The 62,762-nt window shown below is 40.3% G+C and overlaps 3 protein-coding genes and 2 long non-coding RNA genes across 6 annotated transcripts; 3 read left to right on the forward strand and 2 right to left on the reverse strand.

Moving 5' to 3' along the window:
* Window positions 1-2,678: 2,678 nt before the first annotated feature.
* Window positions 2,679-9,007, reverse strand: LOC112562386. The gene is made up of 3 exons (XR_003098855.1): window positions 8,030-9,007; window positions 7,205-7,250; window positions 2,679-3,306 (listed from the first exon to the last, which is right to left on the reverse strand). It is a non-coding gene; the product is annotated as an uncharacterized LOC112562386 (long non-coding RNA).
* Window positions 9,008-10,726: 1,719 nt separating this feature from the next.
* Window positions 10,727-21,038, forward strand: LOC112561535 (probable serine carboxypeptidase CPVL). Its single transcript, XM_025234094.1, has 13 exons — window positions 10,727-10,857; window positions 12,092-12,325; window positions 12,631-12,752; window positions 13,130-13,250; window positions 14,143-14,201; window positions 14,835-14,908; window positions 15,365-15,431; window positions 16,541-16,666; window positions 17,466-17,606; window positions 17,738-17,815; window positions 18,953-19,129; window positions 19,761-19,934; window positions 20,413-21,038. Exons 2-13 carry the CDS (start codon window positions 12,115-12,117, stop codon window positions 20,506-20,508), a joined length of 1,446 nt encoding a protein of 481 aa, XP_025089879.1. The 5' UTR covers window positions 10,727-10,857; window positions 12,092-12,114; the 3' UTR covers window positions 20,509-21,038.
* A 68-nt stretch (window positions 21,039-21,106) lies between these two features.
* LOC112561534 (probable serine carboxypeptidase CPVL) lies at window positions 21,107-34,871 on the forward strand. Its single transcript, XM_025234093.1, has 13 exons — window positions 21,107-23,254; window positions 25,136-25,366; window positions 25,921-26,042; window positions 26,475-26,595; window positions 26,734-26,792; window positions 28,136-28,209; window positions 28,547-28,613; window positions 29,616-29,741; window positions 31,028-31,168; window positions 31,324-31,404; window positions 31,919-32,095; window positions 32,388-32,561; window positions 33,073-34,871. Exons 2-13 carry the CDS (start codon window positions 25,147-25,149, stop codon window positions 33,196-33,198), a joined length of 1,488 nt encoding a protein of 495 aa, XP_025089878.1. The 5' UTR covers window positions 21,107-23,254; window positions 25,136-25,146; the 3' UTR covers window positions 33,199-34,871.
* LOC112561538 lies at window positions 34,020-37,999 on the reverse strand. Its single transcript, XR_003098686.1, has 2 exons — window positions 37,888-37,999; window positions 34,020-35,124 (listed from the first exon to the last, which is right to left on the reverse strand). It is a non-coding gene; the product is annotated as an uncharacterized LOC112561538 (long non-coding RNA).
* LOC112561533 (probable serine carboxypeptidase CPVL) lies at window positions 35,934-51,964 on the forward strand. 2 transcript variants are annotated; one of them, XM_025234092.1, is made up of 13 exons: window positions 35,934-36,060; window positions 37,896-38,126; window positions 39,863-39,984; window positions 40,419-40,539; window positions 40,659-40,717; window positions 44,133-44,209; window positions 44,547-44,613; window positions 46,002-46,127; window positions 46,362-46,502; window positions 46,705-46,785; window positions 47,260-47,436; window positions 47,627-47,800; window positions 51,347-51,964. In XM_025234092.1, the coding sequence occupies exons 2-13, from the start codon at window positions 37,907-37,909 to the stop codon at window positions 51,470-51,472; spliced, it is 1,491 nt and encodes a 496-aa protein (XP_025089877.1). In that variant the 5' UTR covers window positions 35,934-36,060; window positions 37,896-37,906; the 3' UTR covers window positions 51,473-51,964. The 2 variants fall into 2 exon arrangements, with proteins under 2 accessions (XP_025089877.1, XP_025089876.1); XM_025234091.1 differs by lacking the exon at window positions 51,347-51,964 and adding an exon at window positions 48,739-49,140.
* Window positions 51,965-62,762: the final 10,798 nt, after the last annotated feature.

Genomic DNA, 62,762 nt, shown 5'->3' on the forward strand with positions numbered 1-62,762 from the left:
ACATTTCAATGTAATTTTCGGTGCACGTGTCTATGCTATCTTTATCTCACTTCAATCAACTTCACACGTCAGTGCGTCTGCGTGGAGAAGTGGAGATTTTCTGACTTGCCTGGAAATGTTTCTCTTTCATACCTTTATTGAGGAGCTGCAACGAAACTGAAAGCTTCCAGACGGTTGATAGCCGTGAGACATTATCCCAACTGTACGTGAGATGTTTGCAGCATTTGTTTTGCACTATCATCGTCGCTTATTATAATATTTGTCGGACGCTGCTTGATGCTAGGTGGCAATGCTGTTGACTGATCCCTCGTTATGGACGATTTCGGGAAATGATGCATGCATGGGACCTTCCCCCAATTTGCGATGTAGACCTCTTCCACTTCTGATGCGGGTTGTACGTGTGCAGTGTGTGAAGATCTGTACTTACTATCAAATAAATTGTTGTAGAAACATTGGTACCAAACTATATTCAGCCTCAGTTGAAAAAGCTTTTCTCGCGAATTTTCTAACTACAGAAAATAAAATGTTGTGAATAATGTGAAAGTGAAAATTCCCAACGGACGACGGAGCGCCTCTAGTGTCAGTGAAGCGGGATGCTTCGTTGGCATGAGCGATGTTTTTTCCCGAGAGGGATTGTATTGTATTATATTGTATCGAGAGATTGTATTGTATTGTATTGTATTGTATTGTATTGTATTGTATTGTATTGTATTGTACTGTATTGTATTGTATTGTATTGTATTGTATTGTATCACGCCAGACGATGCAGACTAATCCCTGTTTCTTTAACGCCTGTCGTTATTGCTTGATATTTAAGTATTGTTGTTTATTTTATTGCTCTTTTGGGATCTGTTTAATGCTCTTGATTTTTATGTTATCTTTTTCTTTAATTTGACAGCCTCTATTGAAATTTTACGATGGGGTCACTGTCGTGAATTTTGATGCCGCCCAGCAAATAATTTCTTATTGAATACGTGTATAAAACCTAACGTTCACTCTTGCCTCATTTTAGGAATATATTAGAAATGAAAAGCTCCTCTCTGAACGAATTGTTCGGCACAGACTGTAAACTGGATAAATCTTCAGTGGAGGTATACACTGTTTATGCCTCAGCCATGTTAGCAGTGTCTAAACCGGAAGTACCAAATTTCACACACCTAATTAGTAATTACAAAGGGCGGATAGTCCTTATGAGTCTACATAGTATTACAATCTCTGCGCATTCTCCATGTAGTCTGTTTAGCCTGTATACACTCTCTGTTAGTCAATATTGTATATAAGTGTCTCCATTAGTTCCTGTTAAACATCCTTTATTACTCCATGTAGTCTCTATGATCTACACAAGTATAGTATAAATTAATCTGTATATTTTCTGTATAGTTTCTTCATTAGTCTGTCAGATCTTGTAACTGTTAGTTTACAGTCTGTACAAACATTTCATTTGTAGTTTGTCTATGTTCTCTATAGTTACTGTATATTCTTGTCATCCCTTCATGATATCTGTCTTTTTGGTTGTTGTCTGTTCCCCTCTTTCTGCCCAGGTGTTGCACCGTTTTTGTTCTCTCGATCATTAATCACAAATTCACACGACTGGCTGTTTGACTGGATATTCATATTTCCAATCAATTATTGATAGCTATCAAATTCTATTTACCCGGTGTTTGTACATTAAACAGTTAACGACACACCCCGACACAAAAGAAACACGATTTTCATTCTGCTTTATTTTAAATTTCCTGAATGACACAGTGTGATTGACATGTCACTGGCATAGGGAACATCGCTTTCATTAGTTAACGGAACAGTTACCGCTACGACTGGACAAGGGCATTGGAAGGGAGATAACTGCACGGCTGTCGTTCATAAACTATGTTGTACTTGTGAGTAGTTCCCCCTGGCAGAGGAATTTCCCGCATACGAGTATTTCTACCGTTCATGTCTGTGGAGCTGTCGTCTCTATTTTTACGCGCATTTCACATTAAGCCGCGCTTTAGAGTCGTCTTGAAAAACCTTTTACTCCTACCTCAAAGCTTGTTATCGTATTTATCGTGTTAATATTGTTCTGTGAATATACTATAATGTCATACTGGTTGTAAGCTTTTTTTACCAGTCTGCTTTATCTGCTGATAGATTCAACTCTCAACACAAGTTCTTTTGCCTGATTCATGATAATGATTACTATTATTATTGATGGTGTTAGTATTATTGAACTATTGTAAACTATATAGTTTATTAGCGGTATCAATATATTTTAATCTTAATTTTTTTATTTTTACGCATTCCATTTAAATAGATTTATTATTAGCCTTCGAGACCTAACTAAAAGAGTTTGAGAGCCCGCCCGCACGCACGCACGCACACAAAGCACTGAGAGCATTTCAGAATCCAAAAATCCAAGGAAAACTAAATATGCAATCAGATAAAAACAATCTGCATAAAGCTATGTCAAAAAAAATCGACCTAATCCGTCCCCACCCCTGTAAGCTATATAAAAAATCACACTGAACTGATCGACTGATACTACGGATAAGATCATTGCCCAAGAACAGCTGAATTTCCACCCAAGAATAATAACATAGCGGTGCATTCTACACCAACAAGAATCTTCATAGCTTCATAGTCTTCGAGAAGAGTGTGTCTCAAAGCACTGTGAGCACCAACAAAGAAGAATACGACCATCCCTAACCTCGTTGATGACGATGATGATGAGGAGAAGGAGGAGGAGGGGGAGGAGGAGGAAAAAGAAGAGCAGAAACAGGAGCAGGATTGAAAGGGGCATAGAAAGAAATGGAAGGTCGGTGCTCGGCTACTGGGTTCACATTAAGGCCTCACGAATGTTGCTGCCAAAATACTTCAGGCAGTTGACGTCGAGGTGTGAGCGCAGCGCCATCTATCAATCACGTGTGATGTGCACCACTGCCTGCCCAACGTGCAACAACAACAACAATGAAAAACCAGTGCAAGTTTCAATATTTGGTTCACAAGTTGTGCACCACAAAAATATGCAATCTTAGATTGTACATCACTCTTAAGATACATTACACTTCCACACATGCATCCTACTGAAAATTCATTTAAGGTTGGACAGGACTGCTGAGATTACAAACTATTAACAGTACTTGTCATTTCTGCAAACAGCCTTAGGTATAGCATAAAGCTGACCTGAACTTAAATTCTGCTTGACACTTATTTTCTCAGAATATATATTGAGAGTACATCTTAAACTATTTGTATCATAGACATCTACACTAGAGAACACTTCCTTTGTTAGGCCACCATCAGGAACAGGTGCATATGAAGGCAAATCTGTAACAAACATCCAAATTGTTTCATGTATAGTAATGGCAAAGTGTGCAAAACAGATATACAGGGAACATGCCATGGGTAATGTGATGCATAGTACATAACACTATGACGGATCTCCTGAGCAGGCCCGGTTCTACCTATTAGGCGAACTAGGCAGTCGCCTAGGGCGCAGCGACCGAGGGGGGCGGAAAAAATGGCCTGCTTTTTTTTTTTTTTGTTTGTTTAATGAATAATTTTAAGGAAAAATGTCATTTTCACAAAATGATATTAGCAGGACACTTTTTCTCTGCTCGTAGACTGACCACCACGCTAGTTTCTCAGTACATGTATGACAGGAAAACCCCATTATCGCATTATCCCAGGGCGCACTTGCAGTGACCACAGCTAACCGGCAGGCAAGTAGAGGGCGGGAGAGGGGCGGGGAAGGGCGGCGTTGGTGAAAGGCACCTTTTCCTCTGCTTGTAGGTTGACTTCACCACCGAGTTTCTCAGTTCATGTAGTGATGTAGTACAGGAAAACCCATTATTACAGGGCGCACTTGAAGTGACCAGCTAACCAGCGGGGAAGAAGAGGGCGGAGAATAGACAGCGGAGGGGCGGGTTGGTGGATGGGGCCTGGTACCATGGAGTGGACCGCATTCCACTAATACCAAGCTCACCTTTCTTTCCTCTATCTTACTATTGAAGAGGTTCCACACTTATGCATTGAAAACACTGCAGCTGATATCAGGGACAACAACACTGACTTGAGTTTGCTACGCGAGTTTCTCTGTGGTTATGACAACAGTTTTATGCTCAATATTGTTTACACTTACGAACTTTCAACCCGAAGGAACTTAGCTAATGTCACCAACGCGTTCTTAGTTAATAAGAGTATTAAAGTCTTTCGCAGACAAACATCAAGGTAGAGCCATTTGAAGTTTATAGCATATCTACTTACTGACACTGATGGCCTATAGTCTTGTACTTACTGTTGTGACTCATGGTCGTGAATATTTAACTTTCTTATTAATTATTAAATTTTTGTTCGATTGGTGTATTACGCTTAATTTAGTTGTCAACTTGTAATGTTTATTTTTATTATCTAAGAGTGCATCTGTTTGTCTACAGTTTGAACGGATAGCTTGTTGTTATGCTCCATTGACAGAATATTTGAAATTGGTTATTAAGAGATAATGCCTACTAAGACCTACAGTCTATATACTTCTCTTGTTTTCAACAAACCCTATGCTGGACACCACGCAGTGTTGATCACTGGACTGTGTGGGGAGCTGCCCTGACACCATGATTTACAACTTTGCATTGTTAGCGTCCAGAAGACTCTCTCTTGACAGACTCTCTCATTGCCCGCCCACCTGTGAGGTGTGACTGAGGTGTGACTTTGGATGGGAACAAAGTAGCTGCTATCAGGGTGGTCTAGAGGCTGGAAGCTGTGATAGCTTGAGTTTTAGACCACACAGCAAAATAAGACCAAAGCAAGGTGCTACACATTTCTTGTCTCCATCAGTGTGCACTCCATAAAACCTTTTACACGAGTGTTTGAAATCCCCTACTCATAAGTGTAGGTCTGATTTGGGAGGCATGCAATATCCATGTGTGTTTGATGCACGCCTGCAATTGAAAAACAGACCTACTTTTTCTTGACAAAAAGTAGTTCTTACTTATGTTATTAATCAAATCTGACAGCAAATTCTCGAAAAAGATTTAATTTTAGTAAGACATTCTTTGACACTTCTGGGTTCTAATGCCTCTGGTCGTAATGAGTTCTTGCAGAAAACCACTTTTCTACTATTTTTAAGCAGCAAACATGTAGACAGTTCGGTTTTACTTGTTAGTTCGTCTGTAAGGTGAGAAAGAAGAGAACCATTGAAAGCACTTGTCGATGGATGTGCTATAGGTGGACAGGCCCACAGGTAGCGATAAATCTGTCACAGTTAATGACCAGTCGGATCAGACTAGCAGACTGGACAAAGAAGGTGGTGGGATGTTACTTGATAGTTGTCTGTGAGATGAGAAAGAGAGAAGAGAGAAAGATTGAAAGGACCTAAGTGGGGTGGTGGAGAAGGGTAGAGATAAATCTCTACCACTTTAAAGAAAGTCAGATCACATTACCAGGGCTGAACAGCCAGAGTGGGGAAGAGGTAGTTTGAACTTTTAACTTAAAAACCACAGGACGATGTCAAAACCTCACTTGTCTGAGCGGCTGCAGACATCTCGTGCTGCTGTTTGAACTGACTTTGTAATCGTCTGTTTGGGTGCTTGGAGCTATCATCCTTCCACAGCTGAGTCAGTAAAGGTTGTGAACTGCATTTAGCCGTGCCAGACTGAACAGAGCTACTGTCCTACAGCCACTTCATGGGAGTTTGTACAGATAAGTTCGCATGAATTTTATACACTGTGACATAGCTGTATATATTTTATTAACACGATTTATGTCTTTCTTTACATTAATTTCATTTCCTTATTTCTTATAGTGCTTATTTTGATTGTGTGGATGCAACGGGTTGCGATAGAGGTGGTGTAACTTTTTGCAAAACTTTTCATTGATCAAACGGGTCCGTGACAGTCTGGTGGTCTTTAGCACATCACAATCGTGTTGAGTTCTGAGACAGACCGCAGCAATCATTACTGGTGATATTTCAGCCTAGCTTTCTTGTTTGAACTGCGTCCATTGAAGACAGATTTAAACAGATTCAGGAGCACAGTGCATTATTTGGATTTCTTTATGATATCCAAAGCATTTCTGAAAAACCAAGGAAGGACATTCTACTATCTTGCGAGGTCTTGGAAAAGGCACTAATGCACAGAGACAGCAAAGACACTGACGCGGAGGAACTCTGTTCTGAATTACAGGTTGTGGATAGAAGACTTCCCAAGCCTAACATGAACCCCAAAGAAGTCTTAATATTCATAATCCAACATAAGCTATTTGATACATTTTATTGACCCTTCCAATTTCTGTTGCCAGTGCAGAACGGAGTTTCTCAAAATTAAAATTAATTAAAAACTATATGAGATCAACAATGTTGCAAGAGAGACTGACTGGGCTGGCCACCATATCTATTGAGCATGACTTGGCAAATGCACTCAACCTGAAGGAACTGATAACTCGTTTTGCACAGCAAAAAGCAAGGAAAGTGAGGTTTTAAGCATCAATTTCATGACCAGGACTAAATAAATTGCAAAAATAAATGATATAACATGGTTCACTTTTTGTGAGGTGTGTGTGTGTGTGGGGGGGGGGGGGGCGCAGAATTTTTCTTTCGCCTAGGGCGCAACACAGCCTAGCGCCGGCCCTGCTCCTGAGGACAACATTATTTTTTTTCAATGTGTCATCAAACCACAAGCATAAATATTTAATGTAGTAAAAGCATAGCAATATTCTTTTATGACAGTCATGCACAATAGTGATGAAGAAGTGATGAAGATTTTTGCAAAGCAAAATATTCATGATTGTCTATGTACCTTTGCTTTTCAATTTAATTTATGGCTTTATGACCACAAGTACATTTTATTTGTGTGCAAAACATAAATATTGTTCTTATGATAAATTCACTGAATCAACTTATGTGATATAGCCATGCACTGTAAACTGTCTATCATTCAACCAGCTGTATGAGTCAACTGTATGTTATTAACACTTGCATTAGATTTACTGACATTTAGACATGAAATTCACTTTCAGATCATGCCAGTGATTTTTTTTTTTTTGGGTGGTAGAATGATGTATTTTCATATAGTACTACCCCTAGTCATCTTCCCCTCTTTCCTAAAGAAAAGACAAAAACTACACCATGAACCTTTTAATTCAAAGAGACCTGTGGGGTGGAGGTATATTAAGGTGAAAAAAATCATTTGGTATCAAACTGAATTCATTGTTAATTCTTAATAAACCATACCTGGGCAGCTGCTGACTAGAGTTATCTCAAAAACCTCTCTCTTAAACTGAAAAAAAGTTCAATGTCTATGCAGTATTGTTTTAAAACAAAATGTAACCGAAAAGAGCTAAAAAGAATTAAAGAAATGTTTATTTTGCCTCATCGACCCACCCACTCTCACCCCAACACACAGAGCAGCAAAGACTGTGACACTACCACTTCATAATTAATGGTGAAATCGAAGCTTTAAAATATCAATATTGTTATCTATGGCATAGAAAAAAGAGAAAATAATAGATACAAATAATAGTTAAATATAAGTACTTAACTATTATTTGTATCTATTATTTTCTCTCTGCAGCAGCACCCACGTTTCAACCGAAACGACCCATACTACCTGCTTACAAGAGCTGAGCAGGTCATTATTTTCAGGCTGAGGACAGGCCACAACCGTCTCAATTACCACCTTTACACCAAGCTCCGAATCGGCCAGACAGACAAGTGCCCGTGCCAGACAGGCAGTCAGACAACAGCACATCTACTGCAAGAATGTCCTATGCACGAAGAACTCAGGCACCGCATTTGGACTGATGAGACGCCAGTATTGAGGAAGTTACACGGCAGCCTGGAGGACCTGCGGCGCACAGCATCATTCGTGCAGGAGGCAGGCGTGTCCATTTGAGTGATCGACGAAGAAGAAGAAGAAGAAATATAAGTACTGTAATGAAATTAAGTTTATACCAAATATTTTAAAATAAAATCAGTAAAAAGTAGTTTTTACATCACTGAATCACAATTACCGAAGTTCAAAAACTGATATTGAATAATAATAATAATAGAACAAACCTCTAATAATGCCCGTACTTCCCTGCTGGACCAGTTTGCTCCTCGCTGGCGTTTGGAAGACGTCGGCTCCATTATTACAAAAAAAGTAGGCTGACAAAGTTTGTTCCGCGAAAAGAGCATATCCACAGAGTTGTACAGTAAATCTGTGAGCACGTCTGTTTGTTTTTCCCGGAAGACATATTAACGTCTTCTGGACATGCGCACAAGTAGGGAATCCCCCGGAACAAAGAATGTAGGTCGCAGTTCTAAATTTGCATCGCCAGTTAGCTATTGTCGGGTAAAGTCGGAAACACGAAATGCGCGGGACGCGCTGGCCTTACCAGCGAGTAGCTAATAGGGGCTGCGGGTTTTATTCGGAGGTAAGTTAAGCGCTGAACATGAAATCCACCCCAGGCTGCTACATTGTACAGCGAGTGCATTCAGAGTTATCTTCTGAAGTGCATCGAAGGTAATGGATTGACTCGACACCCAACCTCCCACCCCTCCTAATATTTGAACCGACATGTTCAGACGGCACTCACCACAGCCTGCAGTTCACTAGGCAATGCACTGCTGGACTGAACACAGCCCGGCCATTCATTAGCGCGCGCGCGTGTGCGTGTGTGTGTTTTAAACTTCTTGAATAAAAGTATCTTTGACGCTGCGCGCGAGTGGGTGTCACTCCTCGAGGAAACAACAAACACACAGCAACTGGGAAGCTGAGTTCACGTGCTGTGTGCCAAGATAAGGCCGAGCTGGAACAAACTACCTGAAAAGTTTTGTTTATCAACAGCAAAGCCTGGTGGGGCTAATCTGTTTGGAAAAGTCTGTAAGAGCGCAACACATCTTGTGGAATCAGTGGTGGGAGCCAAGCATGAGACATCACCCCGCGTATCATGAACTTACTCCTGTGCTCGCAGTACCTCCCTACATCATACACAGCCACGGGGCACACAAACCCTAGATGGTACGAATGGCCAGGGATACAACTGATTACCATACTGTACCGACTGTACGGACCGTAAAACTGAAAGTAGAAAGGAGCATTCAGATGTCAGGCTTTGTTTAACCTCTGTGCACGATGATATTTGCATATCCTGTAGGGCGGGCAGTCAGTCACTCATCGGGGAAAAACTGATCTTGTACTGGTCTGAACCCGAAGATTTGAACACAAGTTTTCACCTCTGTAGACCTCTAAGGACAAGGTGTTGAAAAAATGTACTGTAGTAGACAATAGCTGCTGAAGGCACGAACTTTTAAGGTAAACAACTTTGAAGAGGAAGGACAGGTCGTGGCTGACTTCTATTGAGGCTGTTTATGTCAAGAGATAGGTTCAGCAGGTGTGGCGGCTTTACATGGTTATATTTAATCCACAGTGTAATTACACATAGTGACGAGCTAGAGATGGTCTGTGACAGACCAGCTTAGGGTGCACGTAACCTGTAGACTGCAAACAGAGTTTGCATATCTACATATATACATATTCCCATTTGATGATGAGTTGAGAGAGCCACAAGACTGAACGAACTTCAAACCGGAATAAATATTTTTCAATAATTGAAACTTAGAAGCCTCGGAAACAAATACCATAGAGTTGATTATAGACAAACACTAGTTGTATAACCTGCATATAGATATACTGTCTGTAGGTAGAAGATAAGAAAAACTGCATAAAAATTTCACTGCTGTCCAAGCTATCAAACATAACTGATTTGTGGAAACGAATCGCAAAAAAAAAAAAAAAAACACACACACACACATATATATATATATGCACACAAGTATATATATATATTTTGCAAATTGCAAGAAAGCATTTATAAAACATGATTGTTTAATGAAAACAATTTTAGAAATCTTTTTCCCATGTCCGATGTGATTCTTAGTTTCTCAGTCATGTAGGTGTAATAATACAGGACGCAGTAATATACTTACTGTAATACGCAAAAAAACTGAACTTGTCCGAAACTGTTAGTCGAAACAAAATTAAGTAGTAGAAAATGGTCGTGATGTTATAACAAGGAAAAATAATCAAATCTAACACAGCCTGTATAGTACAGAACCTTTCAAGCAAACCTGTTTTGACTAGGTCCGACCCATAGAAACCTGTAACTGCTGTGGTTGAATGGAGAGCTAATCGTCATGTTGGGACACGAAACCTACCAGTTATCAAACTTTGTTTCTGAATCCGTTTAATAAACATACTTTTCTTTTCTCGGAAGGAAGTGGGAGATAGATAATGTGGAGAGACAACAGAAATACGGTGAACTCTGGAGGTTGTCGGATCACTCAGCATGACATGGCTGAAGACCTTCACAATGCTCCACGTGGACAATCCAGTCTGATGAGCTCTCCTCTTTGTTTTTCATATCTTTGTAAGAAACAGTCGCAATGATTACACAAATTGTGCACATTATAATTTATTACATTGAGACTTATCGAGTAATTCGCAATAATCTGTTGCTGAACTTGGAGAAAATAAGGCATGCTGCAAATGTGCTTTGCTTTTAGCTTGAATGCCATTGTCTTCTTCCTAAAACATTTACAGGTTGGAGTTGGCTATTTAATATCAAAATATGTTTGCCTCGTAGAGGCAGATGGCGTATACGTAATCAGATGTACAGTCTGTTGCACCACTGTCTTCCAATAAGGTATAAATGACAGAAGAACTTTTTGTTGATATATTTACTACCATTACTGCTTTTCTTTCACACACAGATCATTACTCTCACGGACACGATCTCTGATTGGTCAACAGATATTACTTAAGAGCTTAGCATGCCCGGGTGGCTGTCTGAGGAAAGCTCTCCAGCCTGCAGACGGCCAAGTGTTATTCTTCACACATTTACGTGAGCAGCTTTTATCTTTCACTTCTTTTCCTGTTTTTAAACTGTCTCGCCTGCTTCGTATGCTATCAACACCATTCTGCAGCTCTCCTGCTGCTCGTTATTTCTATGGGAAAAACCCAGTAACATACTTTATTTAGACAAGACCACAGAGTTAAAGTCATGAAGGTGTGTACACACTTATTTACTTCTTTGCCTGGACACAGAGCAAAAACAACCTGTTTGGTGAATGAACCTTTGAAAAAAAAAACAGAAAAAACAACGAAATACCAAAGTCAGTGATCAGTAAGCAGAAAGTGAGAAAATCATGATTTGTAAGGGGAGAGAGGAGAGAGGGATGAAAAAAATTGAGAAACGACTGCAAAGTACAGGTGGGCCTGCAGCACTTCGCACTTTCTATCCGTGCCAAAACTAGGTCGGTGGTTAAAATAGAATTCCGCTGAGCACTAGCATTCGCTTTCCTCTCTGGTTCAAACAAAAGATAATATTTCTTTGCAGCCACATGTGCAGAAGTCAGTTCTGTATGGTCTGGGACTAGATGTCCGATCCTCACACAAACATACACATCCGAGCCGCACGCATATCTACAAACTGAGGGAGAGAAAGGAATGTACACATTCTAGTATTGTTACCAGTTCTATCATCATGTCTTTTGCTGGGGCTGTTCGCGTTTATACCTGAGATAAATACCTCTGGGGCTTTCTTCGTTTTTATTATTTTCTTTGTATCCTTTCTACTCGAAGAAAACAATCACTGTTAGCAAATGTTCTTGGCAGACGACATGAAACCTGAAAGTAATAATAAGTATTACTAGCTCACATTCACCTCAGTGTTGAGTCTGTCAGAAGCTACAGCTTACAGTACAAGAGTTTCGGCTCTCTTTGATGTCTGAACATTATTCTAAATAGACACAAAGGTGGTATACAAACCGCAGATGCACCCTTTGACAGTGCTTCATCATGCAAGTACAGAGAAAGACGATAACATATTCACATCATATACACGCGCATAGAAATTCGTGCATGCACTTATAGACACACACATATTAATATATATGCATTCATATAAATATGTGTTTATTGTTGTGGACCATAGATGGCTTAAGTTTATCTTCTTATGAATGCATTTCTTAGAAAACCATAAAAGTCTCCCAATCCGACTATAAACTAAGTATAAGACACTGAGAGTCAGTTGGTTCTCGTTAACTTTGACAACATCTTATTTTATTTTTTTCTAGAAGCAAAAGCAACCCTGCGGGTTATGGCAACCACTGGAGTTGCGGTCAGCCGCACAGTTTCACGCCTGGAGGTTGGCCTGACCCTGCTGCCCCCTGTCCTGTGGGTCAGCCTCAGTCTGCTGCTGCTGCTGCTGCCTTCTGGAAGCTTCGAGCTGCCTGGAGATGCTGCGTGTCCTCTTGCAGGCGACAGTCTCATGTTGTCACCGCTCATCGCTGCGGGACAGATACACTTAGGTTTGAAATTAATTTTAAGCTTCATTTTTAAACATGTTGCTGTAACTTTTCAATTTTCTGAGGAATTTGTACGGAAGTAATATAATATTTTTACAGGTTCCTAATTACAAAGAGGCGAAAATAGCTTCTAGGAAAATTTGTGTCGATTAATGAGTGTTCAAATTTTTGAGAGGAGAAAAAAGAAAATCTCCCAACCCTCGATTTTTTGTTGAAAATGTTGTCTCCGTAAATAAGTCGCAGGGAAATAATAAATAAATGGCAGAGATGAACCAATAAACTTCAAAATGAAGCAAATCATTTTTCAGCTCAGGAGAAAAGTCGAGTGAGATGTCTGCCCGGGGCTGACCTAGAGAGCTACTCAGGCTTCATTAGTGTGGACAAACCCGAATGTGGCAGCAATCTTTTCTTCTGGTTCTTTCCTGCTCAGGTAACATTTAACTATTTAATCATTTTCTTCTTCCTTCTTCTTCTTTCTCTTCTTCTTCTTCCTTTCTTTCTTTTTTCTTCCTTCCTTCTTCTTTCTTCTTGTTCTTCATCATTGCTGTTTTTCGTGCTAATTAATCATAGACTATATATGCTTAAAGACACACATGCGCTGGTATGTGTGTTTGAGCATTTGACAGAGCAGCGAATGCCCATGTCTTTATTTTCTTGAACTTGTTGAACATATTATTCTATTACCATGAAGACCAAACAAGGAGAATATGTAGCACAAAAAGCGTTGGAGATTCTTAAAGACAGAACAACAGTAAAACAAAATTACAACGGTGTGTGTAACTTTGAATGCGAATGTACTTTGACTAGGAACGACCTAAAGACGCCCCCTTGGTGCTGTGGCTGAATGGAGGGCCAGGTCGCTCCTCCATGTACGGCGCCATGTTTGAACACGGACCTTACCAGTTGACTAACCCCGTGTCAGATTCTGGTAAGTTATATTATTTTTGTTTATTCTTCCTCTTTCTCTCTTTCTCATTCTCTCTCTCTCTCTCTCTCTCTCTCTCTCTCTCTCTCTCTCTCTCTCACACACACACATTTGCTTTAAAGAACGGTAAGGGTAAATTTGCTAAGCCAGATGAGCTAACAGGCGAGTTTTCCAAGAAATTATTAACCTTAGTTGTACCATTCCTTACAACTTTTCCCATTTTCACAAGTTAATACATGCCATTGCCCGATTTCTATGAAAAATTAGTCAATTTCTTCTGAACAAGTTTATCTATAAACTGTTGATAACTGCGTAGAATTTCACTGCTACATATCTGTACCGAGATTTATATGTATACTATTGATACAAGACTAACAAAAATACAATAGAAATCTGTGAATAAACAGTAAGAAAGATTTTGAAGGATTAAAAAAAAAACCCACGATAATTCAGATTAGAATGTAGGAAGGAATGTTTAAAAGAATATATGGTATAGTTGAAGTAGGAGCAGGAGACATGGCGTGAACCATTCCTGAGACAAGTCCAGACATCGACTTCATCTAACCCACAGTTGATGGTGAGTTGGGTTCAGTGTGGGTAGCACACTCCAGTGAGGGTAGCACAAACCCGGCGTTCCGTAACAGACGCAGTTCAAACAGCTCGCCAAAGCAGTTACAGAGGACCTCGTGAAAGCCATCTTCTCCCTTACACCGGTTTGAAGGAGCCATTGAGACATAATGGAAACTTGATCCCGAAAAAGAGGCCAGAAAGACTGAGTGTGTCCAGACTGTCATTTGTGTGTTCTTGTGTCAAATTAAAATGGATCCAACCAAAATTAAAATCTTTGTAAATCATTGTTGTACACAAGACAGTTACAGTTCTGCTCTACTTTCAGTGGTGAGACGGAACGTGACGTGGGTGAAGTCCTTCTCTATGCTCTATGTGGACAACCCGGTAAGTGAAGCTTCCTTCCTTGTTCTCTGTCTCCTATACAGTCAGTATTCTGTGTTCTCTGTCTCCTATACATCCAGTATTCTGTCTCCTATACAGCCAGTATACTGTGGAGACCACCAGCTTGTTTACTCACCTCTGATTGTCTCGTTCAGTTCTCTGATTACAAACACAGGGGACTCCGTGAAATTATTTAATGTCAGTTAACAACACTTCTGCCATATTCGTGTAAAAAGTAAGAAAACAATAACGATAGTACTACAAAAACATTGGATATTAAACATTAAAAAGCGCTTACCATGACTGCTGTATAAATTGTACAAATGACAAAGAATTTTTACTGCAAACATTTCAATGATCAACTTTTCTGCACATGTGCTAACAATAAATATGTATTAACATGTGTAAAAGATGAACGAAGTGCCGACGTTGATGTTGATGTTGCCATGAGAACGGATAACTAATATAAAACAAACCACCATCCCTAGTACTGTGCCATGAATTTTGCTTGTGTATAAACATTTATTTCTAGAAGAAACAGAACTCTAAGGACATGGATAACATCTGTGGTTCTTGATTAAATACAATAATAAGATACACCGACAACTTCAACATACTAGATTTTGACTTCTGCAGGTTGGTGCGGGGTTCAGTCACACCAACTCCTGCTACTCACGAACACTAAATGAATCCACGGCCAGTCTCTACAGGTAACACAACGGATTTCCTGTTCTTGTTTGCAAGGTCTGCAAAGAAATGTGGCTTTCGGTCTGTATTTCATCCCAAATGTCTATGGAATTTTTTTCCAGCACAAAACCAAATATGCTGGTAAAGTTTCATTAACTAAGACTAGATAAGGTTCAGTCTTAGTTCAAGTCTCGCACGTTAAAGATTAATCTAGAAAGAACAGCTAAGTGACATATCAAGGAGAGAACAGTCACAGAGTGTAAATGCATTAACCAGAAATCCAGCCTACACACAAAGAATTATTGTTATCTGAAATAGTAAATTGCAAAGTATACGAAGAAAGTAGCAGTTAACCGAAGTAACATTTAGAGAGGTGAGAAGATTAAGAACAAAGAGTAAAGTTAACTGAAATATTGGAAGCTTAACGGTAAGGCTGCTGACACAAGATGTTTACTTCCCTTATACGATTTTTTTTTCAGTTTTCTTCAGCAGTTCATGCTCCTCTTTCCTCAGTATTCGAAGAACGATTTCTACATCGGCGGACAGGTAGGACAGATAAATTTGGAGCTCAATAAAGAGAATGTGCAACTACTTGTAACCTTATTAAACGACTTGTTGTCAGGTGAGGTCAGGTAGACATTGCAGTTCACTGACCCTCGTTAAAACTTGATCGAGCAGAATGCAAGTGTTTGACAATACTTCGCTTCAAACGCGATTTGTTGAAGGTAGCAAATCTACTAGTAATTGTTTAGAAAATAATTTCTCACAAATGTTAAGATGAAGCAGTGAGAATGATTTTTTTCTTCCTTTACCTAAAAAGTAAAAGTTGAGATGTAAATGTAAGAAGGCTCCCCTGAACAAATCGAAGCAGCGAGAAACTAAATCTTTCGGTTGATAAAGACATGGATGGGAGATGGAGGTAAAGAGCTAAACTGTAAGATAAAGAATAAAACCCCCCAGAACTGTATTCCATGAATAGAAAACAGAACGAACCAAATGATGCTAAGACAAAAGGATATTTGTTTAGGGGTGAAAGGAATAGGAGAGAGGAGTAAGAGACAAAAGGGCTGTACATATCTATTAATACTGAATACATATCTACTAGTACTGAATACATATCTACTAGTACTGAATACATATCTATTAGTACTGAATACATTTCTATTAATACTGAATACATATCTATTAGTACTGAATACATATCTATTAATACTGAATACATATCTACTAGTACTGAATACATCTCTACTAGTACTGAATACATTTCTATTAATACTGAATACATATCTATTAGTACTGAATACATATCTACTAGTACTGAATACATATCTACTAGTACTGAATACATATCTATTAGAACTGAATACATTTCTATTAATACTGAATACATATCTATTAGTACTGAATACATATCTATTAGTACTGAATACATATCTATTAATACTGAATACATATCTATTAGTACTGAATACATATCTATTAGTACTGAATACATATCTATTAGTACTGAATACATATCTATTAATACTGAATACATATCTACTAGTACTGAATACATATCTATTAGTACTGAATACATATCTATTGGTACTGAATACATATCTACTAGTACTGAATACGAATGCAGGTAGTTTTAATGCAGTGAACATTGTCAGTCATACGCAGGCAAGTACGTGCCTGCCCTGGGTTACTACATACACCACCAGATGGACAGCAACGACAAGCCGCGCATGCGCCTGAAGGGAATTTTTGTCGGATCCGGATATTGCGATCCAGAAAAGGTTAGTCTTATCAATGGAAATTTTGTAACCAAGAGATGACAGAATAGGTTGTGAGACTTTCGATGAAGGACTGATGGAACTGAGTGAGGATGACAGAACTGACGGAGAAAGATCTGAGTTTCCGTAGGAGGTACAGACGTTGTTTGCTCCAACTTCTAGTACAGTAATATACAGTGAAAAAATAGCGAAGATAAAATATTGATGAGTTTATACGATGTCGACTAGGTCAAAAGTATGTACAAAGGACAAATATTGCTTGTGACTGTAATAGAGAAGGTCTATCACTCTTGTTTGTCACATGTGCACAACTTCTCATCATCATTCAACAAGGGATAACCACCATCTTCACAAAGTGAACCTTTTTATTTTTAAATAATCATATTATTATCATAGTAGCAGAAGTAGTTGCTACACTCTGTTTCAGGATTTCCTTTCGTCGACTCACAATGACTTACATTATAGTTTAGACTGGCATTCGCTTACTTTTCTCTCAATTTCATTAAATCGTTTCTTCAAACAGTCATTCCTGGTCTGAAGTTATCAAATACCTCATATATATATAGAATTAGTTTTAAAGAATATTTTTGGCTTAATTGTTAATTGCCTGAAGGACCGCCAGTGAGCCGTGATTCATTAGCTCATGAAATACTGGACCCAATTGTTTTTGCCAACAATACTAAAAGACGAAATAAATAAAAAGAGGACAATTTTGTACAGTATATCTGTACTACTGAATTGAAGTTTCATGTAAAAGGTAGCATGCCACATGTTGTTTACACAAAAATATTGTCTTTTCAAGATGTTGACACAGTTGCCAGAAACATTATACACCATCGGCGTCTACACCGACTTTGATCGCCGCCGGCACATACAACGTGTCATGGATGGCTGGAGCAGTCCCGACCACAACCCGTACCACTCCACAGATTCTCCATTTTCTGTAAGTACGTAGGTACTTATATTTTGACCACTCTCTGATACAGTTAGCATTATCATGTGGTGCATTTGTACACAGGTAAGTAGGTATCGTCAGGTGAAGTCTTGTAAGCCTTTCTTATGATGTCTTTGCAGACACTGCTTGAGTACTACCTCTCCATGGATCATACCTTCAAAGCGTTTTCTTACTACGACCAACGCCTTGACTCTTCAGTAAGTTTACATCCAACAGAAACTTGCCTCTTCAAACCTTCCGTAGTGCTTATGGCATGACACAGGTGTTTCCGTTCTGACCACCTGTACTCAGTCGTCTTGATCAATCGTTACTCAGACACACTTCACTTGTTGTCTTTTAATAATTAGTTGTTACTAGGTCAACAGAATATTAATGAAAGTTACTGCTGAGCTTCATTTGAGTTATGTATTTATCTGTCAACAAAGTTCTGGTGTAATTATTGGATTGTTGATCGTGGTATTTAACGTTCATCTGCCTCCATACTTTTCTATTGTTGTATACCTCACACATACCTCGCTACAGCATTTGAGCCAAATATCTCGCACGAGAATCTCGTGCCCGAGCCATCAGGTGACCGCATGCACCATGTTGTCTAATGGCAGTAACTCCGACAAAATCAAAAGTCCAACCAGAAATTCCTGCGACTGTAGCAAAGATGATCATTGTAATGTTATTAAAACAGCAACAGAAAACTTCAGGGGTCAGCACAGCAAACTTTTCAGTAATTTTTAAAACAAGAACAACAAAACAACAAAAAAGGACTTCGGAAAGAATTGACACTGGTCTGTGGGATCCGCATGGAAGCGTTTCGCTTCACTTTGTTGGTTAAAACTTTCTGTGGAAATGTTAATCCTGATATCTCTCTCCATCATCATGGGTTTATCTCCCTTGGCGTAATAATTAAAACAGGTACAGCATATTGGTTATGAGGCGGTTAATCTTTTTCGTAAACAAATAAACGTTGAGATTTGTAAAACAGAGTCTCAGAGTAATTTGAAAAATATACTATTTTGTGTATTTCTGAAGATTTTATGTCGAGCAGAAACGGAAGTCATTTTGATGTCTGTTTATATTTGTCCTGTTGACTGACCCTATCAAAACGAGACTAAAATTTATAATATATTTCTATGCTTAAAGATTTCAGTCTTCATAGGTGCGAACGCCTTTTTATTTGTATCATGTGATCTAATGCCAAGAGAGGTAGTAAGAATGTTTATAGTTTAGATATACGTTAAAAATTTACATAAATGCATAACTATACATATGTAATGTGGAATCTTATCTGACTGATACTCTACCTGTCTGACCGGTGCCTTACCTATGTGTTTGACCAGCAAGAAGTGTCAAGGGATCCCGCGCTCAAAGCCTTTCTGAACAAAGCGTCCGTCAAGAATGCTCTTCACGCAGGTGGCAACGTCTTCATTTTTGAACCGCCATTCAATCACTACGCTACGCTTGAAGCCATCCAGGGTGTCAGGAGCGAGATGGCCTTCCTAATGGACCACTACAAGGTCAGTGCCAGTACCCGGCGGGTGCAAGCTGCATCGAGACACACTTGATCACAAACAATGCCAAACTTCTTGTTCACATAAACGTATATTCTAGAGAGTGCGAACAATGGTGGGTCCAACATGTAAACACACATATTATTGGTGATAACATAAACGCAGGCTGTAAAGTGTTCTTCAGTTCCTCTGTACTATTCCTTTAGATACACTGTCTCGTCAATGGCTCTTCACTTCAAATAACATCCACAAAATTCAATGAATTCCTTATAAATCAGTTAAGCTCACTGTATCGGCAATGGCTCTTCACTTCAAATAACACAATTTCTTCAACTTACAATCAAACGTCCAATTTCACGTCCTCTCGCCCTTTGCTATCTCCCCCAATCTCTCCTCGCTAGCTGCTCTCCCCTCTCCCGTCACACCTTTTCTTTCTTTTTATTTTATTTCCAACATCATAGAGACACGTATTCCGGAAACTTTCGTCATTCACGTGCATCATTGTCAATGTCTTACTGACTTACCTACAAGTTCTATATTACAAAAACAGTCTAAGATTCTTCGTTACTGTGAACTGCCCTAGGCTTCTGTGAGATGTTAACTGTCTATGGTTGTAATTACACCGCCATTGTCTAAGGTTCTACACTACACGGGCAATATGGACATCATTATCAACGTCAGAATGACGGAAGCTTTTCTGATGGCCACACCGTGGTCAGGTCAGGCCGACTACAACAACAGTCAGCGATACCCTTGGGGGTACAACGGACGGCTGGCTGGCTTCTACACCCAAGTCCGCAATTTTACTCGTGTAAGGCGGCCTTCTGAGAGACAACTGCTCTTCTGACTGTGTCTAGCTCTGTCGCTATATTTACACCTGTTAATTCCAACATCTATATGTCTACCTACCAACCTATATATTTACCTATTTTTCTGACGATATTTGTCTCGTTAACTATTTCTTCTAAAACTAAAATTTTAAGGTATAAAATCTAATAAATACCTTAAATGGCCTTATAAAGTTATATTGTTAAATAGGCATTAAAAGAATACGAAATAGAAGATTATAGCATGTATTCCTTGGATATAAAATTGAGGTACGTCGTTTTCAAAAGAATGAAGGCTAAAGAAATGTAGAGTTTGTTAGCGATGTTTAACGTGAGGCAAATGTGAAGTAATTTCGGTGGGTGAGTAGAGGCTCACTGACTCACCGACGCACGTGAGAGCTAATTTCGCCTCTTCCTGATGCTGTAGACATCGGGGTAACATGCCAGACGACTATTTTGCAGGTAATCATCAGGAATGCAGGTCACGATGCCCCAGCTGACCAGCCAGAGTGGACTCTAGACATGATGCAACGGTTCATCGACGACAAGCCCTTCTGACCTCTCGTCAACCTGTGCTTTCTGACGGTTGGAGTCGCGGAGCCTCGTCACGAGCTGTTATCACGACCACAACCCTGTTGATCTTTGCTTTCAGTTTTAAAACTTACAGCAGTGCTGTCAAGATACGTTAAAACATTAATAAATCTTATATCTAGCCTGTGACAATAGCGCCACAGTTTATTTACTCTTGAATACAATGCATTATTATTATGTTGGGATAATCTAACTATACTGGAGTATGCAAGTTCAATTGTTGAAATTGAGTAGAAAGTTGCTTTTGTGTTTTAGTACAATGTAATCAAATTTATTACTGACACCTAGAAAACCTATGTAACACTGCGTAGTTTATATTGGGATGTGGACAGGATAATGTTGTGAATGTTTAGTAAATATTTTAAACTTGCTGGCTTTGAGCATCATTTGTTCTATATATTGTAACAATCTATCGCATGCAATCTATCACCATGTGTAGCTCATATCCAAGAATACAAAGTAGAAAACCACCGTACAAATGGTTTGAAAATTTTTTTTTTATAAAATAAATCATACACTGTATGTATACTCCTCAGTCATTTCTTGTGTGTTATGAATGAAACGGTTGTCAATCCGTCGTCTGCTTGCGAGACGAGACAGGGACAAGTTACAGAGCATATACGTGTATTTAGTCGCACAGAAAAACGTATAATTTTTTAGCACATAGTTCCTTACACTCAGGACTCACGCGATCCATGAACAGACGTTAAAGACGAGAGTTATCCCGCCTGGAGACGGCGGCGTGCTGCCAGACAACCCCCACACTCGGCTCTCTGACACTTTAACTGTCTTTTTGCTATTACTTTCTCTTCTGCTTTCAATCTGACCTGTTTCTTGCTGCTTGTTAGCTAAAGGAGGAACTGCTTTTACGATAGTAAAGTTTAGAAAGATTCCAGACAAGTAGAGACATTCCACACTTCCTTCTGCTTTCAAACAATCCTGCCTGTTTCACATGCTATCAATACAATTGGAGAGTTCTCATACAGTTTCTAGAACATCTTAATCTGACAGATATTGTCGAAAGTCGGATCTAGCGGTTTTCATATACATGACTGTCGTGTAAGCACAATTGTCATGCTAACATTTCGTACAAACACTTTGTAAACGTTCTTACCTGTCAGACGAAGAGCGGATTTTATGAAAGGAAAGTTTAGAGATTCCAGACTTGTAGAGAAACTCCACTTAGACCTGCACAATACTCTTTTCTCCAAGAGAGACAGAACACATGCAATTTTAACAGTAATTGCGGTAGATAAAGGGATGTGGATTTAATGATTTTTTTGTGATTGCGACGAAACTTTTGAGAATGTCCATGGAGCAACTTTCTCAACCTCTTCAGTTCTGAGTGAAGTAAGCCCTCCCTCTCTTGAGTTCTTAGTACAGCAAGCATTCTACTTTCACTCTTAATTTTTACACAAATGTGTACATAAACTGGAGAAAACAAAAACCGGTAGGGAAATACCATGGAAGACATTGCCAAAATGCGAAATCTGGACCAAGCACTGCATATATAAATTTAAAAAAAAATTTATAATCACAAAGAAGAATTTAACCGAGAAGCGCAAACGTCCCGCGGAAATCTTCAAACTGACTTTAATGTTTCACTGAAAGGTGTTAAAGACTGCGGCATTGGGTACAAGGTTTGGATCCCGTCTCACACGTGCGCGCAAGCAAACATGACCATGAGTTCTCTGGTTTGTATGTACTCACGTGAAGAAAGCGCTCACTGTGTAAAGCTCCTGGTGCACAGAGTTCAAGCTGCCATTATGATGGATCTTTATGCAATACTTGGCTCACAACCAACACACTCAGCCTTACAACGCGTTTAACTGTTTCTGGTTCTTTTGGTTTAACAGCATTTTTATAACCTGATTACCAAGAAATGCCATTAAACAGACACCCAGGGCTGGTTTCCTGTCCACATACGTGCATGGTGAGTGAAAAAGTACAACTTTTGTTGAGTACTTCTGTTTACAACGGAGCCTAGAGCAACTAAACTAAACAACATACGGTCGCATTCCACACACCAATATACTTATTTATTACACCCTGTCCTCGATCCTATAAAAAAATATCCACCCCCATTAAGCCACCCCACACACACACCAGAAGTAAATATGTGAACTATTTCAAATATCGTCAAATCTCTGTTTGTTGTCTCACCTTTAATTTGTCTAGAAACGCAAAACATGACTGCTGTCACCTTGCAAGGTGGAGGTGTGGTCACCTACCCAGTTTCCCGCCTAAAGGCTGGCCTGACCCTTGTGTCCCCTGTTCTGTGGGTCAGTATCAGTCTGCTGCTGCTGCTGCCTGGTGGAAGCTGTGATGCTGGAAACAAAACATCTGTTTGGCTGGACAATAACTAAATATCCTGTGGCCATTTGTTGTTGTTTTGGTGACAGGAAGAGTAAGGAGACGATCATCGGACGAGGAGCGGAGTTGTCAGGCTGGGATGTAAGGGAAGAACAGAGAAATAACCAGGGCAGGTGCCAGCAAAGAAATTAAAACACAGCCCGGACAGTTTGCAGGAAAAGCGTATAATTCTTTAACACTTAGTTTATTACATCCAGCACAAAAAAAGAATAAATAAACAAACGATAAAGGCTGTGATTCAAGGAGCTAGCGTCTGGCTGACGAGAGTTATCCCGCCTGGAGACCGCCGCGTGTTGCCAGACAACCTCCACACTCGCCGCTTGGCCCTCTAACACTTCACGTAAGTGTAATTTTGCTATGGCTTCCTCTTTTACTTTCGAACAATCTTGCTTGTCTCTTGCTGCTTGTTGGCTATAGGAGAAACTGCTTTTACGAAAGTAAAGTTTGGACCGATTCCAGACAAGTAGATACATTCCATACCTGTAGAAATCTCAGACTTGTATAGACAATGCAGACTTGTAGAGAAATCTCAGATTTGTATAGACAATGTAGAGACATTGCAGACATTCACACGGACCTGCACACACTTCTGTCCAATCTGTTAGACCATACCACAAGCAGTCTTTAAAAGGATGGTAAAGGCAAAATAAAGCTACTGAGAATCGTGTAAAGAGTAGGATCCACGAATCATGAATCTCGTCTGTTTTCGAGTCTGTTCATATGGAACAAGTTGAAGGTTTTGTAGCATGTTGTGGTTAAGAAGAGAAATTACATAGGACTCTTTCGTTTACTTAGACGAAGTCTCGTTCTCCGTCACGTGACCTTATGACATATGACCAAAACTGCTTACCAAGTGAGACAGACAGTTTTTTATACTTTTTAAAACTGTGCTTCGAAAAGCTCACTTTAAAACATGAATGAACTCACGAGACACCACTGATCACGAGTTTAAATCCTAGCAATGACCACAGACACTTCCTGTACGTCTCTGACTGACGTCACAATGACCACAGACAGTTCCTGTATGTCTCTGACTGACGTCACACCCAGACTCCTCTGCTTTACCATCTCGGGAAGCTATCGCGGTTACTCGGCGGAGGGACACAAGGGTCGATTTCACTGGATTTTTTTCGATTTGTATAAACATCGGCAACCAAAATAGTGCTAATAAGGGGTAATTAAGTAAGAAATGAATCATTTATTTCTCCTGTATTGCTCTCGTGCTCTGTAATTGTAACTAAATATATTTTTTTTGAAACGTTTCACCGTCGCCACAGCCTTATCAAAAGCCTTGAGTATCTCTTTAAGGTATTTACGATAGTGATATGGATTTTGTGATTATCAGGATTGTGACAAAACTAACGAGGTTGTCCTCGAAGTAGCTTTATCAGCATCTTCATAGTGAAGGAAACCTTCTTCTCTTTAGTTCGTAGTGCAGCACGTTTTCTACAGCATTTTTTCTAAATAAAAGTGCAAAACATATAATGAAAAAAATGCCATGTAGGAAAGCAGCCAGAATGGGAAATCTAGGCCAGGCACTGCTGGTTTTTATATCATTGAGAAGAAAGAATTTAACCGAGTAGCATAAGGTTACCGGGAAAGCTTAAAACTGATAATAATATTTTTTATTTAGAGGTCGTGAAGTCTCTGGTATAGGCTACACGGGTCTGCATCCCTCCCCGCACACACCCACACACTCACACATATACAAGCACAAACACACACAAACACATAATCTTTCACATATACTCTCTCTCTCTCTAACACACACAAACACCTGTTTTGTGGTTTACACGTATTCTGCGTGAAAAAAGCATTTCTTGTTAAAAACTTCTTGGCACACAGCGCAAGCTGCCAGTGAGATACCACGTGAGGATCTCCATGCTAGACTTGGCTCACATCCAACACAGGCTTAGAGAGCATGCAGCAACGTTTTCAAACAGCTTTGGTTATAACAACATTTTTATAACCTGATTATCAGCTAACGGAAATAAACAAGCGTACAACGCTTTTTCCTGTATACATACTATATACACTCGTCTAATAATAGGTGGCCCTTGCATCAGTTTTGCTTAATTTCTTCTCCATTTAAACGAAGCAAAGTCGCAAGAATCAAGCTTTCTGTTGAAGGCTTTTAGCAAATCCGAAAGTAAATACGTGACCTAATTGAAAAGATTAAGTTGAACGAGTCAAATTTCTGTTTGTTTTCTCACCTGTCTAGAAACGCAAAACATGACTGCTGTCACCTTGCAAGGTGGAGGTGTGGTCACCTGCCCAGTTTCCCGCCTAAAGGCTGGCCTGACCCTTGTGTCCCCTGTCCTGTGGGTCAGTATCAGTCTGCTGCTGCTGCTGCTGCCTGTCGGAAGCTGTGATGCTGGAGACGCGCCATGTCCTGCCGAAGAAACAGCTCTGCTGCTGTCACCACTCATTGCTTCAGGACAGATACACTTAGGTTGGACTTTCTTTCATCTTTTTCTAATGAATCAAAGTATCTTTTTAAGTATACTCGTATTTCGCTATTTGTTGTTGTGTGACGTCACTTCATAATTTCGTCACTAATGCGCGTAGCTGAATGGTAATAGTACAATATTACGTCATCAATAAACAATTACAACAAAAAAGTATTCATTAAGGAAACAAACAAACTCTAGGTCATGCACATAACAATGATTTTAAGTACAAAACATTTCAAAGTAAACATAGCAAATGTGACTGCGGACATTTCTTGTGGTAACAAGGAGGTGTTCTGATTATCGCACAACAAAATCTTTTTCATGTTTGAAATCAGGATAGTGACTTGCACATAACCTGAAATGTTCGTTAAACTCGCTGGCATCTCTTATTAAGGGCTTTCGGGCGCACTTTCGTGGTGGAAGACATTTTCGTCAAAATTGATCTACCTATGACACATGAGCATCAAAGGCCTCATCCTCAACCCACTCCTATTAGCTGTTTGAAAGAAGACTAGATTAAATAAAACAAATAAATCAAAACGTTACTTTTCAGCTCAGGAGAAAAGTCGAGTCAGATGTCTGCCCGGGGCTGACCTAGAGAGCTACTCAGGCTTCATTAGTGTGGACAAACCCGAATGTGGCAGCAATCTTTTCTTCTGGTTCATTCCTGCTCAGGTAATATAACCAACAGCTAGTGTACATCGAATTTTACATCACATTCTCGGTTGTGTGGACTGCTGTTAGACAGACTGGGTGGACATCTGTTACATAGTGTATTTTACATGGACTGCTGTGGCGACAGTATTGTACAATAACAACATGACGCGGTCACTAACCATAAAGCAGTATATTCTCGTGGAGACACATAGCATGTTTATACACCAGAAGATGTAAACTCACGCGTGTTTTTCATTTAGGATGTTAGTTCTGTACGCTCATTCCTATATGCATCTTGTGGTATGTTCTAAATGCATAGATAACGATTTTGGTTGCACTAAGAAATGCACGCATAAACACACTATTACACATCTTTATATATATACACTTAAATTGTGAAACTAAACCAATAAGAGATCATTGAGTAACTTTAAAAGCAAATGTAACTAGGAACGACCTAAAGACGCACCGTTGCTGCTGTGGCTGAATGGAGGGCCAGGTCGCTCCTCCATGTACGGCGCCATGTTTGAAAACGGACCTTACGAGTTGACTAACACCGTCTCCCAGTCCGGTAAGCTATCACATTCTCTTTCTCTCTTCTCTTCCATGGCGGAAGATAGAAGATTGACTATGTGGAGAGAGTGGAGAGGCAGTTAAATTTGGAGATTGGTGCGTTACAGAATTTAATTTTTTTTTCTTCTGTCTTCAGTGATGAGACGGAACGTGACGTGGGTGAAGTACTTCTCTATGCTCTATGTGGACAACCCGGTAAGCGCGATTTCATTCACAGAAGTTGGTACGCTATGCTTAAAAGCAAGTTAAAACTGCAAAGAAATATAGTGACTGCAGCACATCTACAATGGTAACAAAAATCATCATCTTAAAGCACTGCATTAAATATTATTATTAGTGTCCCCAATAGTCTAGACAAAATTCTAATGTGAAGCCATTTTAATGTAACACATTTAATATTATCTACCTTTCTGAAAATAATGTGCTATCCAATATTTCTATCTAATCTTTAATTCTATTTTAAGCAACAGGTTGGTACGTGCGGGTATAATACCATTACACAATCTTGCGCCTTTCTGTTTGGATACAATTACCATAAGAGTTCTTTGTGTTATAAGTAATTGAAGATCAGTTATGTTCAGTCTATATAAAAAGATGTACTTGTTTGTGGCCTTTATACACTAATTAAAAGAAACAAAACCCTTGTTTATATTTATATTTAATATGTTTTTAACAGCTTGACATAATATAAACGTGCCTTTTTCGTCGAGCGAGTGTTATTTGATTATTTCCCTTTGTCCACCAAACTTCTATGCAAAATTGTTTTATTCCCAATCGTAATTTTATTATTGCAAAAATATCTGCTCTGCAAAAATGACATTATTTTTTTTCACACACATCACTCTCTCCAAACATCTCATACGCTTTAAATACATCTGTCCAGAAAGTATTCACAACTACAGAGCCACATTGTGTTTAAATACTAGGACAGATTTGTGAGGACTTGTGATTGCACCTTTGGGCTGCTTGATATTTCGTGTTTTTGTTTCTGTCATGTATGATATGCGCAATGTTTTCGGTTCATGTTCTTAAATACATATTTTAAACTTAGACTGGTGTTTAATATTGTTAGTAGAAAGTATTCTATATTATTATGCTTTTTGCGTTCTTAGCCAGAAAACAAGATATATATACTGAGCAGTTTAAGGCAATCTTTTTTTGTTGTTGAAATTATGTTTAGTAGTCATCAATGTGTCTATGGCTCACGTGATAGTAGGTTAATTTTGCGTGATTTATGCATTGTTATGATAACATATCTAAATATTGTCATTCGACAAGTACATTTAAACTTCGTGCTGCATTAAAAATAACTTACAAATCAAGTAAAATATTTGTACATTTGTATATCAGCAATATTTGGATGAAAGGTTTTGATTCCGAAATGACATATAGGCTTAGAACTGTTTGTAAAGTTGTAAATTCTAGTGCTTAGTACGATGGTAAAAACAGAAACCGTAACATGACCCAAAACATGAACATGACATAGACATGTGCTTTGGTTTGTATTTGATGTCATTGACTTTTCTCAAACTCTACAGGTTGGAGCGGGCTACAGCCACACACTTAACTGCTACTCCACAACTCTGAATGAATCGACTGCTAATCTCTACAGGTAAATCCACTGATTTTGCGTTTGTGTGCACAGTATGGCAAGACGAGATGGACTTTCAGCCTTAACAATCGAGAAATTTGTTTACAATGTAGATGACATCTTGACGATTGAATCCGTAAGACAGCCCAGATGCTTGGTGTAATTATTAACTGAACTGATAGATTGTACAATGTACAAAAAACATCTCAAGGTAGAGAAGTGTACACAATACATTAGTGTACAAAGGTTAGAACTAGCGATGAAAGCAACAGCACTTCCTACAACTCGGCTCACATTTTCTTAGATTGGTGCTGCTGTTGACAAAGGATTTTTAGTTCTGTTATTCCTACTTTTTCAGTTTCCTTCAACAATTTTTCGTCCTGTTTCCGCAGTTTTCAAAGAACGATTTCTACATCGGTGGGCAGGTAGGTCACACTGACTGACTGACTCTAAGACACTCAAAGACTCAAATTGTTTATTATTCGGCCTTTGACCTATACAACTGGATTTACGAGCTTTCCACACCAGGGTACCACGCCACTCTATTGTGAAACGTATTACAGTGGGAGCAATGTAACAGGTTATATATCAGATTAAACACAGTAAACAAGACGATTAAGTGAATAGTGTACTCTTCAACGCACAGACATCATTATATTACATCAACTCTTACACACATAAATCATTATATTACATCAACTCTAATACACAGACATCATTATATTACATCAACTCTTACACACATAAATCATTATATTACATCAACTCTAATACACAGACATCATTATATTATTTTAATATTATTTTATATTATATTATTTTAGGTAAACATTTCAGTCTCAAATAATTCATAAATGTGCATCCGAATAAAACGTGTATTTCATTATCGAGAAAGGAATTACATTAGGGGCATCTGAGTAACTGAGTGTTGGCGGGTGGCGAGGGGAGAATATCTGTTTATCCGCGTGAATTTCAAAATTACCGTTCTTGAATCGAATCATAATATTTTGTAAATGTTTAATTGCACCACTCTCCGCTACTTTTACTGACTGGGGGCGAATCTTTCTCGTTTGGAATCTTTTTGCTGTCATTGATTCCTCTCTATTCTCAAGTTTCCTTCTCAGGCCTCACTGTTTGGAATTCTCTTAGAAATTGGTTAGGAAGTTTCTTTCTTTTTCCTTGGGGTGTCCGAACTTTTGAATCTGGACTTTGAATTCATCTCTTCAAGAAATATTTTGTCTAATTAAACCTACTGTTTCGTTCCTATCTATAGTTCTTATCCATGCCCTAAGTTAATAATTTTTTACACGTGTCATCATTTTGTTGACTCTTTACTTCTGTTGCATTATTTTTGTTATATTTAGTGAACATTATATATCAGTGCTGAATACGAATGCAGGTAGTTTTAATGCAGTGAACATTGTCAGTCATACGCAGGCAAGTACGTGCCCGCCCTGGGTTACTACATACACCACCGGATGGACAGCGACGACAAGCCGCGCATGCGCCTGAAGGGAATCTTCATTGGATCTGGATATTGCGATCCGGAAAAGGTTAGTAATGTTCACTGGGTGTGAAAACAATGGAATTACATTTTCCCGGTGTACAGACAGTATGCACAATCTTTTGACAATTTAACGCCCTTCTGATAGCGCCTAAAATCGGTCCTAAAACAATGGAGTTAAGACACTCGATGGTTTGTGTTTTTAGGACTACTTTAACAGTACATCGGCCCACACCCTTTTGTCTTTAGAGTCAATGAGACTTTCAAGCAAAGCATTTTTCAGGCTCTCGTGTGTCTACCAGGGTTCGTATGAATTTACCTACTGGGTAGACTGTGCTAGCTAACGCGACAGATTAATTCCCGAGTCAAGAGACACTTTGTAGAGTCTCGTAACATTCTTTGCTAGCGTCTGTTAATTGACACCAAACACCATCTCCCTCTTATTTACCACACGTAGAGGGTTGCAAAAGTATATTATTGTATTACTTATGACAAAAACATTAATGCATGAATGTCTTTTGTCCGGTACATCTAAACAAACTGACTACTTCGTCAGCCGGAAGTCAGTCAAAACACCTCGATTTACATCTTTGTATTTGTTACTATTTGTCCATCCTAACTTTAGTGTTACCGTTTATCTTTCCTTACCCTGCTGGTACTATTTCTTTGTTTTAGCTAATTAACACCCTTATGTATTTAGGCCCCACAAACTTCGTTTACTTTGGCTAAGGTCATGATTGTCCAGCTTGTTTTTGTAGACCGAATGGGGTAGTGACTTCGTCTGCAAGTAGCAGTGGAAATAGTTCTTATAGCCCATGACAAAACTGGAATGAAAGCCATTTGAGATCAAGTGATTAATTAGTAAAAATAAATGACAGTAACATTCGTGTACCCTAACCGTTCATCAGATCCCTGTCTAACAATGAACTGGAACAATTCGTACTCTAATGTGACTATCAATTCGTACTCTAATGTAACATGTGACTTACTTTTGTACTATTCATGACAATCGTTTTCTATAAAAACTTTCAAGAAGAAATTATTCATAAAGATTAATTTTTGTCGTGTACAAACAAAGTAGAAAGAGAGGGAATTTCAAAACAAACTTACTTTGTTTTTAGCAAATGCTTCCTCTATGACCACAACAAGCCCATAACCACTCGCTGATAGAATGATAAAACAATTTATCTTTGCAACTGTGCTTTAAATTCTAGCAAACTTGCTTAGGCACCACAAACTTGCAAGTCCAGTCAAAAAATGTCAGCTTAGTATGCTGTAGATTTTCTCTGAACGTAGTGTTGTAATAAGTTCATTTTATGTAGTAATATTTTCTAGATACAACCAGAGTTGCCAGAAATGTTATACAGCGTTGGTATCTACTCTGACTTCGATCGTCGTCAGCACTTGAAGCGTATCGCGGATGGCTGGAGCAAACCCCATCACAACCCGTCCTACCCCGAAAAGGGTTTGTTTTGGGTAGGTACATTATCCCTAGTTCGTACCTCTTCAAAAAAAATTTTTTTCGTAAATAACAACACATTAAAACACAGACACACACACACATGCAGCACGCGTACAATGACAGACTGAATGTCAGACAAATTGCTTTAGATATTTTAATTTCTTCTCAGGATATTATGAGATACTACTCATCCATGGGGCATCCGACCGAAAAAACGTATAACGTTTATGATCATCGCTTGGATATTCGAGTAAGTTGACGCCATCAATCTATTTCCTCCCTCTTTCCTAATGAGAGTGATTTCCCTTGACCTCACCTGTTGGAGGAACTTGCTCTCCTTGTTCCTTCTGTTTTTTGTTGTAGTGCCTTTGGGTTTTCGTCGCATTTTGATGTATATCATATTTAAATAGAAATTCATTTATTTGTAGCAGCTATGGGTTTAGAACGTTTGTTACTATAGGGACCACTGGTGATAATTATGCAGCGATAAGTGTGTACACTGTTAGTTGTGCACAGTAACAAGTAACTGTGTATATATAATAGTGTGGTTATTTATATATCTATGTTAGCAGCTAAGCGAAAAATGTTTAAAACGTTGGTTAGTGATAGCACCATGAATGATATGCATCATCTGATATGTGTCTACACAGTTACTTGTGTACAGTAACTGCCGATGATAATCATGATCTGATATGTTTCCTCTGTTATTTGAACGGCTGGTGTGCTGAATGTGTGACGGGTGTGTTACCTGTGTGTTTGGGTAGCAACTAATTAATTGGGACTTACTGCTTCACCGCTTCATGAGTAAGCCGTCAGTTCAGAACGCCCTCCACGTTGGCAGACGACCGGGAGCATTTGGAGCTATACCCAAGGAATTCAGTCCCCTGGAGAGCATCCGGGGCGTTAGAATGGAGATGGCTCTACTGATGGATCACTACAAGGTCAGTTGTTGTGTCCAGCTGCTAAAAGAGACATACGTGTATCGTTTAGAAATATTTAGCATTCTTTAAACGTAAACACCTATTTTCCGTTTTAATGGTTTCTCAAGCCGATAGTGTTTTTTATCTTTTAAAGAAAAACATGTTTATGCTATTTATTCTAAATGTCATAGAAATGTGACTTTTACTCTTGGTCACATATGTTTCATATGCAAGTTGTGTGCACTCAGTTGAGCCCTAGGCTTCTGTGAGATGTTAACTGTCCAAGGTTGTAATTACACCGCCATTGTCTAAGGTTCTACACTACACGGGCAATATGGACATCATTGTCAACGTCAGAATGACGGAAGCTTATCTACTGGCCACACCGTGGTCAGGTCAGGCCGACTACAACAACAGTCAGCGATACCCTTGGTGGCACAACGAACGGCTGGCTGGCTTCTACACCCAAGTCCACAATTTTACTCGTGTAAGGCGGCCTTCTGAGAGACTTCATTGCCATTCAAATTATATCGACACCTGTTGATTCTAATCTGTCATAGTCATAGTTTTATGGCTTAAGTGTCTGGCTAATGAGATTCATGGATGAGTGAAAACAATGACGACTGTTCCTAAAGTTCTGAAATAAAAATGTTATAAAGTATTTTTGCGAGTTATGGCTTAGGCAGATGATCATTACTTTCAGTAACAGGTAGAAAGGGAAAGTTACTGAACGACGAAATGAAACTATGCACTTAAACTGGCAACCTTGTGCTCTGATATGAGGCGCACTGACCACACTGACTACATGGGTTTGTGTAACAAGGATTGAAATCACGAGGTGAAAACTTGCTTTAGGTCTGACTGTGACCAAAGTGTCCCTGCCTGTCGCCACTAGGGCTAAATCTGCAGTCGTGAGGACTAGCTACTGTGCCTTATATCCGTGCTATCCCGGTACACGATTTCAAAAGTTTGCAGTTTTATTTCTATATTTTGTCTAGGTGATCATAAGGAATGCAGGCCACGATGCCCCACGTGACCAGCCGGAGTGGACACTGGAGATGATGCAACGGTTCATCAGCAACCAGCCCTTTTGGTCATCGGCGACGAGTGGCGCTGTCTTATGACGGTTGGAGTGCAGGCTGGGGAGCCTTAATATCAACTGTCTTGTCATCTCGATCATCTTGATATTTATGTTTGGCTGCTGAGAGCTGGGATATCCCGTATAGCACCCTTCGGCCTTGCTGTCAAAACAACATTGTTCATAAGCTGCGATGCTAGTTTTCTCCTGGTTATAAACCCCAAGGATGAATAGTTTTTATTCTACTAGATATATTGATGGTGGTGATTGTTGTAGTATCAGCTAATAGTAAAAAATAAGTTGTGATAAAAGATCCAAAAATACTTGATGTGGACTTAACTTGTCTTGTAATGAAACACACTTCTCATCTATTTGACTTCTTAACAAGTCCTCCAATAAAACATTCATTGGACTCAACGTCTTCCAGCGAAACACAGCTTATTCCTTTGACTCAAAACGTGTTCATGTACGTTACGGCCACAGCCGGCCGAAAGCGCGGCTGCCCTAGAACACACGCCGGCCACAGGTGTACGAAACATTGTTGTAACCACAGTAGAGTCTGAGCTTGTAATTCTGCGTGTAAATGAATGAATACATAAGGGAGAAAACACTAGAACCTTAAGGAATTGTTTCACCAGGGATTACATCCGTTGAAATCTCGAAAAAGTGAACCAATCAGATATTTCGCTATGTTTGAAAGTAGGCGAGGATTTAGTTGTTCAAATGCCAAGTCGAAGTCTGTTGCCGGTTACTCAATTCAACTTGGATTTTTACTCTAACAACCGAAAAGGAGAAGAAAACAGTAATATTTAAATTCAAATGTATATTCTAATACAATATATGGCTGTTTTGTACTTTTGTGTGTGCATATATTTTATAAATATTTTTTTCTTAATGTCGCACTTTTAACCTACTTTCCGATTTGTGAATTCTCTGTCCTATAATTATAGTTACAGTCTTTCAGTTGATTTTACTACAAAAAAACAAAACGTATATTTGTGAAAATTTACACCACGTAAATGTATTTAAAATGTTCTTTGAAACTTGGCATCACAGATAGCTGTTTTTGTTGTAAGTTAAGAAATATAAATTTTTAAAAATACTGGTGGAAATTTCATTTGGCGGGCACTTGCCGCTGCGTATACCAGGGCAGCGCGGGTTAGCGCAGTCGCTTACACAAGGCCTAATGTCTTTATCTTTTTCCCATCTATTATTTCGATGAAACACGCACACACATATCTCAATCAGAGTAATTTAAAACAAAACTGTTTGTATCGTGAAAGTTGCCTGCATAGACTGCCGATAACTCGTCTTATGTGTATATTATTTTACGATGATTCTAATCAAAAATCGTATAAAATTGTTGTTGATAACAAGCAATTTACTACATATAAATTTATTTGTTCGAAGTAATCTTAATCAGAGGTCACTTGGCTAGCTGTACTGAACTGTGGTAATTTTAACCTGAGGTTAAGTGGTTAACTGTACTGATTTTAACGGACTGTTGTTGCTGTAATCCTCGGCAATCTTACCCCGATTTTTGTGTTATACTTTTATGTCTTAAGCATGGTTGTATACATAATATGTGTCTTACAAGGGACTTCGTCCAGTATGTATATGCTTTAGATGTCTGTAGTACATATCTCATACAAAGGATTTTGCTATTTTACTTTGCAGTAGCAGCGTACAGTAAAGTATTAAATACACAATCTAAATAAGCGTCTACATCCTAGTGAGGAAAATGTTTGTCTACAGTCATGTTACATGAGAAGGATGTATCATTGTGTATCATGGTTATCCTGATCATACAGAGTTTGCATACATACATTTTGTAGAACCTTGCTTTCAATTATTATCTACTGAATACTTTACCGTTTTTCCTTCCACAAAACATCATGATGTTCATCCAGAACATCGCCACACTGTTACTGTCTTGACTGCCAGTCCCATTTCAATGTTTCTTTCTGTCAATCTGTAAGACGGATAATTTGGAGATGATTCAGAACAAAATAAATTATCTCGTGTGTGCGTGTGCGTGTGCGTGTGTTTAGGTGAGCGAAAAAGATGTCAGGCGAGTAGAGAAGCTTCAACTCAGTACCGCAGCATGAGTGTACAGTTCCACGCAAAAATATTTTATACCCCGAATGTGCTTTACTGATTTGTGCCGTTTTCGGCAACACTCAGTCCACACACATGAAATATAACAAAGCTGTTAAGCAAGCGTTCATCGGGTCTTGAGTTCTTGATTACTTCAATTCAAAAATGTGAATCTAGCATTCCTCCTAGTAGGTACACAAAGTTCTGAACCAGGACAAGAGAAAAATAAGAAGAGAGTGTTGGTGACCAATGTGGGGGTGCAATTTGTTGCAGAAATATGGTTTAGAAACGGCTGCTTTTTAATACTAACTTCTTCATAGATTGATAATTATTATTGTAGTAATAATGGCTACTATATATATTTGCCATAACCTATGGCATTTAACTCTGCTGCCATTTGTATGGTGTATTAGGTATCAAAGACTGTCATAGATAAGTTACTATCGAGTAGTGACTTTCTTTATGCTAAAATGGAAATGTGTTAAGGCGATTGAAGAGCCAAACCCATATTGCTACTCCAAGATAAATGTTCGGATGCTTTAATTATTTTACCACCACCGCCCTATATTTTCCTCCACATAAGTTTTATATGTCAAAATCAGGTTCTATACGTGAATTTCGTTGCAAAAGAAAGCGCACAATTCTTTAGCACATAGTTTATCACACCCAGCACTCGCACGATAAATAAACAGACGATAAAGGCTGTGATTCAAGGCGCTAGCGTCTGGCTGACGAGAGTTATCCCGCCTGGAGACGGCTACGTGTTGCCAGACAACCTCCACACTCGCCGCTTGGCTCTCTAACACTTCACGTAAGTGTAATTTTGCTATGGCTTCCTCTTTTACTTTCGAACAATCTTGCTTGTCTCTTGCTGCTTGTTGGCTATAAGAGAAACTGCTTTTACGAAAGTAAAGTTTGGACCGATTCCAGACAAGTAGATACATTCCATACCTGTAGAAATCTCAGACTTGTATAGACCACGAACTAATATCCCTGGACTGCTGGCAGACGATTTTTTCAAGTTAACTGCTAAAGCAAGGCATTAGCTTCCGGTTTATTCACATTTCAGATTAACTACTAAAATGAGGCATTAGACGACAAAGCTTCCGGCTTATTCACATTTCAGATTAACTACTAAAATGAGGCATTAGACGACAAAGCTTCCGGCTTATTCACATTCTTTGTTTAGGCTCGCCAAGACTAACAGCGGATCACTTCGCAAGAGGCTAAGCGTTGGTCTTGGCAGACAGACAGCAATCAACCTATACACGTCCATGTATAGATAATACAGACTTATAGAGAAATCTCATACTTGTATAGACAATGCAGACTTGTAGAGAAATCTCAGACTTGTATAGACAATGCAGACTTGTAGAGAAATCTCAGACTTGTATAACCAATGTAGAGATGTTGCAGACATTCACACGGACCTGCACACACTCCTGCCCAATCTGCTAGACACATACCACAAGCAGTCTTTAAGGTATTCACGATAGAGTGATGTAAATTTTAGGATTTATCAGGATTGTGACAAAACTAACGAGGTTTCCCCAGAAGCAGCTTTATCGTCATCTTCATAGCGAAGGAAACCTTCCTCTCTTTAGTTCTTAGTGCAGAACGTATTCTACCGTCCTTTTTTTCTAAAAAAAAAAAGTGTACACATATGATGAAAACAAAATGCCATGGAGGAAGGCAGTCAGGTCGAGAAATCTAGGCCAGGCACTGCTGCTTTTTTTTTATCATCGAGAAGAAAGAATGTAACCGAGTAGCATAAGGTTACCGGGAAAGCTTAAAACTAGTAATATTTTTTATTTAGAGGTCGTGAAGTCTGTGGCATAGGCTACACGGGTCTGCATCCCACCCCGCACACATACACAAAAACTCACTCTCTCACACACATACACACACTCTCTCACACAAACATTCTCACACACACAAACACACTTTTTCTCTTTCACACTCTCTCTCTCTCTCTCACACACACAAGCACACACACACACACTCTCTCTCATACACACACACAATCCCACACACTCTCTCTCTCACACACACACACAAGAGTGCACATTCTCTCTCTCTCTCTCGCACGCACACAAATACACACACTCTCCCTCACACACACACACACACCTACACAAGAACACACTCTCACACACACACAAACACACTCTCTCACACACACACTCTCTCTCTCTCTCTTACACACATACACGTGTTTTGTGGTTTTCACTGATTTTGTGTTAAAAAACATTCATGGTTAAAAACGTCTTGGCACACATCGTACAAGCTGCCAGTGAGATACCACGTGAGGATCTCGATGCTAGACTTGGCTCAGATCCAACACGGGCTTAGATAGCATTCAGCAACTTCTTCTCATTGCTTTAGTTTTTACATTTTTATAACCTGATTATCAACAAACGGCAATAAACAAGCACCCAACGCTTCCTGTATACATACTATATACACTCGTCTAATACTAGGTGGCACTTCATCATTTTTGTTTAATTTCTTCTCCGTTTAAACGAAGCAAAGTCGCAAGAATCAAGCTTTCTGTTGAAGGCTTTTAGCAAATCCGAAAGTAAATACGTGACCTAATTAAAAAGATTAAGTTGAACGAGTCAAATCTCTGTTGTCTCACCTGTCTAGAAACGCAAAACATGACTGCTGTCACCTTGCAAGGTGGAGGTGTGGTCACCTGCCCAGTTTCCCGCCTAAAGGCTGGCCTGACCCTTGTGTCCCCTGTCCTGTGGGTCAGTATCAGTCTGCTGCTGCTGCTGCTGCCTGTCGGAAGCTGTGATGCTGGAGACGCGCCATGTCCTGCCGAAGAAACAGCTCTGCTGCTGTCACCACTCATTGCTTCAGGCAAAATTCACTTAGGTTGGAGCCTTTTTATTCATTGTTTCTAATGAATCAAAGTATTTTTTTAAGTATACTCCTATTTCTTATACGAACTGTGTCACTATTCACTGTATCACTAGTGACTAGTACGACTGGATCCTTAGTCACTAGTACGACTGTATCACTAGTCAGATGTACGACTGGATCACTATTCACTAGCGCGACTGTATATCACTAGTGACTTCTCTCTCACTAATACGACCCACACAAGATGTGCTTATATACTACACGCACAGATAAATAGAAGGTTCCAGAAGGAATTATTTACATCTCGAACGTTCTCTAGGCCGATAAAGCCATGACGTCATGATTTCTAATCTTGTTTACACAGCAACGTCTTCATACTGACAGCTGACGTCGTTCGCTATTTGTTGTTGTGTGACGTCACTTAATAATTTCGTCACTAATGCGCGTAGCTGAAGTGTAATAGTACAATATTACGTCATCAATAAGCATCTACAACAAACATGTATCTATTAAGGAAATAAACAAACTCTAGGTCATGCAGAAAATAATGATTTTAAGTACAAAACATTTCAAAGTAAACATAGCAGATCAACATTGTGGCTGCGGGCATTTCTTGTGGTAATAAGGAGGTGTTCTGATTATCGCACAGCAAAATTCTTTTCATGTTTGAAATCAGGATAGTTACCTCAAATGTTCGTTAAACTCGCTAACATCCCTACACATTACTGTACGTACAACGTAGACAGTGGAACATACGTCTTTACAAACCATGTCTGTACATACCATATAGACACTGTAATACCATGTCTGTACATACCACGCCTGTACACACCTTGCAAAGATATACTATATACAGTATACAGTACTGGTATATAGTGTCTGTACATACCATGTAAAGATATACCATGCAAAGAAATGCCATGTCTGTAATACCATGTAAAGACATACCATATAGACACTGCAATACCATGTCTGTACATATCATGCAGACACTGTAATAACATGTCTGTACATATCATGCAGACACTGTAATAAAATGTCTGTACATAACTTATACAGACTGTAGTACCATGTCTGCACATACCATGTAAAGACATACCATACACACACTGTAGTACCATGTCTGTACACACCATGTAAAGACATACCATATAGATACCGTAATATCATGCAGACACTGGTAACTAACTAACAGTCCCTAGTAACTCCCATTCTGGTGTACGAGTGTTATACGTGATCTCTGCTTGCCAATTCGGAGAAAAGAATCCAAGCACTCGAAAACAAAGTGTCTGAGGAGGCTGCCCAGAATATTCTACATGAGAGACAGAACCAACGACTTTGTATAGAGTAGACTCGCCGTTGTGCGACAACTTGGCTACCTACCTACCTCGTGTTACTGAACAGGGACAAGCCATGTGGCCCGGTGTCACGTGCTCAGAAATACCCCTTGCCTCCGACATCCGACTCTATAATGCGAATGCGTCATAGTTAGATGACAAGAATAATAAAAAAAATGTTTTAGAACATTCCACACTGTCGAATGTGAGAGGTTGCTTATATGTGCAATCGTGCACGTGTACACCATTAAGGGCTTTCGGTCGCTGTTTCGTGGTGGAAGATATCTTTGTCAAAATGATCTACCTATGACACATGAGCATCAAAGACCTCATCCTCAACCCACTCCTATTAGCTGTTTGAAAGAAGACTAGAATTAAATAAAACAAATAAATCAAAACGTTACTTTTCAGCTCAGGAGAAAAGTCGAGTCAGATGTCTGCCCGGGGCTGACCTAGAGAGCTACTCAGGCTTCATTAGTGTGGACAAACCCGAATGTGGCAGCAATCTTTTCTTCTGGTTCTTTCCTGCTCAGGTAATATAACCAACCGCTAGTGTACATCGAATTTTACATCACATTCTCGGTTGTGTGGACTGCTGTTAGACAGACTGGTTGGACATCTGTTACATAGTGTATTTTACAAGGACTGCTGTGGCGACAGTATTGTACAATAACAACATGATGCGGCCACTAACCATAAAGCAGTACATTCTCGTGGAGACACATAGCATGTTTATACACCAGCAGATGTAAACTCACGCGTGTTTTTCATTTAGGATGTTAGTTCTGTACGCTCATTCCTATATGCATCTTGTGGTATGTTCTAAATGCATAGATAACGATTTTGGTTGCACTAAGAAATGCACGCATAAACACACTATTACACATCTTTATATATATATACACTTAAATTGTGAAACTAAACCAATAAGAGATTATTGAGTAACTTTAAAAGCAAATGTAACTAGGAACGACCTAAAGACGCACCGTTGCTGCTGTGGCTGAATGGAGGGCCAGGTCGCTCCTCCATGTACGGCGCCATGTTTGAAAACGGACCTTACGAGTTGACTAACACCGTCTCCCTGACCGGTAAATTATCACACTCTCTTTCTCTTCCATGGAGGAATGAAAAAGATTGACGAATGTGGAGAGGCAGTCAAATATGGAGATTGATGCTTTACAGAATTAAACTTTTTTTCTGACTTCAGTGGTGAGACGGAACGTGACGTGGGTGAAGTACTTCTCTATGCTCTATGTGGACAACCCGGTAAGCGCGATTTCATTCGCAGAATTTTGTACGTTATCACTTAAATCTTGAACAAATTGAAAGTGACAAAACTAAAGTGAATGTTTTCTTTTTCACATCTACAAAGGTAACAATCATCATCATCTTTAAGTCCTATATAAAAATATTCAGAAATCACACACTTCGTGAAGGCTCACAGACTTAGGCACAGGCACTGTTAGATGTTTTTTCCTTCCGCATGATTTCCGGCAAATATATTGAAAGCTGTCCTGGTCTAACTGTTACTTAATACTTCTTTAGTTTCCTTAGTTCCTCCCTTGCTTATTAAATTGTTACTGCAGATGGTCCGAACAAAAACATTTTGTTAACCACAAAGAACATAATAATAATAATAAAGGCAAAATTTGTAAAGCGCATACTCAGACTCCTAAGGAGCATGCTCTTAGCACTGAAGAACAAGAACGAAACATGGACAGCATACAAGGGACTGGAAAACAAACAAATAATATATGAACTATAAAAGAATAAACAAACGTACTAAACAAAGAACAAAAATCAAATACAGAAAACACAAAGAAGAACCAAATAACAGGAACAAGTACTGAGAGTAACACGGTATTCCAAAAAAAGGGTGTGAAAAAGGACTAGCATTATGGGAAAGGAAGAGAATTCCAATAACTATAACAATAACTAAAAATCCTGTGGCCAAATGTTGTTGTTTGGGTGTCAGGAAGAGTAAGGAGACGATCATCAGACGAGGAGTGGATTTGTCTAGTGGGACATAAGGAAAGAGCAGTTAAGAGAAATAATCAGGGCAGGTGTCAGCAAAGAAATTAAAACACAGCACGGACAGTTTGTACTGGATGCAAGAGCGGATGGGAAGGCAGTGTAAAACACGAAGAAGAGGGATGGCTTGGTCCCGTTTCCTAGCTCTAAACATCAGACGTGCAGTAGACTTCGGTACTTTCTGGAGTTTGTGAAGAAGGTATTCAGGGCAGCCAGCGAGCAAGGAGTTGCAGTAATCAAATCTGAATAAAACAAATACACAGACAAGGTAGCGCGTGTAGACAGAATGTGACGGATGGCGCTGATCTTGCGTAGTTCATAATAGACAGACTGACAGACAGCTGTAACTTGTCTATCATAATAGACAGACTGACAGACAGATGTCACTTGTTTAGCAACAGTCATGTCTGCAGTAACAATGAATTCCAGATTCCTGATGAAGGACCCAATGGTGATGTTGGTTTTGCCCACGTTGATGTGACTTTGTGGACAAACGATTGAAGATGAATTTCTTCTTCTCGAACATAGAAGGTCTTCCGTTTTATCACTGAGCTTAAGTTTGTTTGTCACCATCCAGTATTTGACCTCATTAATACATACTTCTGGTAGCAGAGTGAGAACCGGTGGAGTGGAGCAGTACAGCTGCGTATCATCAGCATATGATTGATGAGAAACGTTGTGAGACTGGATGCAAGATGAAAGTGGCTTCATATACAGAAGGAATAGAACTGGGCCGAGTATTGAGCCTTGAGGGACGCCACAAGAAAGTGGAGCAGGGCGAGATGTTTGACGATCAACAAACACAGTCTGCGTCCTACCAGTGAGATAGGAGCTGAACCACGCTAGTGCAGGTCCAGAAATCCCGTAGAGGATGTGCAGTCTAGGAAGGAGCAGAGAGTGGTCGATGGTTTCATATGCAGCACACAGGTCCAGTAGAGTTTAGGCAGAAACATAACCACTATCAAGGGCAGATAATATGTCGGTGGTCACTTTAATTAAAGTAGTGTCAGTACTGTGAAAAGGTCTATACCCTGACTGAACATGGGGGATGAGCTGGTGCTGTTGTAAGTAGGCCCAGAGCTGTGTCAAAACTACTTTCTCTTTGATCTTTGAGAGAAAAGCCAAGTTCGAAACGGGGCGATAATAATTCAACACCTTGACATCAAGCGTGGATTTCTTAAGAAATGGCTTCACCAGGGCATTTTTAAACAAAGACAGGGAAACACCTGATGACAAGTTGACATTTACAATGTTTGTAATGGAAGGAAGTAAAATATCTAATCTAAAATATCAAGAAGAAGGCTTGTGGGTACTGGATCTAACTGGCACAGTTCTGTGGTTCAACACGCGGACGAAATCGAAAAATCAACAAATTCCCCTTACGTATTTATCCGCCTTGAATCTTTCTCGCCGAAGGTAGTCCCCTGGGGGAGCACCTTGGCACCTGATGCTTGGAGATTCCAGGCGAATCTTCCGATGAGCCTACGACTGACCACTTGTCTAGTCTCCCTGACGACAGCTGGGACACGCAGATTGACTGCCAGGGGAGAAAACCCTTGCTACGAGAAGATGTCGTGATCCCCGTTGATCAGCTCACACGGTCTCAGTGCCTCTCGCCAGCTTCCTGCATGCCTGGGTTGCAGCAACTAAATAATTAATTGACCCCCTAAATAATTAATTAACCCCCTAAATAATTCCTAAGAAATTCATCTGCATTAATTCCTCTATGCATACTACTTCCTTCTCGTTCGAGCTACATTCAACTGCTTCGATCTCACGCACCAGTTAACTTAGCCAACTATGTCTTATCGATTCTCAGATTTCATCCACACATTAATTCGTCGACAAAGCCAAAATAAAATACACGAAGAGAAAACAAATGACTAGGTATACGAATGTTACCTTGGCTAGGCAAGAAATTACTGTTTAATCCTTGACTTCTGAACTTCTCTGCACCCACACGTCAGCTTCCTTCTATTGTCGTGCCAGTTACTGTCGTCTGCGTTTTGTTAGTTCGCTAGAGTGAACTCCCCTTGACCAATGTTTATTTCTGCTTTCGCGCTTGTGCTTTAACAAAATACTTAACATAAGCATGACATAAATACCTGAACTGCATTCCTGACATATTATTCTCCTCAACAGTCTACACAAGATTCTGATTTCAAGCCATTTCAATTTAATATCTACTCTTTTGAAAATAATGTGATATCCAACATTATCCAATAATTCTATTTTAAACACCAAATACACAATGTATTGTATGCGCAATGTTTTTATTTCATGTTCTTAAATACATATTTTAAACGTAGACTAGTATATTTTGTTGAAATAATGTTTAGTAGTCATCAATATGTCTATGGCTCACGTGATAGTAGGTTAATTTCGCGTGATTTGTGAATTGTTATGACAACATAGCTAAATATTATCAGTCGACAAGCACATGTAAACTTTGTGCTGTGTTACAAATAACTTACAAATTAAGCAAAATATTTGTACATTTGTATATTAGTAATATTTGGATGAAAGGATTTTGATTCCGGCATGACATACATGAAAAAACAGAAACCGTAACATGACCCAAAACATGAACATGCCATAGACATGTGCTTTGGTTTGTATTTGATGTCATTGACTTTTCTCAAATCTACAGGTTGGAGCGGGCTACAGCCACACACTTAACAACTGCTACTCCACAACTCTGAATGAATCGACTGCTAATCTCTACAGGTAAATCAACTGATTTTGCGTTTGTGTGCACAGTATGGCAAGACTAGATGGACTATCAGCCTTAACAATCGAGAAATTTGTTTACAATGTAGATGACATCTTGACGATTGACGCTGTAAGACAGCCCAGATGCTTGGTGTAATTATTAACTGAAATGATAGATTGCACAATGTACAAAAAACATCTCAAGGTAGAGAAGTGTACACAATACACTAGTGTACAAAGGTTAGAACTAGCGATGAAAGCAACAGCACTTCCTACAACCCGGCTCACATTTTCTTAGATTGGTGCTGCTGTTGACAAAGGATTTTTAGTTCTGTTATTCCTACTTTTTCAGTTTCCTTCAACAATTTTTCGTCCTGTTTCCGCAGTTTTCAAAGAACGATTTCTACATCGGTGGGCAGGTAGGTCACACTGACTGACTGACTGTAAGAGACTCAAAGACTCAAATGGTTTATTATTCGGCCTTTGACCTATACAACTGGATTTACGAGCTTTCCACACCAGGGTAACCACGCCACTCCATTGTGAAACGTATTACAGTGGGAGCAATGTAACAGGTTATATATCAGATTAAACACAGTAAACAAGATGACAAAGTGAATAGTGTACTCTTAAATACACAGACATCATTATATTACACCAACAAACATACATCCTTATATTGTATCAACTCTGACACACGCATACATCATTACATGTTATCAACTGCTCTTCCCGTCGTTCTAGCCTGTAGTATATAAATCTGGCAACATTTTGTAAATAATAGTTATTCGTCAGGAGATTTTAAGTACATTGTGGTAAGTGTTTCTATATTTTTAGGTAGACATTTCAGTCTCAAATCATTCATAAATGTGAACCCGAATAAAACGTGTATTTCATTATCGAGAAAGGAATTATGTAAGGGGCATCTGAGTAACTGAGTGTTGGCGAGGGGAGAATATCTGTTTATCAGCGTGAATTTCAAAATTACCGTTCCTGAATCGAATCATAATATTTTGTAAATGTTTAATGGCACCACTTTCCACTACTTTTACTTATTGGGGGCCAATCTTTCTCTACTAGATCGTTTGGAATCATTTTGCTGTCATTGATTCCTCTCTGCCCTCAAGTTTCCTTCTCAGACTTCGCAGTTTGGAATTCTCTTAGAAATTTGTTAGGAGTTTCTTTCCCTTTCCTTGGGCTGTCAGCGTTTTGAATCTGAACTATTTAATATTTTATGTAATTAAATCTACTGTTTCTCTCCCACCTATAGTTCTTATCCATGCCATTAGTTCATGATTTTGTCACGTATCATCTATTTGTTGACTCTTTACTTTTGTTGCATTATTTTTGTTGTCTTTCGTGAGCAGCGTGTTGAGCTCGCATCCACACGGGAAAATGTACTGTACACATTCATTCTTACCCTGAACCTAGCCAGTCCACATAAGAGAGGGGCACAAACAAGAATTAAACTGTAGCAAAGTGAGAAATAAAAAAGAAAAAACAAAAATGTGAAGTTCATGACGAACTGAAGTAGGAGGAACACATAACAACGCACTGAATAGTTACCACACTTCGAATAATATTTGACTGAACGGTAGTACGTGATGATACAAGTACACAGAAAGAACCCAAGTAACTTAATATTGTTACAATGTTTCATAAAATATTTAGACTCAACAGAAAGCAATGAAGAGAAGGAGTCCAGTTAATTGTTACACTGTTTTCCATAATATGAAGATTGTAGTGAACATTATATATCAGTGCTGAATACGAATGCAGGTAGTTTTAATGCAGTGAACATTGTCAGTCATACGCAGGCAAGTACGTGCCCACCCTGGGTTACTACATACACCACCGGATGGACAGCGACGACAAGCCGCGCATGCGCCTGAAGGGAATCTATATTGGATCCGGATATTGCGATCCGTTAAAGGTTAGTAATGTTCACTGGGTGTGAAAACAATGGAATTACATTTTCCTGGTGTACAGACTGTATGCAGAGTCGTTTGACAATTTAACGCCCTTCTGATAGCGCCTACAATCGGTCCTGTATTGTAAATGTCCTTCTGAAGGTAGTGTATTATAGAAATTCCCTTGAGTGTTGCAGACTTTACCTGAATGTACTGTTGTAATGTGTTTATTACATGTAAACAGTTGTATTTTCTAGATGCAACCAGAGATGCCAGAAATGTTATACAGCGTTGGTATCTACTCTGACTTCGATCGTCGTCAGCACTTGAAGCGTATCGCGGACGGCTGGAGCAAACCTAATCGCAACCCGTTCTACCCCGAAGATGGTTTGTTTTGGGTAGGTACATTATCACTAGTTCGTACCCCTTCCAAAAAAGTTTTCGTAAATAGCAACACATTAACACACACACACACACACACACACACACACACACACACACACACACACACACACACACACACACACACACACACACACATGCAGCACACATACAATGACAGACTGAATGTCAAATTGATCCGTTTTAATCTCTCCTCAGGACATTATGATATACTACGACACCATGGGGCATCCAACCGAAAACACGTATAATTTTTATGATTATCGCTTGGATGGTGACGTAAGTTGGCGCCATCAATCTATTTTCTCCCTCTTTCCTAAGGAGAGTGATTTCCCTTGACCTCACCTGTTGGAGGAACTTGCTCTCCTTGTTCCTTCTGTTTTTTTCTTATAGTGATTTTGGGTTTTCGTCGCATTTGGTGCATATATATATATATAAATCAGTGTAAAGTAGTTTAGAACCATTAGGCACCATTGACGATAATTATGCAGAGATATATGTGTACCCTGTTTCTTGTGTACAGTAACATGTAACTATATATAATAGTGTAGTTATTTATATATCTAAATTAGTAACTAAGAGAAAAGTGTGTATAATATTGGTTAGAGATAGAACCATGAATGATAATCATCATCTGATACGTGTCTACACAGTAACCGCCGATGATAATCATGATCTGATATGTTTCCTCTGTTATTTGAATGGCTGATGTGCTGATTGTGTGACGGGTGTGTTACCTGTGTGTTTGGGTAGCAACTAATTAATTGGGACAAACTGCTTGTCCGCTACCTGAGTAAGCCGTCAGTTCAGAACGCCCTCCACGTTGGCAGACGACCGGGAACATCGGGAGCTATGCCGAACCCCTTCAATCCCCTAGAGAGCATCGAGGGCGTTAGAAAGGAGATGGCTCTACTGATGGATCACTACAAGGTCAGTTGCCGTGTCCAGCTGCTAAAGGAGGAGACATACGTTTATCATGCAGTCTCTAAATGACAATGTAACTGTCAAAGGTTCTGTATTGTAATATAAACTGTTTACTGCTGAACATTATGATGAACTGCCCTAGGCTTCTGTGGGATGTTAACTGTCCAAGGTTGTAATTACACCGCCATTGTCTAAGGTTCTACACTACACGGGCAATATGGACATCATTGTCAACGTCAGAATGACGGAAGCTTATCTGATGGCCACACCGTGGTCAGGTCAGGCCGACTACAACAACAGTCAGCGACACCCTTGGTGGTACAACGGACGGCTGGCTGGCTTCTACACCAAAGTCCACAATTTTACTCGTGTAAGGCGGCCTTCAAATTATATCGACACCTGTTGATTCCATTACTTCTCTCTGTCATAGTTCTATTGCTTGAGAAGAAACACATCATGAACTAGAAACTGTTCCTAAAGTTCTGAAGTAAAAATTAATATTTTTGAAAAAGAAAAGGGTTGGCATGGACCTGTATTTATGTACTGATGTTTGTATGCCGAGATTCACTCTTGGCCTCTTGTGAAGTGATCCGCTGTTAGTCTCGCCGAGCCGTAACAATGAATGTGAATAAACCGGAAGCTATGTCGTCTAGTGCCTTGTTTTAATAGTTATTCTGAAATGTCAATAAACCGGAAGCTATGTCGCCTAATACCTCGTTTTAGCAGTTAACTTGAAAAAATCGTCTGCCAGCAGTCCAGGGATATTAGTTCGTAGGGTTGTGAGAGTTATGGCTTAGGCAGATGATCATTACTTCCAGTAACAGGTAGCAGGGCTTCTGCTTACGCAAAAAATTGCGTACAGTACGCATTAAAAGTTTGGAGGAACCCTTCAATTTTCGTCAATGGGGTCCCCTTCAAATTTGGGCGAAGAACAGGGACCCCTTAAAAATCTGAGGAAGGTGTCCCTGGGACCCCAAAGAATTTAGCCTTAGCAGAAGCCCTGGGTAGAAAGGGAAAGTTGCTGAACGACCAAATAAAACTTAAACTGGCAACCTTGTGCTCTGATATGAGGCGCACTGACCACACTGACTACATGGGTTTGTGTAACAAGGATTGAAATCACGAGGTGTGCACAGTTATAAAACTTTCTTCGGTCTGACTGTGACCAAAGTGTCCCTGACTATCTCCCAGGGACTCCGCACTAGGGCTAAATCAGCAGTTGGGAGGACTAGCTACTGTGCCTTATATCCGTGCTATCCCGCTACACGATTTCAAAGGTTTGCAGTTTTATTTCTATATTTTGTTTAGGTGATCATAAGGAACGCAGGCCACGATGCCCCACGTGACCAGCCGGAGTGGACGCTGGCAATGATGCAATGGTTCATCAACGACCAATCCTTTTCGCCATTTTCGACGAGTGGCGCTGTCTTATGACGGTTGGCGTGGAGGCTAGGGAGCCTTAATATCAACTGTCTTGTCATCGCGATCATCTTGATATTTATGTTGGGCTGCTGAGTGCTAAGATATACCATATAGCACCCTTCGGCCTTTCTGTTAAAACAATATTTCTGAAGTACACTAGGGATTTCTGGGATTAGCAGTGTTGTCCATAGGAATGGGAATCCCATGGGAATCCCATGGGAAACGTCCCATGGGACGGGATGGGATGGGACAGCACACATTTGTATTTCCCATGGTAGTCGATACTTGATATTGCAAAATAAATTTACTGTTATTTCATTCATCAAGGATTTAAATCTTTCCTCTGAATCATCTATTGTATGTGAAGTAGCAGGAATTATAGAACAAAAGCCGAAAAGTGGTTTTCAGTGTTGTCCATAGGATTGTTAATACCATGGGAATCCCATGGGAAACATCCCGTGGGATGGGACGGGATGGGACAGGCATAAATTGCCATGGGACGGGATGGGACGGGATAGAAAAATATGTCCCATGGACAACCCTGGGGATTAGAAACTTTAAGAATGTGTATTTTTCATTCTACGAGATATAATGGTTGTGGGGACTGTAGTAATATCAGTTAATAGTGAAATAGAAGTTGTTATTCATAACAGAAGAACATTTCATTCAGTCTAAACTTCTTAATCCGTCTTTCAGTGAAACATTCGTTTAATATGTCTTTTAATGGTACACACATCTTACTCAATTTTGCGAATGTATTTCATATTAGCAATATTTTTCATTTTAATTCATTTCGATTACTTGTACACGTATTCGCACACGTACCCATGCACTTGTCTCCTTGATACTGAGTTAACACAGAACTGATGGTATCATGAAGATGCATGCATAGACTGGCGATAATTCGCTTCGTGAAGTATTTTGAATCACATACCATATTGTCTTGAGGCGATCTTAGTAACCAGAGGTCAAGCGACTAGCTGTACTGGTTTTAACGCCCTTTATTATATTGTACATTTTAAGAGTGTTTGTTGTAGACATGTATATTGCAAGGGATTTTATACAGTATGTGAATGTTTTAGATGTATGTAGTACATATAATAGAGTTTCTAGTTTGGTTTGTGGTGACAGCGTACATTGAGTGATACAGTATTACTCAGTATTACTAAGATACAGTATTACACAGTATCACTAAGATACAGTATTACACAGTATCACTAAGATACAGTATTACTCAGTATCACTAAGATACAGTATTACACAGTATCACTAAGATACAGTATTACACAGTATCACTAAGATACAGTATTACACAGTATCACTAAGATACAGTATTACACAGTATCACTAACCGTTTACATATTTCTGATGCAAACGTTTGTGTACCTGCATCTCACTTGAAGATGTATCGTGGTGTATCGTGGTGTATCTTGATCATACAAATTAAACAGCATGTGCAGATATTGTAGTGTAGACAGTTCGTGGAATTTGATATTTAAGCCTTAGTTTCAATCCTTATCTACCTAATGGTTTATTGTTTTTCCCTTCCACAAAACATCATGATATTTATCCAGCCCTACCTGCCACTGTTGATGTGTTTGACTTTAGTTCCCTTTGGATAATTTCTTTTGTAAACCTCGTCTTCACAGCCGGGAAAGCGATTTATAAATGTGCACTGTTGTTGTTCTTGTTGTCGACGATGTTCTTGATTATACGGAGAAAAGGGTGGGTCACATGAACGCATTAGTCAGAAGATTGTCAGTTGTCTATAACCCCACAAAGGCATTGTACTGGCCATTGAAACGCATGTAAAACAATCAAGGAAAACGGAATCTTGTTGTCAAAGAAGAGACAAAATTGTCCTTTGTTACTTTCACAATTTTTTGTTTATTTTTCAAGACTGTATGCAATATGTGTAGATAAATAAACTTGTTAGATGTAACCGTAAACTTAAAAAATATTGTAAATGTTTAGAAATGATTATGGGTGTTATTGCATTTTAACAATGTAATCCAAATAAAAATGACACATCGCTGTACGAATAGTTTGGAGATTATTACTGAAAAAAAATTATCTGTTTGTGTATGTACTTAAATCCAGTCTGTATTGGTCCAGGCGAGGAAAAAGTCTCAGGCGAGTATCTCAGAGAAGCTTTGACTCGGCTTTTTTGTATTGATCATTACTTCCAGTAACAGGTAGAAAGGGAAAGTTGCTGAACGACCAAATGAAACTTAAACTGGCAACCTTTTGCTCTGATATGAGGCGCACTGACCACACTGACTACATGGGTTTGTGTAACAAGGATTGAAATCACGAGGTGTGCACAGTTATAAAACTTTCTTCGGGTCTGACTGTGACCAAAGTGTCCCTGACTATCTCCCAGGTACTCCGCACTAGGGCAGCAGTTGGGAGGACTAGCTACTGTGCCTTATATCCGTGCTATCCCGCTACACGATTTCAAAGGTTTGCAGTTTTATTTCTATATTTTGTTTAGGTGATCATAAGGAATGCAGGCCACGATGCCCCACATGACCAGCCGGAGTGGACGCTGGCAATGATGCAACGGTTCATCAACGACCAATCCTTTTCGCCATTGGCGACGAGTGGCGCTGTCTTATGACGGTTGGCGTGGAGGCTGGGGAGCCTTAATATCAACTGTCTTGTCACCGCGATCATCTTGATATTTATGTTGGGCTGCTGAGTGCTAAGATATACCATATAGCACCCTTCGGCCTTTCTGTTAAAACAATATTTCTGAAGTACACTAGAGATTTCTGGGATTATAAACTTTAAGAATGTGTATTTTTCATTCTACGAGATATAATGGTTGTGGGGACTGTAGTAATATCAGCTAATAGTGAAATAGAAGTTGTTATTCATAACAGAAGAACATTTCATTCAGTCTAAACTTCTTAATCCGTCTTTCAGCGAAACATTCGTTTAATATGTCTTTTAATGGTACACACATCTTACTCAATTTTGCGAATGTATTTCATATTAGCAATATTTTTCATTTTAATTCATTTCGATTACTTGTACACGTATTCGCACACGTACCCATGCACTTGTCTCCTTGATACTGAGTTAACACAGAACTGATGGTATCATCAGGGTTGTCCATGGGACATATTTTCTATCCCGTCCCATCCCGTCCCATGGCAATTTATGCCTGTCCCATCCCGTCCCATCCCACGGGATGTTTCCCATGGGATTCCCATGGTATTAACAATCCTATGGACGACACTGAAAACCACTTTTCGGCTTTTGTTCTATAATTCCTGCTACTTCACATACAATAGATGATTCAGAGGAAAGATTTAAATCCTTGATGAATGAAATAACAGTAAATTTATTTTGCAATATCAAGTATCGACTACCATGGGAAATACAAATGTGTGCTGTCCCATCCCATCCCATCCTATGGGACGTTTCCCATGGGATTCCCATGGGATTCCCATTCCTATGGACAACACTGCTAATGCCTAAAAATAAATTCTACCAGAGGAAATCTACTTACTATAACTAATGTTAATATAAATAATTAAAAATAATAAGCCATTGCTTACGTATCCATAGCCGGCGTCCCCAAAACGGCTTCTATCTGGTAATACGCGTCCATCGCATAGGATGGCAGCTATGGTGTCACAGTACAATTCGCAACCCTGCGCGTAAATGAAGGAATAAATAAGGGAGAAAACACGGGAACCTTTAGGACTTGTTCCTTCAGCGATTACTTCCCTTTAAAGGGTGAAAAGGTCAACCAATCGTGTGTTACCTCGTGTAAATTCCACTCTGATGTTTCGTTTACTAGGGCGCCATATTACATTCGTTGGGGGGTCACTCGATTTGACGTGGATTTGTACTCAAACAACAGAAAATGAGAAGTAAACAGTAAGTAATATTTAAATTCTAATGTATATTCAAATAAAATATGATCTTGGTTGGTACTTTATGCTTGTATATATTATGTAAAAAAAATTTTCTTAATTTCTGTCTTGTGTTACCTTCCGATACGTTTGGAAAAATCTGCCCAATGCAGTTACTTTCTTTGATGTGAGCTTACTACAAGAAATCAGAACCTATAATTCTTGAATTTAACACCATGCAAATGTTTTTAAGAAGCTCTTTTAAACGGCGTATCGCATATATTTGTCGTTTGTGTAGTTTAACAGATATAATTTTTTTTAAAACACCGGTGAACATTTGCTTTGTAGGCATTCGGTTTCTCCGTCGTGAAGCGTCTTCGCGCGGCTCTGTACCTTCTTTGCGTACCGATAATAATATTATTAAATGCATCAATCTGATTTTTTTTTGACAAGAACAATGTTTATTCATTTCAAGTTTATATGCGGTTATCAAAGTGTGATTCCTGGCAGTGTAACTTGTGCTAGCATGATACATCCTGCGCAACCCGGTTTGAAATTTTTTTTTAAAATTCCATGATAACAACCTAATTTGCTTTGGATTACCTAATAAGTAACTGTTCATGAAGGATTCAGATGTAAGCAGTTTTGTTTCACACTGTTTGATCTCGTATTATTAGTTTAAATTTTTTTTCTATCTCTAACAGTTATTTTTTTATGAATTTTTGAAATTGGTGAATTTCCGTGCGTACGGGGGGATTTGAGCTCCAAAAATCGCGCCGTAAGCAATGAGATAATAATAATAATGGGATTCATATAACACATAATCCTCTTTGCCGCAGTTCTTATGCGATTTTCTAAAAGACTGCCAAGAACACCAAACACATAATAATATCAACCTTGTACAACAAGATTTCACATTGCGCTTGCAATACTGAACATATAGTTTTTATCGTGAAATGCAGTAGCCAGAACTGCAAACCTCTAGAATATCTGGAAGAAAACGTGGGCCATTAGGATCCCAAATACTTGTTTAAGAAGAGCTCGGTGGTGGGGGACCCACAGCAAGCAGGAGAATAGCGGACAAAATTGAGAAATCCTGGGGAGCAGGAAGCAAGATGACACATTATGGGACAATAGCACGTAAGAGATAACGAAGTCAACAATTTTTTTTCAAAGTTCCATCGCTATCTTAATAATGATTTAGTTTATTCGATGAAAGCGGGGCCTGCTTTAAGCAAAACAGCAATAATGTTGGCCCCCATCTCAGCTCGTTTGGACAGTTTCGCTTAGCTTTACTTCCAAAGACCATCACCCTGGCTTACTTTTCTGAATCGCTTCTTCTGGAAGAACTTAATCTCCATACTATGCCTATACAGGACTACGAAAATAGACTTTGCAGTTCCACCAGCGGCAGTTTGGGGCGATACTGAGTGATGGCTGTCCTCTACTTCAGATGTTTGTTCTTAACTAAACCAAGAGGCTTCGTTATTAACTGCCTGCAATTCAGTGTAGGCAAATTATGCCGAGGCAAATTGCGCGGCGGACCTGAAGAGCCGCCTCCTGCTGCAGGTTTTGTCCCCCTGGTTGTGGCTGCTGTTGCCGGCAGTTAATAAACATAAATGTCACAGGTGATAACCAACACTTTCTTGTGTAGGACAGGGATAGAATGTTGATATAAGTTCTCAGAGAAATTTGCCTGCAACCAAAAATGTTTATACACAAATCTGTACCATCATCACCACTGTCGTCACTATTATCATCACTGTCATTAATATTACCTTCATCTCTTGTCGCAAGAAATGTAGAAAACCTTACCATAAGTCGAAGTGAATTTTCATTTTTTATTTATCAGTAATTTCCAGCAAGGAATCTCTCTATGTATATATTTATCTACCCATGTTTTTTCCTCTTTTTCTCTCTGTGTTTCATAGAATCTGTTCTCCAGTCTTCAATGTGACCAGAGGATTATGATCAATGTAACGTAAGGAAGTTAGAAACGTTCGATAATTTACATACAGTATATTACCTCTTAACTCAGTCTTCCAGCCAATCGTGAAAGAATTTATCCTAGAGGCAGAAGCCTGATTTCTTTTTTCTTTTTAGCCCGTCCTCCTGCCTCTTACCGGCTATTCTGGGATGTCTCCAACTCACTGGGGCCCAATCTTGACGACCGGCTTTTAATGCTTGAATAAAACTCGACAGGAAAATATGCTCTTGCGACAGCAAGGTACATGCAGCACTGAGTAATTAGTCACGATTCTCTACCCAGACTCACACCAAAAGCACGGTAACCTCCCTTCTCCACGAGAAATGACGAAACGGGAGAGAGAGGAGGGGAGAGGAATAGAGGATATAGATGAAAAGAGAGGCAGACAGAAAAATAGACAGACCGACAGAAAAAGAGATATAGGGAACAAAGAATGGAGAGAGGAAGAGAGAAAAAGAGAGACAGAGAGATAGAAAGAGGGACATGGGGAACACAGAACAGAGAGAGGTAGGGAGAGAGATGAGAGAAAAAGAGAGCAGAAAGACTTCTATCTGAACATACTGTCATGGTCAGGACTGAATGTATTTTCCACAAACAAACAAAACTAGAATATATAAAGGAGAGAAGGATGAACAGCGCAAATAACACAAACAAAGACAATGAAATTTTCAAACTTTATTTTTATTGCTTTTTTGTCTTTCTTTTTATCTCCTCTTTCTTTCCTCATACACCACTGTTAGTTTGGCTCTAGTATGGTTTGTTTCATTTTGGACAACCCAATGAAAAGGAGTAAGAGAGGGAAAAAGAGCAACAACAATAATAACAACAAATTGTAGTTTGCAACTGAAACTCATTTAATTTATTTGCACAGTTTCAAAACCTTCCCCCTTCATCTCATGATTCACGTAACATTACAAGAAATTCAAAGTTTCTTATTTGCAGGTGAAGTACAGGTATACAAACAAAATCAGTGGCTGGAGGCACTGTCATTCACATTGATATATAACAAAGTAATATCACCAGTACAACAATGGAAACACAAAATTTAACACTGGCACTGGTCCTACAGTTGATATCTGAAAGCTGGGCCATAGAAACATTGGTGCCCTGATCTTTCAGCAAATTACTAACAATCTGAAGTTGAGTGTTGTTTGCCTTTAGCTTCTTTAAGAGATGTTGGGCAATCTTCTGGCCATCTGTACAACAAAATAATAGTTGATGCATTTATTCAACAGCAGTTCCTTTGGTTGAAGAGAAAACAATGAACTACACCATTATCACACTTGACTAAGTACCATTCTTAAGATGTTTATTCTTTGTGTTCAATAATTTCATCAGACTTTGTCTCAGACTGTGTGACTCCCCATGAATAATCAATAACATTTTAATGAATAAAATACCTTATAAGCAGATAAGAAGATCTTGAGAGAATATATTGCACATGGTCCTTAATGTTTTGTGGGGTTGCAGAGATGTATTATTCACTTCCACTTGCTTTCATGCTCCGATGACATTCTTGGATTTTGCCTGCCTTTCCCTTCCCTTCTTAAGTCTCAAATACAGTATCTCAGTCAGTCAGTTATGCCCGTCGCCCCTCCTGGTGCATAGGCCATCGACGACCGCCCTCCAACGCCTCCTGTCCTGGGCTACCGTCACCAGCTGACCCCATCCAAATCCGGTGAGCTTGGTGTCGGCGGCGAGGTCCCGTCTCCAGGTGTTTCTCGGCCTTCCTCGCTTTCTCTTTCCCTGGGGGTTCCATGTCAGCGACTGTCTTGTGACGTTGGATGTTGGTTTCCTTAGGGTGTGTCCTAGAAAACCCCATCTTCTCCGCAGGATTTCCTCTTCTATAGGCTGTTGTTTCGTTCTCTGCCAGTATCTCAGCTGCGGAAAATACAATCAGAAGACACCATTGAGTGAGTGAGAGAGAGTGAGTGAGAGTGAGTGAGTGTGAGTGAGTTAGTGTGAGAGTGAGTGAGTGTGAGAGAGTGAGTGTGAGTGAGTGAGAGTGTGTGAGTGAGTGAGTGTGAGAGAGTGAGTGTGAGTGAGTGAGAGTGAGAGTGAGTGAGAGTGTGAGAGAGTGAGTGAGAGTGAGTGAGAGTGTGTGAGTGAGAGTGTGAGAGAGAGTGAGTGAGAGTGAGTGTGAGTAAGTGAGTGTGAGAGTGAGTAAGAGTGAGTGAGTGTGAGAGAGTGAGTGTGAGTGAGTGAGAGTGAGAGTGTGAGAGAGTGAGAGTGAGTGAGAGTGTGTGAGAGTGAGAGTGTGAGAGAGAGTGAGTGAGTGTGAGAGTAAGTGAGTGTGAGTGTAAGAGTGAGTGAGTGTGAAAGAGAGTGAGTGGGAGTGAATGAGAGAGAGTGAGTGAGAGAGAGTGAGAGTGAGTGAGAGAGAGTTAGTGTGAGAAAGTGAGTGAGAGTTTGTGAGTGTGAGAGTGAGTGTGTGAGTGAGAGTGTGTGAGTGTGAGAGAGTGAGTGCGAGTGAGTGTGACTGTGAGTGAGTGAGTGAGAGTGTGTGAGTGTGAGAGAGTGAGTGAGAGTAAGTGAGTGAGAGTGAGTGAGTGAGTGTGAGAGTGAGTGAGTGAGAGTGAGAGAGTGAGTGTGTGAGAGTGAGTGAGTGAGAGTGTGTGAGAGTGAGAGAGTGAGTGAGAGTGAGTGTGAGTGAGTGAGTGTGAGAGGGTGAGAGTGAGTGTGAGAGAGTGAGCGTGAGAAAGTGAGTGTGAGAGAAAGAGTGTGAGAGAGTGAGTGAGTGAGAGTGTGGTAGTGTGAGAGAGTGAGTGAGAGTGAGTGAGTGTGAGTGAGTGAGAGTTAGTGTGAGTGTGTGAGTGAGTGAGAGAGTGAGTGTGAGTGAGTGAGTGTGTGTGAGTGAGTGTGAGAGAGTGAGAGTGAGAGTGAGTGAGAGTGTTAGAGAGTGTGTGAGAGTGTGTGAGAGTGAGAGTGTGAGAGAGAGTGAGTGAGAGTGTGAGTGAGTGGGTGTGAGTGAGTGAGTGAGTGAGTGAGAGTGAGAGTGAGAGTGAGTGAGTGAGAGTGAGTGAGTGTGAGAGTGAGTGAGTGAGAGTGAGTGAGAGTGAGTGAGAGTGAGAGTGAGTGAGTGTGAGTGAGTGAGTGAGTGAGTGAGTGTGAGTGGTGAGTGTGAGTGAGTGAGTGTGAGAGAGAGTGAGTGAGTGAGAGTGAGTGAGAGGTGAGAGTGAGTGAGAGTGAGAGTGAGTGAGTGAGTGAGTGAGTGAGTGAGTGAGAGTGAGTGTGAGTGAGTGTGAGTGAGTGTGAGAGAGTGAGTGAGTGAGAGTGAGAGTGAGTGAGTGAGTGAGTGAGTGAGTGAGTGAGTGAGAGAGTGAGAGTGAGTGAGAGAGTGAGTGAGTGAGTGAGTGAGTGAGTGAGTGGAGTGAGTGAGTGAGTGAGTGTGAGAGTGAGTGAGTGAGTGAGAGTGGTGAGTGTGAGTGAGAGTGAGTGATGGAGTGTGAGAGAGTGAGTGAGTGTGTGAGAGTGTGAGTGTGTGAGGTGTGAGAGAGTGGAGTGTGAGTGAGTGAGTGAGAGAGTGAGTGAGTGAGTGAGAGTGTGAGTGAGTGAGTGAGTGAGGAGTGAGAGTGAGAGTGAGTGAGTGTGAGTGAGTGAGAGTGAGTGTGAGTGAGTGAGTGAGTGAGAGAGTGAGTGAGAGTGAGAGTGAGTGAGTGTGAGAGAGTGAGTGAGTGAGTGAGTGAGTGAGAGTGAGAGTGAGTGAGTGTGAGAGAGTGTGTGAGAGTGAGTGAGAGTGTGTGAGAGTGAGTGAGAGTGTGAGTGAGTGAGTGTGAGAGTGAGTGAGTGAGAGTGAGTGTGGTGAGTGAGTGAGAGTGAGTGTGAGAGTGAGTGTAAGTGCGAGTGAGTGAGTGAGTGGAGTGAGAGAGTGGAGGTGTGAGAGTGAGTGAGTGAGAGTGAGAGTGAGAGTGAGAGTGAGTGAGTGAGTGAGAGTGAGTGAGTGAGAGAGAGTGAGAGTGAGTGAGTGAGTGTGAGAGTGAGTGAGAGTGAGAGTGAGTGTTGAGAGTGAGTGAGTGAGAGTGAGAGAGTGGTGAGTGAGAGTGTGAGAGACTTGAGTGAGAGTGAGTGTGAGAGAGTGAGAGTGAGTGAGAGTGAGTGAGAGTGAGTGTGAGAGAGTGATGTGAGTGAGTGAGGTGAGAGTGATGAGTGGTGTGAGAGTGAGTGAGAGTGAGTGAGAGTGAGAGTGAGAGAGTGAGTGATGTGAGAGTGAGAGAGTGAGTGTGAGAGTGAGTGAGAGTGAGAGAGTGAGAGTGAGAGAGTGAGTGAGTGAGTGTGAGAGAGTGAGTGTGAGAGTGAGTGTGTGAGAGTGAGTGAGAGTGAGAGTGAGTGTGAGGGTGATGAGTGTGAGTGAGTGTGAGTGAGTGAGGTGAGGTGAGTGAGAGTGGTGAGTGGAGTGTGAGTGAGTGGTGAGTGAGGTGAAGTGTGAGTTAGTGAAGGAGTGAGTGAGAGTGAGTGAAGTGAGTGAGTGAGTGAGTGTTGAGTGAGTGAGTAGTGAGAGTGAGTGAGTGTTGAGTGATGTGAGAGTGAGAGTGTGAGAGTGAGTGAGTGAAGAGTGATGTGAGTGTGGTGAGAGGTGAGTGAGTGAGTGTAGTGAGTGAGTTGAAGTGAGTGGGAGGTGGAGAAGAGTGAGAGAGTGAGTGGAGTGAAGAGTGAGTGAGAGTGTCGAGTGAGAGTGTGAGAGAGTGAGTGTGAGAGAGTGAGTGAGAGTGTGTGTTGAGTGTGAGAGTGAGTAGTGAGTGAGAGTGAGTGAGGAGTGAGTGAGAGTGAGAGTGTGAGTGAGATGTAGAGGAATGGTTAGAGAGAGTGTGTGAGAGTGAAGTGTGATGAGTGAAGAGATGAGAGGTGAGTGTGAAGAGGGTGAGGTGAGGCCGCTGAGAGAGTGAGTGGTGAGGTGTGAGTGTGCGAGGGTAGAGTTAGGTTGAGAAAGAGGTGAGCGTAGAGAGAAAGTGATGGTAGAGATAGAGTGATGAGAGAGGAGTGAAGTGAGGTGGTTGTAGGATGAGGTGATAGATGTTTGGTGGGTTAGTGTGAATTGTGGTTGTGCAGGTGTGTGTGGTGAGTATGTGAGTGAGTGTGAGTTGAGATGAGTTGTTGAGGTGTGAGTGTGAGAGTGTGAGTGAGTGTCGAGTGTGAGGAGTGATGGAGCAGTGATGGTGACGTGAGTGAGAGTGAAGGAGTGTGGAGAGGCGTGAGTGAGTAAGTGAGAGAGTGTGAGTGAAGTGATTATGTGAGAGGAAATGATCGTGAGAGAGTGAGTGAGGAGTGTGAGAGAGAAGAAGTGTAGAGAGAGTGAGTGAGTGATGTGAGAGAGTGAGTGAGTGTGTGAGAGAGCCTGAGTATGAGTGAGTACTGTGTCTCTTATGGTATGTTAGGAGAGTGAGATGAAGTGTGAAGCAGTGTAGAGTGTTTTTGAGAGATGTGAATGCAGTGGAGAACGTGTGAGTGGTGTTGAGAAGGGAGCGTGAGTGGAGAAGTGAGTGAGTGTTGAGTGAGTGGCAGTGGTGAGACGTGAGAGTAAAGTGGAGAGTTGAGTAGTGTGGAAGGAGTTGAGTAGAGTGAGTGTGAGTGGAGTGAGAGTGTGAGTGAGAAGTGAGAGAGGTGGAGTGAGCGAAGTGAGTGAGAGGTGATGTGTGGAGTGGAGAGTTGAGATGAGTGAGAGTGTGAGGTGAGAGGTGAGTGAAGGTGAGTAGTGGTGAGTGTGAGTGAGTGGAGAGTGAAGTGTGAGTCGTGAGGAGAGAGTGAGTGAGAGAGTGAGTGTGAGTAGTGTGAGTGTGAGAGAGTGAGTGTGAGAGTGAGTGAGAGTGAGTGAGAGTGTTAGAAGTGTGTGAGAGTGAGTGGAAGTGTGTGGAGTGAGTGAGAGTGTGAGGGTTGGTTGAAAGTGAGTGAGGTGAGAGTGAGTGTGGAGATGAGTGAGTGAGAGTGAGTGAGTGTGAGAATGAGTGTGCATGAGTAGTGAGAGTGAGAGAGTGAGTGTGAGTGGAGGTTGAGTGAGAGTGTGAGAGTGAGAGTGTGAGATAGAGTGTGAGGTGAGTGTGGAGTGAGTGTGAGAGTGAGTGAGTGAAAGTAGAGTGAGTGGAGAGTGATGAGTGAGATGAGAGAGTGAGTGTGAGTGATGAGAGTGAGAGTGTGAGAGTGAGAGTGAGTGAGAGTGAGTGAGGTGGTGTAAGAGTGAAGTGTGAAGAGTAAGTGAGTTAGAGTGAGTGAGTGTGAGTGGAGTGAGTGTGGAGAGTGAGTGCGAGTGAGTGTGACTGTGAGTGAGTGAGTGAGAGTGTGTGAGTTGGAGAGTGAGTGAGTGAGTTGAGTGAGAGTGAGTGAGTGAGTGTGAGAGTGAGTGAGTGAGAGTGAGGAGAGTGAGTGTGTGAGAGTGAGTGAGTGAGGGTGTGAGAGTGAGAGTGGAGGTGAGTGAGAGTGAGTGTAGTGAGTGAGTGTGAGAGGGTGAGAGTGAGTGTGAGGAGTGAGCGTGAGAAGTGAGGTGAAGAAGAGTGTGAGAGAGTGAGTGAGTGAGAGTGTGTAGTGTGAGAGAGTGGTGGAGTGGTGAGTGTGAGTGAGTGAGAGTTAGTGTGAGTGTGTGAGTGAGTGAGAGAGTGAGTGTGAGTAGTGAGTTGTGTGTTAGATGAGTGTGAAGGAGTGAGAGTGAGAGTGAGTGAGAGTGTTAGAGGTGTTGAGAGTGTGTGAGTGAGAGTGTGAGAGGATGAGTGAGAGTGTGAGTGAGTGTGTGTGAGAGAGTAGTGAGTGAGAGTGAGTGAGTGTGTGAGAGTGAGTGAGTGAGAGGAGTGAGTGTGAGAGTGAGTGTGAGAGTGGAGTGATGAGAGGAGAGAGTGAGTGTGAGTGAGTGAGAGTGAGTGAGAGTGAGAGTGAGAGTGTGAGATGAGTGTGAGAGTGGAGTGGTGTGAGTGACGCTGTGGAGAAGTGAGTGAGAGTGAGTGAGTGGAGAGAGTGAGTGAAGTGTGTCAGTGTGAGGAGTGCGTGAGTGTTGAGAGTGAGGAGTGAGAGTGGAGAGAGTGAGTGTGAGAGAGTGAGTGAGAGTGTGGTAGTGTGTGAGAGTGAGTGTGAGTGAGTGAGTGAGTGAGAGTGAGAGTGTGAGAGTGAGTGAGTGAGTGTGAGTGAGTGAGTGAGTGAGTGAGAGTGAGTGTGAGTGAGTGAGAGAGTGAGTGTGAGTGAGTGTGAGTGTGAGAGAGTGAGTGAGTGAGAGTGAGTGAGAGTGAGAGTGAGTGAAAGTGTTAGAGAGTGTGTGAGAGTGAGTGAGAGTGTGTGAGAGTGAGTGAGAGTGTGAGTGAGTGGGTGTGAAAGTGAGTGAGTGAGAGTGAGTGTGAGAATGAGTGAGTGAGAGTGAGTGAGTGTGAGAATGAGTGTGCGAGTGAGTAAGTGAGAGTGAGAGAGTGAGTGTGAGGAGTGTGATTGAGAGTGTGAAGTGAGAGTGTGAGGTGATGTGAGAGTGAGTGTGATGAAGTGTGAGAGGTGAAGTGAGTGAAAGTGAGTGAGTGTGGAGAGTGAGTGAGTGAGAGTGAGAGAGTGCGTGTGAGTGAGTGAGAGTGAGTAGTGTGAGTGAGTGAGAGTGGTGTGTGTGGAGTGAGAGTGTGAGGAGTAAGTGAGTGAGAGTGGTGAGTGTGAGTGAGTGAAGTGTGAGAGTATTTTTGTGCTGAGAGTGAGTGAGTGTGAAAGAGTGAGTGAGAGTTGGAGTGTGAGAGAGTGAGTGAGAGTGAGTGATGTGAGTGAGTGTGAGTGAAGTGAGGATGAGAGAGTGAGTGAGTGTGAGAGTGAGAGTGAGTGAGAGTAGAGTGTGTGAGAGTGAGAGAGAGTTGTAGGAGTGTGTGAGAGTGAGGTCGCTCATATAAGCATACTGAGTTAGTGGTGTGAAGTGAGTAAGTGAGTGAAGTGATGAGTGTGAGAGTGAGTGTGAGTGAGTGAGAGAGTGTGAGAGTGAGTGTGAGAGTGAGTGTGAAGTTGAGTGAGTGAGAGTGAGAGAGTGGTGTGAGTGATCGAGAGTGAGTGAGAGTGAGAGTGTGAGAGTGAGTGTGAGAGTGAGTAAGTGGTGAGGTGAGTGAGTGTGAGTGTGA

This window comes from Pomacea canaliculata, linkage group LG4 (genome assembly GCF_003073045.1).
Source record: "Pomacea canaliculata isolate SZHN2017 linkage group LG4, ASM307304v1, whole genome shotgun sequence".
NCBI lineage: Eukaryota > Metazoa > Mollusca > Gastropoda > Architaenioglossa > Ampullariidae > Pomacea > Pomacea canaliculata.

Coding starts and splice junctions, on each gene's coding strand:
- LOC112561535 (XM_025234094.1), top strand. CDS start 12,115: ATGGCAACCACTGGAGTTGCGGTCAGCCGCACAGTTTCACGCCTGGAG. Junction 12,326..12,630: donor TGCGGGACAGATACACTTAG/GTTTGAAATTAA, acceptor ATCATTTTTCAG/CTCAGGAGAAAAGTCGAGTG. Junction 17,816..18,952: donor ACCAACGCCTTGACTCTTCA/GTAAGTTTACAT, acceptor GTGTTTGACCAG/CAAGAAGTGTCAAGGGATCC.
- LOC112561534 (XM_025234093.1), top strand. CDS start 25,147: ATGACTGCTGTCACCTTGCAAGGTGGAGGTGTGGTCACCTGCCCAGTT. Junction 29,742..31,027: donor GATATTGCGATCCGGAAAAG/GTTAGTAATGTT, acceptor AATATTTTCTAG/ATACAACCAGAGTTGCCAGA. Junction 32,562..33,072: donor AAGTCCACAATTTTACTCGT/GTAAGGCGGCCT, acceptor TATTTTGTCTAG/GTGATCATAAGGAATGCAGG.
- LOC112561533 (XM_025234092.1), top strand. CDS start 37,907: ATGACTGCTGTCACCTTGCAAGGTGGAGGTGTGGTCACCTGCCCAGTT. Junction 44,614..46,001: donor ATTTCTACATCGGTGGGCAG/GTAGGTCACACT, acceptor GAACATTGTCAG/TCATACGCAGGCAAGTACGT. Junction 47,437..47,626: donor TACTGATGGATCACTACAAG/GTCAGTTGCCGT, acceptor CCATTGTCTAAG/GTTCTACACTACACGGGCAA.